The sequence below is a fragment of the Mirounga angustirostris genome, unplaced genomic scaffold (assembly GCF_029215605.1).
Source record: "Mirounga angustirostris isolate CCGP_5_RB_7025 unplaced genomic scaffold, mMirAng1.0.hap1 SCAF_7, whole genome shotgun sequence".
In the NCBI taxonomy this organism is placed as follows: Eukaryota; Metazoa; Chordata; class Mammalia; order Carnivora; family Phocidae; genus Mirounga; species Mirounga angustirostris.
This window is the reverse complement of record NW_026991715.1, coordinates 93,228,305-93,283,132: the sequence shown is the minus strand read 5'-3', so window position 1 is coordinate 93,283,132 and position 54,828 is coordinate 93,228,305. Positions and strand designations below refer to the sequence as shown.

At 46.4% G+C, this 54,828-nt stretch overlaps 1 long non-coding RNA gene across 3 annotated transcripts; it reads left to right on the top strand.

Moving 5' to 3' along the window:
- Positions 1-6,599: 6,599 nt before the first annotated feature.
- Positions 6,600-19,945, top strand: LOC123861801 (uncharacterized). Of its 3 annotated transcripts, XR_010413219.1 has the most exons (6): positions 6,600-7,159; positions 8,431-8,545; positions 10,075-10,270; positions 12,385-12,465; positions 12,817-12,908; positions 14,708-19,945. It is a non-coding gene; the product is annotated as an uncharacterized LOC123861801 (long non-coding RNA). The 3 variants fall into 3 exon arrangements; XR_008508059.2 differs by lacking the exon at positions 10,075-10,270 and having other exon boundaries at positions 6,923-7,159; XR_008508061.2 differs by lacking the exons at positions 8,431-8,545; positions 10,075-10,270 and having other exon boundaries at positions 6,929-7,159.
- The last annotated feature ends 34,883 nt before the right edge of the window (positions 19,946-54,828 follow it).

The following is a 54,828-nucleotide window of genomic DNA, read 5'->3' as shown; positions in this document are numbered from 1 at the left end:
TGGGAGGGAAAAAGAGACTTCCTTTCCATAGGAAGTGGGCCCTTGACCAGAACTAGGACAACCCACTTCCCTTACTTCTGTGAGGTTAATAATCAGATTAATGGGGCCCGAGTCCTGGCTGGGCCACTTTCCAACTCTGCATTTTGGGACAAGTCCCCTCTTGGGGCTTCACTTTCCCCACCTGCCCGACCATGTTGTATGTTTTTAACCAGCCTCAGGTTACATTTATGGACATGGAGGGCACTACTGTGGGTAGGATCATGGTGCTCAGCTCTGGAATAAACTTCAGTTGGATAAACATATATTGATTGTCAGCTGGGTGCCAGTATCAGTTAGGATTCTGGGTTGCAAGTGACAGAAGAGAAGCTCCCGTAGCGGAACAGCCCCAAGGTAGCTCAATCTACCACTTCTCGGTTTCTCTCCATCTATTGTGTGGGATGGCTCCTTCAGTGAGTCCCCTGCCCTCAGGCAGATCTTCTATCTGTGGTCCCAAGATGGCTGTCAGCAGCACCCAGGGTTATATCTTCGTCATTCACATCACACAGGGAAGGCGGAAGGACAAGCACCTGTTCCAGCATTTTCAGGAAAACCTTGAAATTCATTCCAACAGGTCATCTTGGGTTCCAGGCCCTCCCTCAATGGGTCAGGTCTATGGACACTTTAAGTGGACAGGCTTGGTCACAGGTGTCTTGAGAGGTATGGGGTCAGTCAGCTTCTCTGCCCCACGGACTGAGGGTTGGAGAGGAGGCTGGGTGGCAAAACCCCAGTGCCCCTGAGGCAACAGGAGCATTGAGTCTTTGCTCTGGGCCAGTGAGGTTGGAAGATGGAGGGCATTTAGGTAGAATGTAGGCAAGGATGGAGGTGCCCATGTCCACACACTCAGGAGTTCGGCCACCTGTAGGAAGGACAGGTGCAACACCACAGAGCCTTAAAAATCACCTTGTAAGGATCGTAGCTTCTAGAACCTGGATTTCCCAACAGAGAACAACAAGATCTATGATTTCATGAATGAGGAGATAGGAAAGTCATGACCTGCCTGATCACACAGAAGCTCTGTGGCAGAGCTGAGGGTAGAATTTAGGATTTTTGACTCCCAGGGGAGTACTCAGTCAGGTGTGTGATTCACTGCACCAAAGGTCACATTCCTGGAGTTGGAGGTGGTGAGTAAATGATCCTTAGTGGAGGTGAGTAGGGGCTGTGCTGTGGGGGATCACCCTGGGATGTCTTTTCATGGTCCTGGTGGGCTGGGGGAGGGAGGGTATCTGGAGTAGGCTGGGCCCTCTCTTGTCTGATGTGTCTCCAGGCCCTGGCTTGATAGACTTCTGTTTATTTCTTGTGGGGAATCCTGGAAGCTCTCCCTAAATTCTTGGTGTTGTCTCTCTGGTGTCATAGAAAGAATGTGGACACAAAGCCAGACACACTGGTCACTTGCTAGTCTGTGTGACCTTGGGCAAGTTACTTCACTTCTCTGTTGATGCCTCAGCTGTGTAAAGAGATCAACCACCCCTATCTCTCCAGAGGGATGTGGAAAGGAATGAGATAAGACTCATGAAACGTCCAGCATAATGCCTGCCCTTGGCCAGTGACTGGCCCCCAGTGGATGGCCCAGTGTGCATGGCCCCCAGTGGAGCACAGCCAGTCCACCCCTGGGCACATGCTTGCCCTCAGGGAAGCTCTAGGCTTAGTATTCGGGCTGGGTCTAAAGATTCTGAGGGAGGAGTGCGGGTTCGGCCTGGCATCTGCAGGTGAGATGAAATTGCTTCTAGAATGATCTAGTTCAGCTTGAGTGCACTGGTCCTGCCCACTGATTGCCCACACTCTCCAGCCCTGCCTCTGGGGCTCCGAGGGGAGGCCTCCGGCCACCCGCCAAGATGAGCTGCAGGGTTAAGATTGGGTGACTCATCCACAGAGAGGAAGGCCGAGTCAGGGGATCTAAACAAGAGAGAGAAAGGCTTCTTTTTCCCCCAGTGATTATGAGGAGCTCCAAAAGGGACCCACGCATCATCAATTATTCATGGGGCCTGAAGGAAGCCATGCAAAGAGCCCAGCTGGGAAGCAGGGTAGGGTGATGGAGTAAGACGTGGGAAGCGCTTCACCCCGCCCCAGCCTGGGATAAGCTAAGCTGGAGCATTCTGGGATGACACGGGCTGGCTTTGTAGAGGATTTGCCCCGGGAGGGGCAAGCGGTAGCAGGCCGTGCTGGGGCAGTCCCGCCGCGCTGGGTCTCGGGGGTGGTTAGCCCCATTGTACAGTTGAGCAAACGAGGGGCAGAGAGATGAAGTGACTTGCCCAAGGTCACACTGCTGTGAAGTGACCAAACTGGAAATGAATGAAAGGGACTTGCTCCTATGAAAAGGGGATCAATGTTTTTGCAGCATCTGCTATGCTCCAGGCACTGTTCTGGAGGCTGGGGGTATAGCAGCAAACAAATCAAAGTCTCTACCCATGGGGCTTGTATTTTATTTGTGAGATGACATGCAATAAGCAAGCAATAAGGAAATGTATGAGATAATTTTAAGTAAGGATAAGTGCTATGAAGAAAACAAGTGGGTGAGCAAATAGAACGAGAGAGAGGATGGTGTGCAGGGACAGCCTGCCATTTCAGATGGAGTGACCAGGGAAGAACTTTCTAAGGAAGCGACATTGAAGCTGAAGCCTGAATAGAGCAAGGAAGTGAACCCTGCAAAGATCCAGAAAAGCATGCCAGATCAGAGAAACAGCAAGTGCAAAGGCCCTGAGGCTGGGAACTTGCTGTGTTCAAAACACTACAAGAATGCTGGTGCGGGGTAACGAGCGAAGGATGGTAGGAGAAGTGGTCAGAGGGGAATAGGGGCTAGAACAGGAAAGACCTCAGAGGCCATGGTAGGGGGAGATCCTTATGGAGGAACATGAGATGCTATGACCCCCGAGTGGGCAAATTCCTACTGTGCACATCTGGTTTCCTCTTCTTCTGGGTCAAGTCAATCCAGGTTTCCTGGCCTCCTTCCCCTTGGAAGCACTGCAGAGAGACAGGGAACACTCCGCCTGCAGAAGACGAGGATTCAGAGTGCACAAGTGTGTCGTCACACACCAGAAGAGCTGTTGCCACTGTCCTCGGCCTCACCCCTACCCTTCTTTTAGCGCGGCTGCCCGGTGCCAGGCCTGAAAGATGAGCACACTATCTTGCTGAACGCATGCTTCGAGGCAACCCTGGAAGGGAGTATCCCTATGTTACAGATGAGAAAACAGGCTCAGTGAGGATGGACTTACTCAAGGTCGTACTGATTTGAGTCCAGGCATCACTTGACCCAGGGCAGTTCTTTGAAGATCCTGCCTCCTCTGCAGCTGGGAGCCCCTCCAAACCGCAAGCCCCACTACCCCTCCCTGCAGAGGTGCACTTACTTACATCTCTAACTTCCCTCTCTCAGGCTTCCTCCAGGGACCCTGGACACTCCATTAGCCATTAGCATTATCAGCCTCTGATAGGGAACCACAAACCCCGCTGACCAGGGAATCACTGGTGAGAAATGCCATCCCTGCGCCTTCTTGACCCATTACTAGGTGAACAGCCATGAGAATGGAAAGCAGGGATTCTCTCAGAGTGGGAATGAGGCTGGAGCCTTGTAGAAGTAGGTGCAAAAGTCTTAAAATGTTCACTTATCCTTTGGGCCACCCAGAAATTCCAATTCTTGAAACGTATCCAGGGGAAATCACAGGGTATGTGCAAAGATAAATGTACACACAGTGGGGACACATGGTGCGGACAAACCAGCCATTTATGACCACTGCCCATTCCAGCTGGTTGGTGTCCAAGACCAGACCATCGCAGTTGTTAGATATTTTGAAAGTCACTCTTGCACCTAAAGATGTTGCATCCCTAATGTCAATAGGGAGAAACTGGAAACAACCTAAGTGTCCAACAACGGGGGGATTGGTTAAATAAATGAGTGGTACATTCATTCATAGACTACTGTGGAGCAATGAAAAGTTATGTTTCTAAAGAACATACAAGGTTACAGGAAAATAATTATAACCCATAGTTAACAGAAAAAGGGTTACACAACAGCATGTTCCTAGTCTAGAAGACACAATACAAATTTTTCTGATTTTGGCAACATGGCAAACTGAGGTGACACTTCTCCTTCCTCACCACGACCAAAGAAACATCTAGAAGTACTGGGTAAAATCAAAACAAAGGTATTGAAAACACTTAGCTGAACTTCAAATAAATAAAGAGAAATCCCCATTGGGACAGGAGACACAGCCTTGGCATGCATGTGGTAGACACGCAGAACTGAGATACTCAGCAAGGCATTTCCTTTGGAGTAGTCGCTCAGCTTGTTCACCAAATACTTCCAGAGCGTTGTCCAGACAGCGAAGGTTCAAAGAACGGCTACTCCAACAGCCTGTCTCCCTGAGTGAAGACACATGGCACGGATTTCTCCACGGATTCCTGATCGACGTGGAGTAGAAGAAATAAACCTTTGTTGTGTTAAGCTACTGCAAGTTTGGGCTTATTACCGTGATATAACCTTGCCTTTCCTGACTGCCATTGCCCCCCATGAAAGGTGAGGCTTAGGGAGACCTCCCCCAAAATATGGTCTCAAATTCAGGCTCTGGGTGGAAATGAAAAAAGTACCTCTTGAGATTTTGAAATCTCAAGACTCTACTAGGCGAGCGAGAGTAGATTGAATTTATACTGTTTAACTGGTACAGGAAACCCAGACCAAGAAAACATTGTAAAAATCGGTCACGACTAACAAACACTCAGGCACACCAGAAGAGCAAATATAAAGCTGGTTTTCAAAGACATTTCTCCAACCCAGGGCACATGAAACCCCCATAGGAATTACAGCCCTTGGAAAAGATGGGCTTACCATAAGGAAAACTACAAACTACCCAGGAAAATGATCAGCCATGGGGCAGAGTCAGCAAACAGAACAAGTTAGGAGGATGTGTCTCCCCAAGCCACAGTCAGAAGGAGACTGACATATATACTTTCTTTTACAAAAAGGATTGAAAAATGTAGGCTTCAATTAGTTTATGTAATGGAATTAAGAGCATGAAGTTAAAGACATGGTGAACTCCTTTGATCAACTTTTAGCCTGAAAACATTAATCCACCTACCCTATGATTCATACATTACCAGGAATCTATAACTTCCTGACATTTCTATTTAAGGCTTCAGATTTGTACTACTTGTAATATTCTTTTCATATCTCTGCAAAAATCTCTCTTGACTGTGAGAACAAACCAAATAAATAAATCTGAGGGTTCATATGTGTTTACAATTACCTAGCAAACATCTAGATATACAAACACATAACTATATATACGTATGTGGGTATATATGTAAATGTGTGTGTGTGTGTATACATTGACAAATAATACTTGTGCAATATTGTAACATTTTTAATAATCATAAGTGTGTAGCTAATACATACTTTAAAAATAATTTAAGATGGTGACCTTAAGAATAAAAGAGAAACCACGAAGGGAAAAAAACTAAGATACCCTGAAAGCACAGACATCAGCATAGAAAAGAGACTGGAGAGAAATATATTTTAATTTGAATATTATCTCTGGGTGGTGGGGAAACAGGTGATTTTAATTTTCTTCTTTGATTTTCTTTATTGCTCAAGTTTTCTGTTATGATTAAAATTGATTTTTTTTCAGTTTGCATTAAAAACTAACTTTGTTTAGCCATGCAGGTAATACATATGTACAATTAAAATAAAATAATACAATTAAAAAGAAGTTAAAATAAAATATAGATAAGAAAAAAAATTACTTCTATACTTAGGGCAAATACCTTTTCATTTTTCAGTGGGTATATTATAATTTTTGGAAGGGGATTAAGGGAGATTCTTCTTGGCTTAAGCCAGGCTCCGGCCTCCCCAACAGGGACCTCCATTTGTTTTGGGGGCTCTGGAGAATGGGCAGTTAGGGACCCAAAGCAGGAGACTTGCCTGTGGAACCCCACACTTCCTGCATGTTCCAATAGGAACAGAGGATTTGGGAATCAACAGTCACTTCATATTTTTTTTTCAAAGATTTTATTTATTTATTTGAGAGAGAGAGAGAATGAGGGAGAGCACATGAGAGGGGGGAGGGTCAGAGGGAGAAGCAGACTCCCTGCCGAGCAGGGAGCCCGATGCGGGACTCGATCCTGGGACTCCAGGATCACGACCTGAGCCGAAGGCAGTTGCTTAACCAACTGAGCCACCCAGGCGCCCAGTCACTTCATATTTTTTGAGGACTCCTTAGCTTACTTATTTAGAAAAAATCAAGCAATACCAGTTTATGGTAGAAAATGTGGAAATTGATAAAAACCATGAAGATGACACTAAGAATGGTGGAGGGCCCCACCATCCAGGGGCTCCAGTGTTGCTCAGTTTCTCAAATAGGTACCCGGTGGCCCGCTCTGTGCCAGGCACAAGGAGAATGTACAAGGAGTGTGAGACTAAGTTCCAGCCTCGAGGATCTTATCACCAGCTTGGGAGAAGCAGTCTGTTCTTCTGGTTGCAAGCAACAGAAGCAGACGGTCCGACTTCAGCACGAAGAAATGTACTGGAAGAATATGGTGTGGCTTCCAGACTTCACTGAGAAGCCAGAGGCTTCAGCAAGGGCGGGGCTCTGGGGATCCAGGCAGTGGGAATAAATGGGCACTCTTTCAGGAGCGAGTCAGCAACATGGTCATATGTACAGTGCCCCTCTGCTAGAGACTAGGGTGTGAGTGGCCTGGCTGGGTAAGGGGAGGGTGAGGCACCTTGACTGACAGCCCGCTTGGACTGTTTGTATGGGGGGGCTACCCCCACAGGAAACCAGGCTGCTGGTTCCAGGAGGAGGGGAGTAGAGGCGGGAAGATCACAGCACAGCTTCCCCCACCTAGGTCTGAATCCAGGCTGTGTCTCAGTAGCCACGTGGTCCAGGCAGGCTGCTCAGTCCCAGGGGCCCTTCTCTTATCTCTTAAAATGGGCGTGGTGACAGAGGGGTTGCAATGAGGAGGAAAATGAGTAAGTTAGTCAGTCTGTGCCATGAGTTGAGCCCAAGACGAATGGTGCATTGGAATCCTAGAGTCCATATGGAAGAAGAATGAGAGGAACCCCTAAACCTGGGCTGAGTTTCAAACTAGAAGTCCGAAGACCATAGTTGCCTCAAGATCTAGCCATTTCTCAGCGGTAAGAGCTCAAACAAGTCACGTTCCCTCCTTGGGCCTCAGTTTCTGTATTTAAAATGTGGTGATAATATGTGCTGCCTCCCTCACAAGGGGGCTGTGAGGATCCAAAGAGAAGAATGGCTTTGTGAATGGTGTCGGATGGGCTGTGAGTATCTCAGGGGAGAGGAAGGAGAAGGACATGCCTTGTAGGGGCACCAGCAGGAGAAAGAGATGGAGGGGAGAACGCACTGGCTCCTCCCCCCAGGTTGGTGGGTGCTAATATTCTAATAACAGTATCCATTTCTTGAGCTCCTGCCCTGTGCCAGGCTCTGTATGAGGTGCTGGGGCTGAAGGGACAACAGAAGGTACATAGCTCCTGGCCACGTGGAGCCTAGGGGTGGGACTGGAGCTCAAATAATCAGAGAGGTGCTTGGAGGGAGCACTTGTTTCTGCCAGAGCAGTAAGAGGGACTTGAGCTGCTGTGAAGTCAGGGAAGGCTTCCTGGAGGAGGTGACCCTGAATTGACAGCTGACCATAAAGGAGGTCACTGGGCCTGTAGGTGGAGGAAGAGCACTCGGAGCAGTGGGGACAGCACTGGAAAAGCCCTTTGGCAGGAGGGAGGAAGCCATGCTGGGCAAACTAGTGCAGACTGAGGAAGTGCATGCTAAGGTTGCCGAAGGAGCTCAGTTGCTCTGAGGAACCCCCTGGGAAGCAGGAACAGTGCTACCTGAGGACATTCTGTTGTTAGGGCCCAGAGACAAGCCAATGAAGTGGAAGCTCTCGCTTTCCCTGGGCTCTGGTTCTCTGGGACTTTGAGTGCCTTGTCCAACAGAATTCAGTCTAGAGTCCAGCCAAAAGAGGACTCAGATTCTAGGGAATGTGGCAGAGAAAGCACCCGAGAATGAAGAGAGTGCTGTTGGAAGGCTGAGGAAAACACATTCTTTTGGGCAATAGGGAGCCATAGGGGACTTAGAGCGCAGCAGGTTCTTGGTACTCTCAGTAGCAGTTTAGCTCCCGTGTCGGAAGGCCGAAGACAGTTGCTGGGGACAGTGTGCCATGGCCTCCACGTCACATGCCATGTTTAGTCATGGCCAGCAGCAAACCCCAGTGCTCTTTCAAGGCAGTAAGTGATGCTGCTGGGGGAGTGGGAGTTTAATTGGAGGTTGCTGCTATGGCCCCTTTGTTCTCTGGAGGAGGGAAGGCCAACTTCTTCCTGTGAGATGTCTGTTTCTGGGAGAGTGAGGCCAGAGAGAGGAGCTCAGGTTTCTGAGCACCTCCTGTGCACCCACCCAGGACATGCCTTGTGTGCTTGGAGGGCGGTGACAAGATGCCCTGAAGGTGCCTGACCCAGCCTTGGAGAAGCCAGCCCAGCGTTAAGAAGGCGTGGGAGGTGCACCCGAGGCAGCAGGTCGGTAGGAGCGCGTCTGTAACACGGTGACACCTATCTGCAGGTGCAGAGCTTGCTTCGGCTTCGCTGTGTAAATACCTTCTATTTATGGCAAATGTGCCCCGTTTTCTTTTTAAGGTGATGATAAGAAATTTCCGATAAATGTATTTGAATGATGTATTACGATCCCTTTAAACAAAAAAGGATTAGTGAATAATGCGGGGACATGTGGGTGAATCACAACCTGGCTGGCAACACGGAATGGTGGGGGGGTGGGCTATTGCCTCCCCTGAGCCTCACCATAGCCCTGTGGTGGGGCCTGCCATCCCCATTACAGCTGGGAAGGCTGAGTCCTGAGAAATTCACTCTCCCCTGCCCTGCGGTTAGCGAGGGCCAAGCCCGTTCTGGAACCTGGGTGTCCCCTGACACTGGCCTCACCCCACCCAAGCCCCCCAGGGCTGGCTAGGGGAAGCCTTCCCCACTTCTCTGGGCTGCTCTTTGGCAGTTCAGAGCTCTCCTGACCACAGGGGTTCTCATCCAGGCCCTGCCTGGTTCCACCACTTATTAGCCAGCGGCCTTGAGCAAATGTCTGGCTTCCTCTATGCCTGGTTGCTCGTCTGTAATATGGGGACAATGTTTGTACCTCAGAGGATTGTTCAAGAGCTTTAATGAGATGATGTCTTTTATTATTCCCAACTTAAAAGTGAGACAGTGGAATCCCAGAGCCAGGAAGCCACTTGTCCAAGTTCACACAGGTGGGAAGAGGGGGAGCTAGACATGAATTTAGGTCAATCGGGTTCCCAAACTGCTGGTTTTAATGACTTCGTGGTGTTGCGTCCCTTCTGTGGAAAGCCGCGGTGTCCCCATGTTGGAAGAAGCTGACAGGGGCTATAGGGGATAAAAGATACCTGAATGGCAGGTCCATGGGGAGGGGGCTCGGTTCTCCTTAGGGAGGAGCTGCAGGACTCTGCCAAGATCCCCAGAAGCATGCAGAGTCAGGAGTTGGGGAGGCCACTTTCCTGTGGGAAAATGTAGGGCGTTTCCACTTATAGCCTGATAATTGGGCCCAGCGAGGTCCAGAGCACAGATGATGTCATTCATCCTCTGTGGCCTTTGGGGCTTAGGAAGCCTCTAGGGAAAGCGGGTGGGGGAGGAAGGGCTAGAGGGCAGAGAATCTGGAAAGAATGGCTGATAAAAACAGGAATCAGGGTTTTGGGTGCGGGGATCGTGGCCAAGGGAGCTTTACAGCCATTGCAGCGGGGGTGGGGGCCACACGTAGGAGTCAGAGGCAGAGGCTGAGGGTGACAGAATGCATGAGTGGTGCCTGAGTGGACTTAAAGGGACGCTCCACGCAGAACGCTTAGCTTGGCATGTGCCCCATGAGCACTGCCCCCGAGGGTGGGTGTAAGGGCCTGTCTTCGGCACTCATGCCCCTGACTTCCACTTGGCTGTCCCGATCGTCTCAGATGCAACAAGCCTGACCTGTCCCTCCCCCTAGCCATCACAGCAGCCCTTCCTGGCCTCCCTGAGGCTATGTCACCCCCTTCTAGGCCCCGGAGCCAGCTGTCCGGACTCGCATCTGAGCCGGCTGCTTCCGCTGTGTGACTGATAATGACCTCACCCGGCAACAGTGCCTACCTCCCCAGAGAGCTGCGAGAGAACACAGCAGTGACTCAGGCACAGCGAGTGCTCATCCAAGTCGGCCTGATCGTCCTGATCCTGCGACGACGCCGCCCCTCGTGATGGGTCTGCCTCCCTCTCCGGCCCCAGCGCTGGGGGCCGCACCCCACACCGGTTCCTGCCTCTCTCACACCTCTGTGCCTCTGTGCTGGCTGCTCCTCTGTCTGGAATGTTCCTTCGCCCTTTTGCCGGCTCTTCTTTTCTCACTTGGCTAATTTCACTTTAAACTTTAAGACTAATTACTTTGGTCACCTTCTCCAAGAAGCCTTCCCTTGCTCGCCCCTGGGCTTCCACAGCCTTCTGCGTCCCGCCGGGCAGAGGCATTTTTGCAGTCTTGTCATTGTCTGCATTTCCGTCTCCACAGCCCCTGGTCTGTGGGCTCCTTGAGAGCGCACCTCATCTTACGTCCCCAGGGTACTAACTGCTCTCATCCTCTTCTAACACGGAGACACCTGCCAGGGCCCAGCTAACGTTACAGGCAGCTAGCCCGTATTTTCAAGTTTCTTCACAGCTTTTTCTTCTGTGGGCTCTGACTATTGGGACGATTACTTTCATGTGCCCACTTGGCTAGGCTGGGGTCCCCAGTTGTTAGGCAAACATGAACTAGACAGTGCTGTGATGATATTCTGTAGATGTGGTTAGGACCTATAATCAGCTGACTTTAAGTAAAAGAGATTACCTTCCCTAGTGTGGGTGGACCTCATCCAATCAATTGAAGGCCCTAAGAGCAGAAACTGAGGTTTCCCAAAAAAGTAGGAATTTTGCCTTGACAGTCGTATAGGAATCCTGCCTGAGTTTCCAGCCTGTTGTTGGCCTGCCTTCTGGATTCTGGTATATATAGATCTCTCTCTCTCTCTGATAGATATACATAGGAGACAGATATATATCTGTTCTATTCTTCTGAGAATCTTGACTAATACAACTATTATCCCCATTTTACAGATAAGGAAGCTGAGGCTCAGAGAGGTGAAATTTTATGGTTAAGGTCATAGAACTGCTCAATGGCAGGGCCAGAACGGGGACGCAAGCAGCCTCTCCAGGACAATATCCCTGACCACTGAGGTGATGCTGGGATCCAGGGTCTTATCCTTCCTCAGACATTTCTGAGTGCCTGGAGCCAGGTTCCTGAGCCAGGGCAATTGTCCAGTGAATGAGGCCCTTCCTGTAGAGCCAGGAGAGTTTACAACTCATCTCTACTTTGTGTTTTCCAGGGAGATGTAGTGAAGCTTCTCTAGGTAAGAGAAAAAAAAAAAAAAAAGAGAATAGGGGAGGACCTAGAAACAAGCCCTTCCTTCTACTTCCTGGCTATGTGACCTTGGGCAAGTACGTTCCCCACTCTGGGCTTCAGTTTCCACAACCTAAAATTCCCTTGACAGGGGACTGGTTAGATACATTATGATACCCCCATCCAATAGAATAAAGTCAGGAGGTGTATTATAAAGAAAAATCTTCAAGATAAACTATAGGGTGAAAAGAACAAAGTGTAGGACAGTATGATGTGCGTGTTTTTTGTATAAGAAAAGGGGGGAGCTTAAGAATATGTTCTTATATTGACATAAAAAAACTCTGGAGAGATACACCAGAAACTATTAAAAAGGATTCTTTGAGGGAGGGGTGGATAGGGATAGAGATGGAATGAGACTTCCGATTTATTTAAAAAATAAATAATAATGATTTTAAAATAGTGATAATGAGAGTATTTCCTTTAAAGTGTAGTTAGGATTAAGTTAGAAAATATATGTAAAACGCAAAGCATACAGTAGGTGCTCAAAAGTGGTAGCTTGTTGTCTTTTTACCATGAATCTTCAGGGCATTCCTCAAGAAAGGGAGAGATGATCATGATAATAGCACCACTTGCTACTGGAGCTCTCTCTGTGTACTTCTTGCCGAATGGAGTGCTTTGGCTGCAAAGGAAATATGCCCCACCAGCTTTGCTTTCCAGGATTTAGTCATCTACCCGAGAAACATGGGCTAACGTCCTTGGACTATGTAGTACTCGGCATTCATTCACTAAAGCATCAAAGGGAAACTCATTCTTGGCGGGTGGGAATGCAAAACGGTACAGACACTTTGCAAGACAATTTGGCGGTTTCCTACAAAACTAAATGTACTCTTACCATACCATCCAGCCATTGTACTCCTTGGAATTGACCCAAAGACTTGAAAACCTGTCTCCACAGAAATCTGAACATGGATGTTTATAGCAGTGTTATTCATAATTGCCAAAACCTGGAAGCAACCAAGATGTTCTTCATCAGTAGGTGAGTGGATAACGAAACTGTGGTACATCCAGACAATAAAATATTATTCAACCCTAAAAAGAATTGAGTTATCAATCCAGGAAAAGACATAGAAGAAACTTAAATGTATATTACTAAGTGAAGGCAACCCGTCTGAGAAGCCTACATACTGTAAGACTCCAACTCTATGACGTTCTAGAGAAGGCAGAACTACAGAGACAGTAAAAGATCAGCGGTGTCAGGAATGGGGCCAGGTGGGGGGAGGGGAGAGGTGAACAGGCAGCGCACAAAGGATTTTGAGGGCAGTGAAAACACTCTGTAGTATGTTACAATGATGGATATATGTCATTATATGTTTGTTCAAACCCACAGAATGTACAGCACCAAGAAAGAACCCTGAGGTAAATGGTGGACTTTGGATGATGATGATGTAGGCTCATTCTTGGTAAAAACGTACCCTTCCGGTGAGTGATGTTCATAACGGGGGAGGCTGTGCATGTGCGGGAAATCTCTGTATTTCCCTTTCAATTTTATTATAAACCTAAAACCGCTCTAAAAAAAAGTCTTAAAAAAAAGATTCAAAGGAAAAGAAGGTTCACTGGTAAGCAAGAGGAGAGGGCTTTACGGGATGGGAGCTAACATTCATTGAGCCGTACCAGGCATTCTTAGATACGTCTGTCTTGTAATCCTCCTATCAACGGTTGGAGGAATGGTGATTTTATAGGAGAATAAACTAAGCCTCAGAGAATTGAGCTAATCCGTCCAAGAACACACAGCTAGAAGTCAGCAGACAGGCTCTGACCACATGTGTCCCAAATTGCAAGTATCCTTGTCTTCCCCTACACTATGATGCCTGGCCAGGGCCTAGAAGGTTCTGTTGGGTTGACTAAGTGAAGCAGGGGGTAGATGGTGGGATGGGGGTGGATTCAGGGAGAATAGCAGTAGCAGCATGAGAGTGACCCATAGGCCCATTTCAAAAACCCTTTATTTTTATTTTTTTAAAAGATTTTATTTATTTATTTGACACAGAGAGAGAGATAATGAGAGCAGGAACACAAGCAGGGTGAGTGGGAAAGGGAGAAGTAGGCTTTCCGCTGAGCAGGGAGCCCAATGTGGGGCTCGATCCCAGGACCCTGCAACCATGACCTGAGCCGAAGGCAGAGGCCCAATGACCGAGCCACCCAGGCGCCCCATCAAAAACCCTTTAAACTTGACAACAATCCTAGTAGATAGGCAGAGGTCATAGTGTTATCTTCCCCCTTTCCCTCTTTTATTCATTCACTTCTCCATTTAGCCAACCATTAACATTTTAGTGAGAACTAGTCCTTGCCAGTCCCTATATTAGGAACTATGGACATCAAAATGAATGAGTCATGGTGTTAGCACCAAAGGGATTACAGTCCAGCAAGAGAAAAAGGCCCATAAACTAATGTAGATAATTGAACGCTGAGCTTCGGATGAACATAAAATAGTCAGGGGCAGAGGTCTTGGAAAATGTGTAGGAGTTTGCCATGTGTGAGGTGGGGCTCGAAGGGACAGCACATGGTAAGGACCAAGGGAGCAGAAAGCACAGTGAATTTGGAGAATAACTCAGGGCTCAGAGTGATTGAAGGGTGTGTGTGTGTGTGTGTGTGTGTGTGTGTGCAGGGAGAGAAGAGGATGAGGATAGAGAAATGGTTTGGGAAGAGGTCAGACCCTGATATATTGTAACAGAGAATGGACTTCATCCTATAGGTCACAGCGAGGTAAGCAGGGCAACCGAGTAGCCAGGCAGATTGGGACTTTGGAGCAACCGCTTTGGGGGCCTGAAGGAGGGGCAGAGACTGGAGACAGGGGCCCCGGGTCCATCCTGGACCGTCTCCCAGTGCCTTGGGCTCCTCTAGGGTCTCTCCTTTGCCACTGCCCCCTGTTTTATTGACATTTTTATTGAAATAATAATAGATACACATGCAATTACAGGAAATTATTCAAAAATCCCTTGCAGATTTGCCCATTTTCTCCTAGTGGTAACATTTTGCAAAGTGATTCCTTTGCCACATTTCATATAAGAAGGTGGGTATTGTGATGGAGGTACCAGTGTGTTGAAGGACAGATGCCCAGAGACTCTGGAGACTATGGGCCTTCTTTCCCACCACCTTCCCTCCCTCCATGAGCCAAGACCATTTTATAGATATGTCATGGGACAAGCTTGGGAAGCCTTACAGCAAAACTCAACAGCTCATCCTTACAAGCCTCTTACAGGTCCTTTTTTATCTCCTTGCAGACCAGGCTACCCCCTTGGGCAACACCTTTGACATGGCCCCACCCAACACACAGTGGGTGGAGTGGAGATGATCAGCTCACCAACCAGGGCTGGAGTTCCCCTTATGGTGCGGTGCTGGGAAGTACCTGCCCAGCCCGGAACTATGTCTCCCAGCAGCCCAGTGACCAATGCAATGTGAGCAGAAGGGAGCAGAGCCCTTCACCATGAGGTGCTAAGTAGTGGCTCTGCCATCTTTTGTTTCTTCTCTCACTCTGTTGTCCGGATGACTCCAGAATGATCTTCAGACCACAAGATGGCAGAGGAGCCACGAGATGGAACAGCTGTGTCCTGGAGCAGCCATTGGAGGGAAGAGGAGAGCCAGGGGCTGGGAGCATGAGCATTAGACTTTGTAGTAGTGAGAAGTAAACATGCATAATTATTTCAAATAAACAAAAGAAGTAGAGAGCATAGTATAATAACCCACTTTAGCCATCCATCATTCAGCTTTAAACATTATCAACATTTTTCTACTCTTCTTTCATTCACCTGCCCTGCCCTACTTTTTTTTAAAAAAAGATTTTATTTATTTATTTATTTATTTATTTATTTATTTATTTATTTGAGATAGAGAGAGAGAGAGAGAGAGCTCACGAGCAGTGGGAAAGAGCAGAGGGAGAGGGACAAGCAGACTCCGCACAGAGCACAGAGCCCCACACGGGCATCAGTCCCATGACCCTGAGATCATGACCTGAGCCAAAATTCAGAGTCAGTCGCTCAACTGACTGAGCCACCCAGGCACCCCTGCTCCACCCTACTTTTAAATTGTTTGCTGGGGTTTTCAAAAGTAATTCCCAGGAAAAATACAGAAAGACAAAAACAAAACAAAAATCTAAACACACTTTATCGTGCTAAGCCACGAAGATGAGGGGCCATTTGTCATAGTAGTTAGCCATCCTTGACTAATGCAGTGGACACTTGGTACCTAGCTATTGAACTGAACCAAGTGACCTGTTTTTCTAGGCAGTGCAGCACGAGGAGGAATGTGTCTAGGCCTAAAGCAGCAAGAATGCCAAGCCTTCTAGCTCTCTGAGAAGTAGTTCTGTTCTTCTGGCCCGGCTGCACCTAGCTGCTCCCAGCCGCACCCACCCACCCTACTGGCCCCTACCTCCTACTTCTTCCTTTTTCCAGGCCCTGGGCTGCTGAGGGGAGAAGCAGACCTAAGGTGGAACCAGGAATAGAGGGTTTTCAGGGCCAGGTCTCGGCTTGGGCAGGGCTGGGCGTGGTGGGGTGAGGCTGGAGCTGACAGAGCAGGCACAAGGGTTGGATATGGGAGACCCACAGCCTAGCAGCAGGGTCTGGGGCCAGGGGAGCAAAACCTTTTGTGCCTTTCAGCTTGGCCTGTGTTCGCACAGATGCAGGATGAAGCTTTGTGGTGGGCTTGAGTCCATTCAAAAAGTCATTGTTATTGAGTACAGGTTGGGCAGCCCTGTGCCTGGCACTGGGATGCGTGATGGGCCGGATCCTGGCTTAGCTACTCCCCAGCTGCGTGACCTTGGGCAGGTTCCTTTACCCCTCTGAGCCTCAGACTCCCCGTATTGAAAACGAGTATGGGAAGAGTCTTAGCAGGGAAATTGGCCATGATGTATGGAGAAAGCCTGGCACCCAGTAGGCTCTTGATGACTCATAGATATTGCTATTGGTTTCTGTTAACAGCAGCTAGGAGTTTGGAGAGGGTTCGCGGGCACCCATCCAGGGAGCGGGTCAGGGCCGGAGGATGCTGAGCCCCACCCTGTTGGGAGCTGTTTTCAGAGAAGGAGAAACAGGGAATGCAGAGAGCCAAAGAGTTTTTTCTGGGAGCGGCCAGGTCTTAATTTTGCATGTCAGAGGAGGTGGGTGGGTGGAATCCTGCAATTCAGGGGCTCTTTCCTGGAAGGGGCTGGATAGGCAACAAAATGCTTCCTCCCTCAGAGACAGCCTCACAGCTGTCAGGAAGAAACAGCTGCATGGCTTCGCTTCAAAGAGGTGAGACCTCAGTCTGTGGGGGAGCAGGACAAGATGTGACAGCAAACAGGAACTCCCAGGCAGATTTTCTCAGGGGGGATGGACCAGGTTCAAAAGCCAGTCCTGCTTCCTGGCTATGTGACCTTGGGCAAGTCACTTCACCTCTCTCGAGCCTTAGTTGTGTCATGCTTTAAATGATGCTCATCTCACAAGGCTATTATGGGAAGAAAAGATAATGCATCTAAAATGCCTTGTGGTGTCCTGGTACACCGGAAGCACTCAGTAAAAGGTCATAGTAAATCAATCACTCACCCCTCGGGCTAAAATGAAACTCCTTTTCTTCTCCCAAGTAACTTCTAAATAGCGGAGGCACCCATCGCCTCTTCTCTTTCCGTACATTGACTCCCTGCAAGGGCTTGTTCACTTCTGCGGCCTTAAACCCCATCTCCATGACATCAGCTCTGTAGATGGCATTTGAGGCTACAGTGCCCTTGCTATTGTTGGTCACGGGTTCTTGATGTTCTTCCTAAGCTGCACCCCACCCCCAGCCCTTCCCATCGATTCAGCAGACAGGCCTTTTTTTTTTTTTTTAAGATTTTATTTATTTATCTGAGAGAGAGTGAAAGCATGAGGTGGGGCAGAGGGAGAGAGAGAAGAGGGAGAAGCAGACTCCCTGCCGAGCAGGGAGCTCGATGCGGGGCTCCATCCCAGGACCCTGGGATCACGACCTGAGCCGAAGGCAGACGCTTAACGGCTGAACCACCCAGGCGCCCCTCATAGCGAGAGCTTTTAAGAAGTCAAGGCCATCTCTCCACAACTGGCTCTGGACCCCGCGATGGCTGTCCATCCCCCACAGAGAAAGTGCAGACGCTCCCACGGCTCTTCCTCTGCCTGTTCTCCTCCAGCACGCTGACCTCCGTCCTCAGACACATCTCCTCCTTCTAGCTGCACCACCCCCACCCCCGCCCCACCGCGGTGTTCTCTGCCCCTCATCATGCTAGATTCTTCTTCATGAGACCACCTGCCATGAGGTTAGACAGAGGCTACTGCCACTGAATGGAGGTCCTGGGAGGGCTTTCGTGTCTCCTGCCATGGTATACCCAGCATCATAACAGTGCTCTGGTCCTGGCCCTCCCCTCTGACGGCTTTTGGCTGGCTTAGAGGCTCCCTGTCTCCTTGCTTCTTGCTGACCCTTGGCCCATGTGACTGCCCCCTTTCTCCAATAAAGCATCATCCTTAACCCATTACATGTGACGCTGTAGGATTCGTCCCAAGCCCTGGTGCATGACAGGGGGAGACCCAGGAGGCATCTCTTTGCATAACACAGACAGACACGGGGTCCAATCCCCCTGTGCTACTTCCTAGCTGTGTCACTTGGGCAAGTTGCTGAACATCTCTGAGCCTCTATTTTTTCATCTGGAAAGAAGAGTAAGAAGTGAGAATACCTGGCTGGTGAGATGTTAGATGAAGAGTTGAGACATGAATGCAGAAGAACCTGGCACATGTTCTCTCCCTACTTCTCTCGGTGGTGAAGTAATAAGACTGGCTTTATCTTCTGGAGAAATTGGGAGGGGATTGCAGTGGGTTAAATGGTAGCCGCCAAAAGATATGCCCATGTTCTATCCCCCAGAACCTGTGAATGTGACCTTATTTGGAAAAAACATTTTTTTTGCCAATATAACTAAGTATCTTAAGAGGAGATCCTCCTGGCTTACTGGGTGGGCCCCAAACCTAATGACAAGTGTTATATTTATAAGAGATACACAGGGGAGGAGACCGACCGATGAAGGCAGAAATCGGAGTGATGTGGCCATAAGCCGCAGAACGCTAAGGATTGCTGGCAGCACTGGAGGCTAAGAGAGAGGCATGGAGCGGACCTCCCCAGAGCTTCCGGAGGAAGCCCAGCCCTGCCAACCCTCGATTTTGGATTGTGGCCTCTAGTAGTGTGAGAGAATAAACCTCTGTTGTTTTAAGCCACCAAGTTTGCCACACTTTGTTACAACAGTTCCAGAAAACTAATACAGGAACGAACTTTGGCAAAACAACAGATGGAAGGTCCTGGCCCAGTTGGAGCCCTTTCTGGATGGGACTTTCCACACCCAGGGGTTCATTCCCTCTTCACCTAAGGTAGGAAAAAAGGGAAGCAAGATTCTCCTGATAGGGCAGAAGCAGCCTGGAAGGGCTCAGAGGGGAAGGGGCCCTGCCTGAAAGCTCTTGAGCCAGACGTCTCCTCATGTCCCATGTCCCTGCCCTTCGTAGAGTGGATGGACCTCCCCGGCTCTCCCTTTGGACAGGCAGACACGAGAGAGTGGCCGCGTCAGTGGGGAATCGGAGGCTACTTGGATTTGGGCAAGTGGAGTGGGGGTGCCGGCTGTTTGCAGGGGTTGTTGGGGATGCTGACTGTCTCTGGGGCCTTTGGGGGCCAATAGGATATCACAGCTCCCCTTGGTGGTGGTGGGGAGGAGGAAGGAGCTGTTGGCCTATGGGAGCAGATTGCCCCCTGATAGCTCATTGCTTGGACAACACAGAACAACATTCCAGGGCCCTTTTCAGACAGCTCTCCTCACTGCACCAGTCTGTCTCTAAATCCACACCATTTCTACCATATCACAAGCTTCCCTGGAGAACTTGGCATCCTTAGTTTGAATCTACCATTTGGTGGTTCAGCTCGTCCCTTGGCTCAGTACTTTCCATGACAGCTCCAGGAAGCAGGTGCAGGCAACACAGAGCCCATGACCATGGGTCCCCAGTGTGGCTGGATGCCAGGTGTAGGCTTATTCTCACAGAGACGTCCCTAGAGCCTCTGTAGCCCCCAAAGGAAGGTTAAAGCTCTGTGTGCACAAGTAGATCCTAGCAAAGGTAGAGCTTGTGATAACACTTCCTTGCAAGGTTTCTGGCCTGAGCTTTCTTATGGGAAAAGGCACCTCCCGGTTGCTATGAGTCACCTGGACCAGAGGGCAGGCTGAGGTGCTCACGCAAGCCGCAAGCTCTCCCCACTGCACCCCCATCTCTATTAGGGCCAACTCAAGGGCTGCTCATGAATTCTGTGTGGCTCCCACACCCAGCAGCAAGAGCATATCTGCTCTGGGAATAGCAGACCCCAGAGAGTGCAGACCCCGGGGAGGCACGTGGGGGAGGCAGTCCAAGCAGTTGGTCTCACACCCTGTCACAGCGCAGATAGAGGGTTCCTTTTTGCGGCCTGGAAATGTGACCTACTTCCTTGTAACAAGAATGCTACTTCAGCACTTGGATGGAAAACACGGATGAAAGATGCATTCCTCCCCAGACAGAGAAAGAAAGAGAGAGGTCTGCACCCTGACGTGCTCCGTACGTTGTTCCGCCTGCCTTAAACACCCGCACTCAGCTTTTCCATCTGGAAAGGCCTTTGTAAGCCTGTGCTTTGTAAGTCAGAGTTGGAACTCCCTCCAGGGCAGTCTTCCATCACCTCTCTATGGTGAGCTGCTGGTGCTGGGGGGTAAAGTCATAGCCTTTGAGGTGGATCCTGGGCTTTTTAGGCTGTCTGAGAAAGGGGCCACATCTGCTCTGTAGATGGCTGCATTCCCAGGTCTTGGGACAGGTGCTGGCACACGGGAGGTGCTCCGTACTGTTTGCTTATCATCTGTGGGATATGGACGCATGGAATCAACTCCCCAAGTCTCAGTGTCTTCGCCTGACAACAAGGTTAGTGTACAACTGCCTTTACTGTGTCCTTCATATCAACAAATTCAGGAGGTAGATACTATTATTAACCTCCTCACACAAAGATGTAGATTGACTTGCCCAAGCTCTCACAACTGGCAAGTGGCCAGTTCATGATACCGTATAGACCTCTTTTGAGGACCAAATTATATATATGTATATATAATGTAAATAATCTCATGTACCCAATGGAACTGGTATGAAGCTTTCATGAGACACCATATAGGGAGTCAGTTTATTAGGATCAAATCTTCCACAGAGGACAATTGAAAAAAGTATATGGCATATAAAAATATCTTAAAAGCACCAAAGAGCCAATAAGAGAGTGAAGCATTAGCTGACCACAATATACTAAAAAATGAGAACCCAGAGAAGTAAGTCTGGTACACAAGCTTCATTTTCCCTAATGGCATTTACTAATCCAGAAGAAACAGTTGTGGTTTTTGGAGGCTTTAGGACAAAATTTAAGGCCCAGAGTCTATCAAAAGGGGGACTTGGATAAATGCTCCTTCCTGCTCATTTTAAGCTAGGATCCCAAATGTTTACACTGAAAATTATGAGGAGTCATAAGCAAACCAACTTTCTCATGGACTTTCCAGTTCCAGTCATCTTGGTGATCCAGGTAAGCTCAAGCCTTGAACTTGGATTAAGGTGGTTCCAGACTGGTAGAGTTCCGAGACGCCTGGCAGAAACAAACAAATCCTCTCTGGAGAAAATGCCATCATCTTTGGTGACAAATCATTCTTACAAATAAATTTTCAAATAAAACATCCAGAACCAGTGAAAAAAAAAATCAGGGACTCAAGGAAATAATAAACTTGAGTGAGAACTGACAGAAACTACAAACAACAGAAATACACAGAAACTTCAGTTATTAGAATTATCAGACATACAATATAAGACAACAGTATAAGATTACTGTTTAAAGAAATACAAAGGGACAAGAAACTATAAAAAACATGGCAGATTTTAAAAAGGTCAAAATAAACTTTGAGCACTGAAAAGAAATTAACAACTCAAAGTCAGTTTATTAGCAGATTAGATACAGCTAAAGTGAAAACTAATGGACTGGATCCAGAATGCAGCAGAGATATAAATAAAATAAAAACAAATACAAATAATACAAATAACAAATACAAAAAATAATACAAATAATAAAAACAAAAATACAAACAGATACAAATAAAAACAAAAAGACTAAAAATATTGAAGAAAGGAGGAAAGAATACAGTGAGAACATCTAACATATATGTAATTGGGGTGGAGTTCTAGAAGGAAAGAGGGTTATAAAGAAATAATGGCTGAGAATTTTCCAGGTCTGTGGAAGGACACCAATTCCAATATTCATGAATCAAGAAGTCCAACTAGGATACCAAAAACAAACAAACAAACAAACAAACAAACAAACAAAACTAGATACATCATAGTGAATGTGAAGAAAAGCACGAAGTAAGAGGAAAGGGATAGTATCTTCAAAGGAGAGACAGAAAGGCAGCTGACTTCTCAATGGCGATGGTGGAAGCCAGAAGACAGTGAAATGATATCTTTAATGCACAGAAAGAAAATAACTCCAACATAGTATTCTAGACCTAGAGATATATCCTTTAAGAATGGATGTCAAGGGACGCCTGGGTGGCTCAGGTGTTAAGCATTGGCCTTCGGCTCAGGTCATGCTTGCAGGGTCCTGGAATCGAGCCCCGCATCAGGCTCCTTGTTCGGCGGGAAGCCTGCTTCTCCCTTTCCCACTCCCCCTACTTGTGTTCCCTCTCTCGCTGTGTCTCTCTCTCTGTCAAATAAATAAAATCTTAAAAAAAAAAAAAAAGAACGGATGTCAAATACATACAATTGTTGACGAACAAAAGATCACCAGTAGGCTTTCACTAAGGTATTATTCAGAAGCAAGTTACCTCAGATAGAAGGTCAGAAATAAAAGAAGACAAGCAACAAAAGAAAAAATAGGTGAATTGGACTTCAGAAAAACTAAAAACTAAAAACTGTTGTGTTTCAAAAACCACCAGCAAGACTGGGGCACCTGGGTGGCGCAGTCAGTTAAGCATCCAACTCATGGTTTCGGCTCAGGTTGTGATCTCAGGGTTGTAAGATCCAGCCCTGCATCAGGCTCTGCACTCAGTGCTGAGTGTGCTTAAGAGTTTTTCTCTCCCTCCCTCTGCCCCTCTCCCCTGTGTGTGCACGCTCTCTCTAAAATAAATAAATAAATCTTTTAAAAAAATTAAAAAAAAAAAACACCAAAAAACACCATCAAGAAAGGAAAGAGACAACCCATAGAATGGGAGAAAATATTTCCAAATCATATATCTTATAAGGAATTTTCATCTAGAATATATTTTTTTAAACTCATATAGCTCAGTAATAAAAAGACGAATGACCTAATTTAAAAATGGGCAAAGAATCTGAATAGGCTTTTCTACAAGCAAGATATACAAATGGCCAATAAGCACACGAAAAGATGCTCGACATCATTAGTCATCAGGGAAATAAAAATCAAAACCACTTAGATGACACTTCACAACTACTAGAATGGCTAGAATCAAGTCAGATAATAACAAATATTGGTGAGGATGTGGAGAAATTGGAACCCTCATACACTGCTGGTGGAAATGTAAAATGATGCAGCCATTTTGGAAAACATTCTGGCCGTTCCTCAAATGATTAAACACAGAGCTACCTATCATATGACCCAATGATTTTACTCAAAGGTATATACCCAAGAAATGAAAACATATGTACACACAAAAATTTGTATATGAATGTTTAAAATAGTATCATTTATAATAACAAAAAGGTGGAAGCAACCCAAATGTCCAGCAACAGATGAATGGATAAACAAAATTGTGGTATATCCATATAATGGACAATTTATTTGGCATAAAAAGGAATGAAGGGAACTTCAGTTTTCTGCTCCGTTATGTAAGAGCTTAGAAGTTGTCACTTCATCTTAACAAATTAAAAGCTGAACAAACTGAGAAATCAACTCTTTTAGTTCTGTCAGAGAACTGAGGTCCCAGGGCAAACAACTGCTTCCCCACTCTGCCTCGGCAGGAGCCATTGCCATGGTAGGAAAACCTGAACTGTAACCGCTGAATCACTGGAGACTGAATGGACATATCTGAGAGTTAAAAACCCCAGAGGGACTCAGTCATGGGGAACTCCTCCTTACACTATCAGGTCCTCATGATAAATATTGAAGAAAAACCCTTTATGCTTCCAGTCAGGGAGGAAAAATGCCAGATCATTCTGTTCTTAACAAGGCTTGCCTTCAGAAGAAACTGTTTTACCAGACCCTAATCAGCTAGGGTTTTATCAGAGCCTAACTCACTTGGGTCAAGGTAAATACCCAACTCCAGCCAGCCCTAGCTTTCCACGTGAGGGGAGAGAAATACCCAACTCCAGCCCCCTGTACCATCCTGTCTCCCAAGAAGACATAAAAATACTTAATGCATGTGGATCTAACAAGAGAGGGTCAAATTACATGAGGCAAAAACAGGTAGAATTTCAAGAAGAAATAGCTGAATCCACTATTATAGTTGGAGAATTTAACATACTTCTGTCAGAAATGGACAGATCTGGCAGGCAGAAGTTCAATAGGGACATAGTTGAAGGAAACAACACCATCAACTGGATATAACTGACATCTATAGACTACTACTTCATCCAACAACAGCAGATTACACACTATCCTCTAGCTCACATTCCCCAAGATGGACCATACTCTAGGCTATAAACACACCTTAACAGATTTAAAAGCATTTATACCATACAACATCTGCTGTCATACCACAATGGAATTAAACTAGAAATCAATATCAGAAAAATACCTGGAAAATCCCCAAGTGCTTGGAGATTAAGCAGCACATTTATAAATAACACATGGGTCAAAGAAGAAATCTCAAGAAAAATTTAAAAAATATTTTAAACTAAAAGAAGATGAAAATACAACTTAAAATTTGTGGGATACAGTGAAAGCAATGTTTAGAGGAAAATCTATAGCATTGAATGCATATATTAGAAAAGAAGAAAGTTATAAAATTAATAATTAAAGCTTCCGCCTTAGGAAACCAGGGGAAAAAAGAGCAAATTAAATTTGAAGTAAGAAGAAGAAAACAAATAAAAATAAAAAGTAGAGCAGAAATCAATGAAATTGAAAATAGGAAAGCAATGGAGATAACCAACCAATCTAAAAGCTGGGATTTTGAGGGGAAAAAAATCAATAGAAACAAGCCTTTAGTCAGGCTAACTAAGAAAAAAGGGAGAAGACAAGATTATGGATATTAGAAATGAAAAAAAGGAGAGCACTACAGATCCCATGGACATTAAAAGCATAATAAAGGAATATTATGCACAACTCTATGCTCACAAACGTGATAGCTAGATGAAATGGATAAATTCCTTGAAAGACACATTCTGCCAAAACTCACACAGGAAAAAAACAGACACCTGAATAGACCTATATCTATTAAAGAAGTTGAATCAATAATAAACTTGCAAAACAGAAAGCATTAGGCTCAGACGGGCTCGCTGGTGAATTCTACTAAACATTTAGGGAAGAAATTATACCAATTCTCTACAGTCTTTTCCAGAAGATAGAAGCAGAGAAAATATTTAATTCCTTCTATGATGCCAGTATTACCCTAATACCAAAACCAGACACAGACATTAGAAGAAAAGAAAACCACAAATCAATATCTCTCATGAACATAGATGATAAAATTCTCAACAAAATATTAGGGAATCAAATTCAACAATGCATAAAAAGAATTATACACCATGTCCAAGTGGGGTTTATCCGAGATATGAAAGGCTGGTTCAACATTCAGTAATCAATTAATGTAATCCATCAACTCAGCAGGCTAAAAAAGAAAAATTACATGATCATATTAATAGATGCAGAAAAAGTATTTGACGAAATCTAGCACCTATGCATGTAAAAACCCTCAGTAAACTAGAAATAGAGGTGAACTTCTTCAACTTGATAAAGAACATCTACAAAAACTATATAGTTAATATCATTAATGGTGAGAAACTAGAAGCTTCCCTAAGATAAAGAAAAGGCAAGGATGTTTGTCTCACCTTTTCAACATTGTGCTGGAAGTCCTACTTAATGCAATAAGATAAGGCAATAAAAAGTATCCAAATTGGGAGGGGGAAAAAAACCCTCTCTCTTTCAACAGATGATATGACTGTCTATGTAAAAATCTGAAAGAATCAACAAAAAACTGGAACTAATGTGCAATTATAGCAAGATTGCAGGACACAAGGTTAATATATAAAAGTTAATTGCTTTCTGGGGCGCCTGGGTGGCTCAGTCAGTTAAGTATCTGCCTTTGGCTCAGATCATGATCCCAGGGTCCTGGGATCGAGTCCTGCATCGGGCTCCCTGCTCGGCGGGAAGCCTGCTTCTCCCTCTCCCCCTGCCTGCCTCTCTGTCTATTTGAGCTTTCTCTCTCTGTCAAATAAATTTTATTTGAAACAGAAAAAGTTAATTGCTTTCCTGTATGTCAGAAATGAACAAGTGGAATTTGAAATTACAAAAACTTATTATTTACATCACTATTCAAAAAATGAGGTATAAATCTTACAAAATATATAAGATCTACATGAAAAAATCGACAAAACTCTGATGAATCAAAGAAGAACTAAATAAATGGAGAAATATTCCATGTTTATGAATAGAAAGACTCAGTGTTGTAACAGCACTCCAGCCAGTCTTAAGGATTAACTGGCTTCGAGCTCATGCACTCCTTGCTTGCTGACAGACCACCATAGTTTGCAGCAGAACTAACCTGCTTCCCTTAGATCCTGCAGACCACTGGCCTTGAGGAACAAAGGACCAGACTTTCTGGAGGAAAAGGCCTGACCACACTTGAAACAACCACCAGCGACCATGGTATCCTCAATAAGAGACACCTGGGAGCCTTGATTCCTGGTACAGGGAGAGGCTTCTGGACTGCCTTGCCAGGACGTGACTTGTTGGGACGCAGTGGTATCATTTACCGAGAGACACCTGGGAGCCTTGATTACTGGCAAGAGCAGAGGAATCTGGAAGCCTTGCAAGGACAAATGATTAATTGCTGAGCACCAGCTGCATGTAGTACCCTCATCATTTGCCATGTCTTCCCTTTTAAAAAAAACTTCAGCTTCTTGAGGCAGCTGGGTTGCTCAGGGCGTTGAGCGTCTGACTCTTGATTTCGGCTCAGGTCATGATCTTAGGGTCCTGAGATGGAGCCCACACTCAACAGGGTGTCTGTTTGAGATTCTCTGTCTCCCTCTCCCTCTGGCCTCCCCACCCCCCCGCTCACACACACACTCTCTCTCTAAAATAAATCAATCAATCTTTAACAACAGACAGACAAACAAACAAACGGCAACAACAAATCTCCTGCTTTGCCTGGACTGGGAAGATGGTCTTTGGGACATTAGTCCACCATCTTCCCAGGTTGTGGGCTTCCTGAATAAAGCAACATTCCCTTTTCCACCAGTGCTTCTCTCTCGAGTATTGGCTTTTGAGCAGTGAGCAGTGGAACCTGAGTTCAGAACCCATCCTCTGTCTGATAACAATATTGTCAACATGTAATTTCTTCCCAGTTTGATCTATAGATTCAATGCAATCCGAGTAACATCCCATCAATTTTTTTTGACAAACTGATTCTAAAGGTTTTTTTTAAAGATTTATTTTTTATTTGGCAGAGAGAGAGAGAGAGCACAAGCAGGGGAAGCGGCAGGCAGAGGGAGAGGGAGAAGCAGGCTCCCCAGTGAGCAGAGAGCCCAATGTGGGGCTCGATCCCAGAACCCCGGGATCATGACCGGAGCCGAAGGCAGACGCTTAACTGACTGAGCCACCGAGGCGCCCTGATTCTAAAGTTTTTTGTGGAGAGGCAAAAGACCCAAAATGTCCAACTCCATATTGAAGGAGAAAGAGGAGAGTTGGAGGACTGGCACAACCTGATTTCAAGATTTACAATAAAGCTACAGTATTCAAGACAGTGTGGTATTGGCAAAAGAATAGACAAAAAGACCAATGGAATAAAGGAGACAGCCCAGAAATAGACCCTCATAAATATAGTCAACTGAACTTTGACAAAGGAGCAAAGGCAATACAATAGAGCGCAGACAGTCTTTTCAACAAATGGTAATGGAACACCTGGACATCCACTGCAAAGCAATGAATCTAGACACACAGACCTTACACCCTTCACAAAAACTAACTCAAAATGGGTCAGAGACCTAAATGTAATACACAAAACTATAAAACTCCTAGAAGAGACTAGGAGAAAATCTAGGTGACCTTGGATGTGGTGATGACTTTTCAGACACAACACCAAAGGCACCATCCATAAAAGAAATCAGTGATAAGCTGTATTTCACTAAAATTAAAAACTTCTGCTCTGTGAAGAACAATGTCAAGAGAATGAGAAGACAAGCTCCCACAGACTGGGACACAGTATTTGCAAAAGACACAGCTGATAAAGAACTGTTATCTAATATACAAAGAGCTCTGAATTCTCAACAATAAGAGAACAAACAACTCCATTAAAAAATGGTCCAAAGACCTTGACAGACACCTCAACAAAGAAGACGTACAGATGGTAAGTATGCATATGAAAGGATGTCCCATATTATATGTCACTAGAGATTTGCAAATTAAAACAACAATGAGACATCACTACTCATCTATTGGAATGGCCAAAACCCAATACACTGACCACAACAAATGCCAAGAACATGGAACAACAGGAACTCTCATTCATGGCTGGTGAGAGGGCAAAATGGTACAGCCACTTTGGAAGCCACTTCGACAGTTTATTACAAAACTAAATATACTCTTGCTGTATGATCCAGCAATCTTATTCCTTGATATTTACCCAAATGAACTGAAAACTTATGTTCACACAAAAACCTGCACAGACATTTATAACAACTTTATTCATAATTGCTAAGATTTGGAAGCAAACAAGATGTCTTTCAGTGGGCAAATGGATAAATAAATTGTGGTGCATTTAGATAATGGAATATTATTTACCACTAAAAAGAAATGAGGCTATCAAACCATGAAAAGACATGAAGGAAGCTTAAATGCATATTACTAAGTGAAAGAATCCAATCTGAAGAAGCCACATACCATAACATTCCAACATTATGACATTCTGGGAAAGGTAAGACTATAAAAGATTAGTGGTTGCCATGGGTTACTGGAGACAGAAGGATGAATATGCAAAGCTCAGAGGATTTTTAGGGCAGTGAACCCTAATGTGGACTTTGGGTGATAATGATGTGTCAATGTCATTTCTTTTTTTTCCTGTTATTATTTTTTATCAGACTGTTTTTTAACTATTTTAGCATCCATTTCTCTTTTTTTTAATTTAAATTTTAGGTAGTTAACATACAGTGGAATCTTGGTTTCTGGAGTAAAATTCAGTGATTCATCACTTACATACAACACCCAGTGCTCACCATAACAAGTGCTCTCCTTAATACCCATCGCCCATCTAACCCATCCCCCACTCCCTCCCTCCAACAACCCTCGGTTTGTTCTCTATTGTTAAGAGTCTCATATGGCTTGTTTTCCCTCTCTCCCCTTTTTTTTTCTTTGCCCCCTTATGTTCATCTGTTTTCTTTCTTAAATTCCACATATGAGTGAGATCATATGGTATTTGTCTTTCTCTGACTGACTTATTTCACTTGCATAATACACTCTAGTTCCATCCACGTCATTGCAAGTGGCAAGATTTCTTTTTCTTGATGGCTGAGTAATATTCCATTGTATATATACACCACATCTTCTTTATCCATTCATCAGTCGATGAACATTTGGGGTCTCTCCATAGTTTGGCTATTGTTGATAATGCTGCTATAAACATCAGGGTGCTTGTATCCCTTCAAGTCTGTATTTTTGTATCCTTTGGGTAAATACCTAGTAGTGCAATTGCTGGATTGTAGGATAGTTCTATTTTTAACTTTTTGAGGACTCCCCATACTGTTCTCCAGAGTGGCTGCCCCGGTTTGCATCCCCACTAACTGGGAACAGTTTGCATGCACCAACATGTATAAGAGTGTTCCCCTTTCTCTGCATCCTCACCAACACCTGTTGTTTCTTGTGTTGTTAATTTTAGCCATTCTGAGAGGTGAAGTAGTATCTCATCATGGTTTTGATTTGTATTTCCCTAATGATGAGTGATGTTGAGCATCTTTTCGTGTGTCTGTTAGCTTTCTGGATGTCTTCTTTGGACAAGTGTCTATTCACATCTTCTGCCCATTTCTTGACAGGGCTATTTGTTTTTGGGTGTTGAGTTGATAAGTTCTTTGTGGATTTTGGACACTAACCCTTTATCAGATACATCATTTGCAAGTATCTTCTCCCATCCTGTAGGCTGCCTTTTAGTTTTGTTGATTGTTTCCTTCGCTGTGCAGAAGCTTTTTATCTTGAGGAAGTCCCAACAGTTCATTTTTGCTTTTGGTTCCCTCCCCTGTGGTGATATATCTAGGAAGAAACTGCTACAGCCAAGGTCAAAGAGATGTCTGCCTGTGTTCTCCTCTAGGATTTTGATGGTTTCCTGTCTTACATTTAAGTCTTTCATCCATTCTGAATTTATTTTTGTGTATGGTGTAGGAAAGTGATCCAGCTTCATTCTTCTGCATGTTACTGTCTAGTTTTCCCAACACCATTAGTTGAATCCAATCTTTTTTCCATTGGATATTCTTTCCTGCTTTGTCAAACTTTCACTACTTGCGGATGAAATGATACTCTATGTATAAAACCCAAAAGACTCCACCAAAAAATTGCTAGAATCTCATACATGAATCCAGCAAAATTTCAGGATATAAAATAATCTGTTGCATTTCTATACACCAATAACAAAGCAGAGAAAAAGAAATCAAGGAACTGATCCAATTTGCAATTGCACTAAAGCAATAAGATACCTAGGAATAAATCTAACTAAAGAAGTGAAAGATCTGTACTCTGAAAACTACAGAACACCTATGAAAGAAGCTGAAGAGGACACAAAGAAATGGAAAAGCATTCCATGCTCATGGATTGGCAGAATGAGCATTGTTAAAAGGTCTATACTACCCAAAACAATCTACACATTTGATGCAATCCCTCTCAAAATACCACCAGCATTTTTCACCGACCTCGAACAAACAATCCTAAGATTTGTATGGAACCACAAAAGACCCTAAATAGCCAAATCAATTCTGAAAAAGAAAAATAAAACTGGAGGCAACACAATTCCAGATTTCAAGCTCTGTTACAAAACTGTAATCATCAAGACAGTATGGTACTGGCACAAAAACAGACACATAGATCAATGGAACAATACAGAACCCAGAAATGGACCCTCAACTCTATGGTCAACTAATCTTTGTCAATGTCATTTCATGGACAGTAACAAATGCTCCATTCTGGTGCAGGATGTCAATAGTGGGAGATGTTGTGTGCATGTGGGGACAAGATGCATAGGGGAATTCTGAGTTATAAATTCTGTTCAGTTTTGCTGTGAACCTAAAACTGCTTTAAAGAAGAACATTTATTAATAACAACAAAAAAGAATGAAGTACTGAGACATGCTGCAGTGTGGACAATCTTTGAAATCATTATCCTGAGTGAAAGAAGCCAGTCACAAAAGTCCAGATATTATACGATTCCATTAATATGACAGTCCAGAGTAGAAGAATCCACAGAGACAGTGTCTTAGTGGTTGCTTAGGGCTGAGGATGGGGAGATGATGGGGGGATGGGGTAATAAGCTAAAGTGTTTGTGATTTCCTTTTGAGATCATGAGAATGTTCTCAAATTGGTTGTGATGATGGTTGCACACTAAAATCCATAGAACTGTACATTTTAAGTGGGCAAATTGTATGGTATATAAATTACAATTAAAGCTGTTTTTAAAATAATGATCATAACCTCAGCACTGACAAAATAAAAGAATTGAAAGAAGGAAAGAATAGTGAAGAGAGCAGTAAATGGAGTATAAATCTAAATGAACATTGACAGTATAAAACAATGTTAATAACGTATCACAGAGCCTTAAAAACAGACACAGAATTAACATACACAGAAACTATGACATGGAAGTCAGGAGGAGGATTAATGGAGTTAAAGTGTGCTCTGAAGTCATCTCTCTGTGTGGAAGATAAAGGTACTAATCAATTATACTTTGTTAAGTCAAGGATACATGTTAAGTACTAAAAAGTATATGACTTCCAAATCAGAAGAGCAAAAAAAAAAAAGAACCCAAAGAAATAAGTACATAAAAGGAAAACTGCATAGGCAGATAAAAAATGATCAGTAATTATGTTAAATGCAAATGGACTAGATAACTGTCTTCAAAGAGTAAAACTGTCAGGCTGGAGAGAAAATACAAAATCTTTCTGCTATTTACAAGGGTCACACCTAAAACAAGAGAATACAGAATGATAGAAAAAAAAATATGGAAAAAAATGCAGTACCAACCAAGAGAAGGGATGGGCTATATTAAATGTCTATCACATCGACTTTGAGGTTGCTCATGCATTGGCAGGATCACCCTCTGTACCACTCCAATCTGAAACCACCCACATATCCACTGAGAGTAGAATGGGTAAATTGTGGTATATTCATGCAATGCAAGTGAACAAACTATAAATACCCACACCATTCGGATGCTCTTAAAAACGTAATACTGAACAAAGGGAGTAAGACACGAATGAATACATGCAGTATGATTCCATTTATAAAAGTATTCAGAAACAGGCAAGGGTAACAATCTTATGTAGGGAGGTATACCTGGTTGTCTAAACTCTGAAACAAAACAGGGTGTGACCATCCTTCCCCTGGGAGGCCTTCGTCAGCCTGCCCATGTTGAGAGAGTTCTCCCCCCAGAAATACAAGGAGGCTTTTGACAGATTCTATATCTGGATGAGTCAAGGCTCTGCCCATGATAATGAACAACCAGGGCAAGAAGGGGAACTTCTGAGGCTGGGGTGAGCCTGAGCAACCACCTTGACTGCTCCTTGCCAAGGGCAGGCAAGGTTCCAAGGGACAGCGGTGATGGGGGAATAAGGGAGGAGAGAAGAGGGTCCTCCTTGCTTTCCTGGCCTGTACTGTCTGGCCACAATGTGCCAGTGCTGGGGACCTTCTCAGGCTGTCCTTAGGGCTGGGGAGGCCATATTCAGGATCACGTGACCCTTACTCCCAGTTGACCGACCCACCACGACTTGGGGCCATGGATTCCACAGGCCATGGGAATGAAGGTGTTCAGTGTATCACACCTAAGCTGCAGGAGCCATTAGGATGGAGTCATTTCTGGCTGTTCTAGAATTAGGTAAAATAAGAGCGTGGTTACTTAATGCTTTCTTAGCTATGGGGCTGTTATGGACGGTAGATCCTTCATGATTGTAGAAAGTTGTTTCCTGGGTAGAATTTCCAGGATGACAGAGAGGTTATTTTTAGAATACCGAGTTTGGAATGGACACTTGTGGCATTGGACACGCAAGCACAGCTGATGGACGGAGGCAGGAAGGTTCGAGTCTCCGTGGCCCAGGAGGAAGGCAGACCCGCGAACCATACACCAGCTCCCGGCACTGGTCCCAGCAGCCAGGACACACCGAACACGGCAGAAGGACATCCACAGCAGGTGTCACCAGTAAGGATGTGTGCGTATGGAACATTGTTTGACATTCACGAAACCATCTGAGATTCTTTTATAGACCAACATCCACTTTTGCAATAGTTTGAAATGCCCGTAGGCTGGCTCATTAAATATGTCATGCATCGCAAATCCCAGGTAAACTGCCGATGTCAAGAACATGGATTGTTCAATATTGGGGCTCTTGAAAACTAAGCTGTAACTTTTCTAGTTCGTTACCCTGTGGCAGCTTACCTCCCTAAATTTTTCCTTTCTTTTTATTTATCTTCAACAATTTGAAGATTTAAAAATACATAGTAAAATACAGAAGATAGTAGAGTAGAATAGATATTAATGTTGCACAAGAGTTTCTATTCTTTTCTTTCCAGAACTAGAATATGATGGACTGTCCCCACATTTTCCAAAGTAGAGCTTTTCATTACAGCTGCTGACTTACTCTTTCTGAGGATTCCCACCTTCCTGATGGAGTTGAGATGTCTGGAAAGTATATTACATTTGATGGGTTTCTCAGCTACAACAGTCTTTACTGGTTTATTTCCAAGTATGGATCTCCTGTGGATTATCTGTTAGTTTCTGAAATATTCCATTTGTTACATTTTTGTTTTTATCTGAATACTGGCCAACATGTGAAATATATTTGTGTAAAGAGAGAAAAAAAAAGAATTAGGTCAAACTGGAGTGGGGTTTTGGTAGGCACTGGATTTTCCAACAGTGGCTTCAGCTCGGTTCCCCCTGGATGGCCTTGTCCACCCCTTTCCTGCAGCTGCTTTGGCCGCATCTGCAGCTGGTCAGGGGATTGGTACTAGTGAGTGCTTCCGCTCAGACCGTCTGCAGGCCACTTCCTGATGCTTCAAGTGGCGAGAGTGGAGACTGGCTGGGGACATTTGACTTGACTTAGTGATTTCTGCAAGAAGACAGTGTGCACCACTTCCCTCCCCGCCTCTTTATTTTGTCTACGCTCGGTCCATACTAGAATTCTTAGCTGCAGTGGACAGAAATTAATCTTGGCTTACTTAATCAGAAAAAAGGGTTTCCTGCAAGGGTGCTGGGTAGATAGCCGGCAGACTGGGTTGAAAGGGAGGCTGATGCGCTGAGAGCACAGAAAGTTCAATCCGAGGGCATGGTCTGATGAGAACGAGGCTGCTGCCGGGGCTGCCTCTGCACTCTCAGCTCTGGGCCACTGGCACCCAGCACGCCAGCCCCCAGGGGCCACCGCCCTGTGATCACGTGGAGTCTGAGGGACTTTAGCTTCTCTCTGTCCCCCACCCAGACTTGTGTCCCAGGTGGGGTCATCTGACAGGCTGGCAGAACCCCAGGGGTCGGAAAAGCACACGTCTGGGTGCTTTGCCTCCTGCAGAGAGAGGTGGGGCTCTGCAGGACTCGCACCGTTGACCATGTCTCCAAACCCAGGAAGCGGGCTCGGATGCTGGGCGATGCTGCATCGTCACCCACCCGAGGCTGGACGCTGAGGTGAGAGGGAGCGCAGGCCCGGCCCCGCCGTCAGGTGGTACAGCAGGTGCATGAGCAAAAGCCACCCAGGGACCAAAGGGCCACAGCTTTAGCACAAAGGCGGGGACAATGAATCAGGCCTCAGTTTCCACATGTGTAAAATGAGAGTAATACTAACAGTGCTTGTCTCATATGGTTGGTGGAGAAATACAAATAGCGTGTGGCAAACGCCTCCTATTGTATTCAAACGTGTAGGGCCTTGGCTTAGTGGCAGGTGTCCTCATTAAAGAGGCAGTTCAGCAGAATGGTCAAGAATGTTGTCACTCTTGCTGTGGGGTTCTAGCAGCCCCACCCATACCCTTTGGGAGGCAGAAGAGTGGGGGTGGTTAAGCCCACAGGCCCTGGAGCCACACTGCCCGAGCCTGAAACCCAATTCTTGGGTGACACACTTTAATTGCTCGATGCCTCAGTTTCCCCCTCTGTAACATGGGAATGGTCACAACTTCCCAGGATTGCTGTGAGGATTAAGTATTACACAGAAAGGCCCCTGAGCAGTGCCTGGCATGTAGTTACAATCTCAGTAAGTGTCAGCAATGTTTATTAGTCCGAGGTCTTTTGTGGGCAGCGATCCCTGACAAACTCCAGACAGCCCTGTTGCGGATGGGTACCCCACTCACACATGGCTGCTGAGGAACTGCGCGGCACACCGCCGTTAAGGGCCCAAGGGAGCCATTCAGACTCTGTGTCAGCAGCCCTGCTATGTCACGGGCCCGGAGCCTCACGTGCACAGCCTGTGGGAACATGGAGCCTTGTCCGGGCTGCCAGCTCCCAGCTGCGGTGACTGGTCCCCAAGTTCCTGCACCGAGCCTGCCATGCTGGCTTGGCCCATCAGTCGATCACAATTTTCCACAGTGCATCCAGTCTCGCTCAGGATTTGAACTGCAAAGTAGACTTGAGGGGTGATCGACTGGAGCCACGTCTGGCCCTCTGCCATCTTGCTCAGGCGCTCTCCCAGAAATCCCTAAACTCTCTCCTCACCGCCTGCTGGGCAATGTCTCCTGATTTCCCATTCTGAGTCTTCTCTCGGGCACAGCTCTGCCATCTAGCCTGCCCTCCCCTGCCTCTAGGACAGTGGTTCTCAGCCAGGGATGAGCCTGCCAACAGGAGACACTTGGCAATGGCTGGAGACATTTCAGTTGTCACAACTTCCCCAAGTTGTGGGGGCGTCCTACTGGCATCTAGTGGGTAGAGTTCAGGGATGCTGCTAACATTCTACGATGCACAAGACAGTCCTGCACAGCAAAGAACTTCTCAGACCAATAAAGAATTTTCCAGTTGCTGAGATTGAGAAATCCCATTCTAGGAATTCTGCTGAATAAATTGGTGTATATCTTGTTGCGGTACAAAAGTATAAAGAAGAAAGCAAAAATCCCCCCAAATCTCACTATCCAGACACAACCACTGTCTACATTTTGGTGATCTGCCCTCCAAGTTTCTCTCTCTGCATGTTTACATGTAGACTTATAGATGTGTATAATTTGACAGAAATACGCTCATGCTATACACTCTGTTCTGCAACTTTTTTTTTTTTTCCACTCATCAACATAACCTGGGCATCTTTCCACTGTCAACAAATGGAGATTTGCAACATCCTTTTTAGAAGTCCCCATGACATTCCATAGTAGGGATGTAACACTTTATTTAGACAATCCCTTATTGATGGATATTTAGATCATGTTCAGTATTTTGCTGTTATAAACACTACTGTGATGAATATCATTGTATATACATCTTAGCGCACTTGTCTGAGTAAATCCTTAAGATAAATTCTAAGAGTGGGATTGCTGGCCAAAGAATAACATGCCCTTTTAGGACATTTGATACTCAATGCTGAATTACCACTTTAAATGTCACATTAATTTACACAACTTCTAACAGGGCACAGAAGTGCCCATCTCTCTGCCCCTTCACCCACACTGGATAGCATCAATTTTTTAAAGGACTTTTTAAAGCACTCACAGAGAATAGCCAGGAATGCTCGAAGTTAAGTGTGTGATTTTCTCCTTGGCAGCTGAATTCTGGGATTTGATGTAACCCTCTTAGAGTCTGATTTTCTGTCTCCTCTCCCTCATTCCCCCTCTCCTTGTGGTCAAGTCCTCAGCCAGGCCAGGGTCGGGGAGGAGAACTTGGTGAGCAGACTGGGGCTCCCATTTGGGGGTGTTGCCCCCCTACCTATGGTTCTGTCAGGCTGGGAATGCTCCTCTGTCTCCCTGTCTCTATGGCTATTCTCCTGCCTGAGTTTTGAGGACTTAGGAGTGTGTTTCCATCAGAGCAGTCTCTATCTATGGCCTTGACCTGAAGCCCCCGGCTCTTTATGCTCTAACTGGGGCCCTTCTCTACTCCTAGTGAGGACTAATACAAAAATAGCTCAAATGGACAGAGTGTTTTTGAGTTGAGTGTGTGGGTGATCTTTTGTTTGGGGTTTATAATTCCTCCAAACAACCCCACGAAGGAGTCGCTATTATTCTCGCCCTTGTTTTTCTCAGTGCAGCAACTGAGGCTCAGAGAGAGAAATGATCAGCCCAGGGCCCATTGCAGGTGAACGGCAAAACAGGAATTTGAACCCAAACCTTCTGTTTGTTTTTTTAAAAAATATTTTATTTATTTATTTGACAGGGAGAGACAGCAAGAGAGGGAACACAAGCAGGGGGAGTGGGAGAGGGAGAAGCAGGCTTCCGGCTGAGCAGAGAGCCTGATGCAGGGCTCAATCCCAGGACCCTGGGATCATGACCTGAGCCGAAGGCAGGCGCTTAACAGCTGAACCACCCAGGTGCCCCCCAAACCTTCTGTTTTAAAATGTACCTGTAGTTTGTTTTAATCAGGTAGGGTAAGACACACGGACATGGAAATGATGGTCATGAAGGGAGAATTTTTATACTCACAGATCCCTCGTAACGGGAGGCACTGCTTACCGTGTAGGGCTATGTGGGGAAGCACCAGGGTTGGTCAGGAGGCAGAAGGCTCGAGAGGAAAGCATGGGCTAAGATCTTTATTGCTAGAGATGCCTCACCAGCAAATTCCCAGAGTGAAAGGCTTTGGCGCATATATACTGCATTTTAGAATGGTGTGGGATTTCATGTTTCTGAAATCAGGATACATCTTACAATTGAAGTACATATTTCACGTGTTACCAGGCAGTAGAGTGTATTATTTAAAAGCGAGATCTGTCATTGGATGACTTCAGTTCAAATCTTGGTTCTACCAGGTCCTACCTATATATGATCAAATCACTTAACCTTGCTGAACCTCCATTTCCTTTGTGGAAAATGGACTTGCTCTCCTGTCCCTTGCAGTTAAGGGATACAGGCAGTGCATGGGAAATCTACAGGGTAAGAATATCTTGCTGACTGCTGATATGGAAGTGAGGTGAATGCCGCACTGGGATTGGCCAAGCTCCCCAAAGTTTTTAGAGAAGGCATATATATGAGTGTTTCTTTCTTTCTTTTTTTTTTTTTTTAAGATTTTATTTATTTATTTGACAGAGAGAGACACAGTGAGAGAGGGAACACAAGCAGGGGGAGTGGGAGAGGGAGAAGCAGGCTTCCCGCGGAGCAGGGAGCCCGATGCAGGGCTCGATCCCAGGACCCTGGGATCATGACCTGAGCCGAAGGCAGACGCTTAACGACTGAGCCACCCAGGCGCCCCTATATGAGTGTTTCTTATGAACTAGATGGGGGCCACCTGGCTGAGAGGGCTGATATGAGAGCATCCCCCTAGGTCTGTCCAAAAGGACCACCTGGAAGGGGTAGGCCTTCAACAGCTGGAAGCAATTCCAAAAAGCTAGATGGAGGAAGCAATGAACCCCAAGACAGGATGTCCCCACATTGAGGAACTAGTTTTGGGAGGTCTCTGAAGAACTCACAAAAGCACCTCACAAAAGTCATTTTTAGACAAACGAGTAGAGGGTAGCTTAAGGCAGAACCATCAAATGAGACCTTCCCTCTCCACTCACCTCTCCTCTCTTCCCGCTGCCATGCCCACCCAACCCCAGAACTGTCAGTAATGCAACTGGCAAGCAAGAAAGGGAATGAGTGGGAATGAAAACGAATGATCTACGTCATCCTCTTTGCAGAAGGCGGGCAGCTTTCCTGCAGCAAGCATCGGCTCTTATCCAAGCATCCTATAAACATTTCCAAGGCATGGATCTGAAACCAGGCTCTGGTTAGGTGTTGAGGGTAGGGTCACGGGTGAAAGTGAAACAAAAGTGAACCAAGTAGAGCCCTTGCCATCTAGAAGCTCACATTCTACTGTAAGAGGCTGGCATATGAAAAGTAATTACAAAATGGTGGGATGCATACAATAATAAAAACAAATCTTCATTGAGCACCTAGATGCTGGGGGCTTTGCCTGACTGATCTCACTCAACTCTCATAGCAGCCCTGTGATATGGGTATTGTTACGCCCATTTTACAAATGAAGAACTTGGAATGCAAAGAAGTTAAATGGATTTGAACTTGGTCCGTTCTGACTCCAAGCCCATGTTCTTAACCCCTCTGTTATTAATGGTGCACAGAGGAGGCGAACAGTGGGGGTGAGTGTGGAAAATGGGATCTGAGAGGATGAGCCCATAAGAAAGAGAAGTACCTTCCAGAAAAACGAACCAGCGTTTTCAAAGGCTATATATTTCTGTGGGTGCAAGACACTGTTTGTAGAGCTGCTAATGAGCATTTATTGAGCGCTTACCACATTTCAGGCAGTTTCCATGGATTTAATCCTCATAGCTCGCTATATATTCTTATCTGCATTATTATAAAAGAGGGACCTAAGGCTCAAGGAGGGGTAGCCCAGAGACCCACAGACAGTAAGAAAGGGAAGCCAGAACTAGAACCTACGTTTGTCTCATCCCCAAGCGGTGCTCTTTCCACTCCACCAGGCACACAGCCGGAAATGAACAGCAAAGGGCCCCGCCCCCTGCTCCCGACCTGCCCTTCGGCATACGGGCACACTGACTCTCCCTGGCTATAGGATTGGCTCAGAGTTGAGCACGTGACCCAAACTAGTCCAATCACAGTGAGTTCTGCGCCTTGAGGCCTCGCTTCTGGAAGAGGCTTTGTTCTTGCGTGTCTTGAAGGATTCTGGGGCGCTGGGGCTGAAGCTCTGGCTGTGGAGGAGATAGGGGTGGGCGCTGTGGCCCTGGTCTGGAGCTACAGGGGCTGGGGCTGCAGATGTAGGGGTGGGAGAACCATTGTGCCCAGCTGATGTGAGGAGCTGGGAGTGGGGCAGAATCCCCGGCCCTAGCTTGGCGTCGGGTGGCCCTCAGTGCCCATTTGTAGGGGAGATCGCGCTATAAATGAAACAGGAGAGTCAGGCGGTACTTGCACTTTCGGCAATAGCCGCCCACAAGGCTCGCAGACACAGTGTGTTCCAGGTGGGTCATCAGGCAGCCGCATTTCATGTCACGGTAATCAACAGGAGACTGAGATTATAATAAAAAACCAGTTTGGACTTCTCCTTGGGATGGCGCCGTGCCTATCTGAATAATGATGCGTTCTTTCAGTACCTCCCGCATGCCAGGCTCGTTCCAGCCTCAGGCTTTGGCACACCCAATTCCTTTCGCCTGACACGCTCTTTATCCATCTGTTCACTTGGCCACCTTATCGTCCAGGTCTGGGCATAACTGCCGCTTTTCTCAGAGTCCGGGCTCAGAGCTCCCCACCCTGGGCTTCTGTGGGTCCCATCTACCAAGCAGAGGACAGCCTGCCTTGTAGCCAGGCTGCGATCCTCCCAAGGGCATGGACACCTTCCCTGGAGGTCGCTTCTCTTTCCCTAGTGCCTGACATATGCTTGTCCCCGAGTACACATGAAGGTCAGGGACTGTGTCTGATTCATCCCTTAACGGGGGTTCCACCCTGGGTCTGGTTTATGGCCTTGTGATCATCACTGTCAAACAGGGCTCCATGCTCAGAAGGGCCCTGTGCTTGGGATTTAATGCTCCAGGTTCACCATCTTGAAATTCTTGATGATTGTATATTTGAATTTGTGTTTTGTACGTGGAGTGTGATGGAACAATAGAGCATGCCCTGGGTGCTTGGAGCCTCAGCTCAGGTGCAGTCCTGCCTTCCATTGCCTTCCCAGGATGGGTTCTTGGACGCTTAACTCCTCTGCCCTGTGGAGTACAGAACCCTGCCTCTGTCGCCTTCCCTACTCCATGAGCGCTGTTGCCCTCTGCCCTGCAGGGGCGTGAGCACATGGAGGTTGTGGTCAGGCATACACACTTGGTGACACCTTGCAACCGGCATGGTCCCACGCTGGTTTAAGCACAAAAGTGGTGGTTGGCCAGCCAGAGGCTGTGTCTCAAGGAGGTCAAGCCTGGTCCGGGTTCCAAGCCCACGTTAGCACCAAGGTTTAAAGATCCTTGAGGATCACCGGTCTGCCATGGGTTGGGCAGCAGACGGTGGGAAGGAGAGATGCCTGGCTGGACTTCCCCAGACCCTGCCCAGGTTATAGCGCAGGGTGTTGGGCCAGTGACTAGGAGGAGGGTGAAGCCAGCGTTCATCAGACCCAAGTAAGAATGCAGGCGCCACTCGCAGGGGTGGGCCGTGGGTGCCTGTGAGCGTCTGTGCTCCCCTTGCTTGTGCCAGGCCTCTGGGAGTGCTGCTGCAGCTGGCTCTGTGCCCGGAGGGCGCGGGGGGGGCAGGGTATCTCCGAAGCCTCTCCTCCTTTGAACTTTCCTGCGTCTGGCTTGTTTTTCTCTTGTGGCTAGCTCTAGGCACCCTCCTGGGATGAACCACATAGTACAAACTGTGTAATTTCAGTGAAATTGTTTATGAATTAAATGCCCTGATATTTACATTTAGAACAGGAATCGAACAATATGCAGATGAACAATAAAGTCACGCTAATAATTTAAAATTTGTGTTTGTTTTTCCTTCCTTAGAGTGACACCAAATAGCAAATGAAAAGCACCATGAGAAGTCAAGAGAGAGACCATGGTAGAAAGGAGAAATTCTCTATGTACCATTTTTTAAGAATACTTTCTTCCTGTTCTTTGAACAATGAGCTCTGAATTTTCATTTTGCGCTGGCCCTGCTGTAGCTCTTGTTTGTTGAGTGAAAGATGAAATAAATAAATATTTTTATTAAAAAGTGGAACGCGCTCATTATTTTCTGTTTCCGGACAGCGCTGTGTGTAATCAGGATTGCCGGCTTGTTGTGAAATACAAGAACATCCAAATAATACAACTACTCTTGAATCACATGTGCCTCCTGTGGATTTACGTTCCATATGTCTCCAAGGTCATCACACTCTGCTCAGGATCCTCGTTCCAGTTTCCAGATTCGGTTCTGGTCTTGCTGGAGTAGCCTATATCAGCTAATCCTTCCACAGACAACAGTGATAAATTCTGGACAAAATCTTAAAACAACTATTTAAAGACTCTAGAGAGTAAATAATCGCAGACCGAAACTAGAGACTTCAGCTCATGAAAACAGTAAACATACTGTCACACACACGCACACACCCATGTACATACATACATTACAGAGGGACATAAGCTCTGTGAGAGGAAGACCCTCATTCATCTTATTGACATAGAAGATACCCAATACATTTTTGTTGGCAAATGCACGTTTTGTTTGGTGTACATTTTCTTAAGTCAGGTTTATTGAAGCATAATTTAGCGAGAGTAAAATTCACTCTTTTTCGTTGTGCCATTTGATGCATTTTGACAAATGTGTACAGTTGTGTAACCTCCACTACAATCAGGATGTTGTGAATTTCTGTCACTGACAAAAGTACCTTTTTTTTTTTTTAAGATTTATTTATTTGAGAGAGAGAGAGCACGAGTGGGAGGGGCTGAAGGAGAGAGAGAAACTCAGGCAAAGTCTGCGCTGAGTGCGGAGCCCGACTCGGGGCTACATGCAGGGCTCGATCTCACAACCCTGAGATCAGGATCGGAATGGATACTGAGAGTTGGACGCTTAACTGACTGCGCCACCCAGGTGCCCCCCAAAGTACTTCCTTGTTCCTCTGCAGGCAGTCCCTTCCCCAGCCCCAGCCTCTGGCAATAACGGACATGATTTCTGTCACTCTATCTTCGTCTTTTTCAGAATATTGTATAAGTGGAATCATACTGAATGTAACCTTTTGTGTCTGGCTTCTTTCACTTGCATTAATGCTTTTAAGATTCATCCATGTTGCTGCATGTGTTAGTAAAACATTTGTAGTACGGCTGAGTAATATTCCCCTTGTCAATGTATCTTAATGAGTGGACATTGGGTTGTTTTGAGTTTGGGGCTGTCATGGATAAACCTGCTGTAAGTATTTGCATGTGGGTCTTTGTGGGGACATGCTCAATTTCTCTTGGGTAAATACCTAGGAGTGACATAGTTGGCTCACATGTTTAAATTTGTAAGAACCTGCCAAACTGATTTCCAAAGTGGCTGTATCTGCAATGTAATGCGGGTTCCGGTTGCTCCATATCCTTGCCAGCATTTGGTATTGTCAGCATTTAAAGAAATGTTTAGCCCTTCTAATAAGTGTGTAGTGTTATCTCATTGTGGTTGTAAGGTGCGTTTATCTGATGACTAATGATGTTGAACATTTTTTCACACCTTTATTTGCCATCCACACTACTTCATTTTGGTGAAGTATGTATTCAAATCTTTTGTCCATTTAAAAAATTGGATTGTTTATTTTCTTATTATTGAGTTGTAGGAGTATTTTATATATTTGGGATAGAAATCTTTATCAAATATGTGTTTTGCAAATATTTTTTCCAGTCTGTGATTTGTTTTTTCATTCTTTTAATACATTTGAAGAGCAAAATTTTAAAATTTGACAAAGTCCTATTATTTTTTTTTCTTTTATAGTTTGTGTTTTTTGTGTCCTAGGGAATCATTGCCTAAAACAGAGTCACAAAGATTGTTCTTCTGTGTTTTCTTCTAGAAGTTCTACTGTTTTAAATTTTGTACATTTAGGTCTATGATTAATTTCAAGCAGTTTTGTTTTTTTGTATATGGTGTGAGAAAGGGGTTGGGGTTCATTTTTTTGTATGTCCAATGGTTCCAATATCATTTGTTGAAAAGACCATTCTTTCTCCATTAAATTGCCTTTGCACCTTCGTTAAAAATCAATTAGCCATATACCTGTGGATTTACTTCTGCTAAACTGTTGGACTCTGGACTTCTGAACTATCTCTTCTTTCCATTTATCTATGGACCTATCCTTACACCAGGACCACACTGTCTCAATTACTGGAGCTTTATAACAAGTTTTGAAATCGGGTAACATAAATTCTCCAACTTGGTTCTTTTTTTCAAAATTGTTTGGTTATTCTAGTTCTTTTGCCTTTCTATATAAATCTTAGAATCAGCTAGAATCAGCCTCTCAAAAAAGAAAAAGCCTATTTGGATTTAAATTGATATTGTGTTGAATCTAGAGGTCAATTCAGAGAGATCTGACATCTTAACTATATTGAGTCTTCTAACCCATGAACACAGTATATCTCTTTTTATTTGGGTCTTCTTTAATGTCTCTCTCTCTCTCTCTTTTTTAAAGATTTTATTTATTTATTTGTGAGAGAGAGAGAGAGAGCACAAGCAGGGTAAATGGCAAGCAGAGGGAGAAGCAGCCTCCATGCAGAGCTAGGAGCCTGATGTAGGACTTAATCCCAGGACCCTGGGATCATGACCTGAGCCGAAGGCAGATGCTTAACTGACTGAGCCACCCAGGCATCCCCCCTGATGTCTCTTAATACGTTATAGTTTGATAGTTTTCAGTACATAGATCTTGCACATATTTTATCAGATTTATCCATACGGATTTCATGTTTTTTGATGCTATTTTAAATTGTACTTAAAATAATTTCAAATCCCAATTGCTTGTTGCCAAAATATAGAGGTTAAATTGAATTTTATGTATTGATTTTGGATCCAGTGGCCCTGCTAAATTCACCCATTAATTCAAATTGCTTCTTCATAGATTCTTTGGGATTTTCACATAGAGATTTCATCCCTACAAATAGGGACAATTATGATATTCCTGTAGACTCATCCTTTTGAGAACATGAAGTGTACCTGTTGAGAGTGTGGCTTGCAGTCACACTAGCCTGGGTTGGATTCTAGTTGCTTTATGTCCTAGCTGTGTGAGACTATGGGCAAGTTGTTTAACCTCTCTGAGCCTCCATTCCACCATTTGTAAAATGGGAGAAAATAATTCCTTTCTAAGATTATCATTAGATAAGCAATAGTTCCCAGAAGTGGGATTGTAGGTTAACAGGCAGTCACAATTTTAAGGCTTTTTTTTCATTCATGTTGCCAAAATGTTTCCCAGAACTGGCATACCACTGTTTACCAAGCCCCGTGACCCCACCCACTTAAAATTCGTGTGCTTTAAGAGACTTAAAAGCCAACAGCAATCAGACCTCTGGTATAGTAGTTACTCTTATCTGCTTTGTTCAAAATTGTCATCTAATTGAACTTCTATACTTCCTGTCTATTGTTTTAGGCACGTGGATCATCTTCACTGTTAGTTTGTATGTATTATTCTTTTGATTTTTGAAGTGTTTTTCTTTACAGACTAGAAACTTGATAACCAGCACATCAACAAGAATTGACCTGCATAGGGCCTTTCCTACGTGCCAGCCACTGTGCTTCGCAGCTAATCTCTGTGACAGCCTCATGGCTCTCTTCCTACCTCTCTTTTGTAGGTGAGAAACTGGAGCTGAGATGTTAAGTAACCTGCCCAAGGGCACAACTAGGCAGTAGCAGAGCTGGCGCTTTTGCCCTGAGCAGAGTGGCTCCGGAGCTCAAACTTACCACATACCTGCCTCTCATTCAGCACACCTAAGGTCTGGGCAAACTGACCAGGGTTCTAGACCAATTCCTGACCTTATGAGCTGGCCACCTTTGGGCTAATCTCTTAGCCCCTCTGATCCATTAGGCCCCTGACCACAAAACTTTGGTTGACTCTTCTGTGTCAGGCTCTCTGTTAGGTTCTGCGTCTCAGTTTCCTCATCTATAAGATGGGCCAAATGAGGATACCTCTGGCGCCTGCCTGCTGTGAGGACTGGATGAGGTGCTAGGAACACAAAGGCTTGATGAGGAGCTCGATGAAGGTTGTACTCCTGCCAGTTCCTTGTGGTTGGGTGGGGCCCCATGACCCGCAGTGGCCAATGACTGCAGGCAGAAGTGACATGTGTTACTTTTAGGTAATATTGAATTACTTCAATCCAATCTTCCCTTTTTGTGTCTCGGCCAGAGTGTACATAGATGGGGCCTCCCTCAACCTGGGTCTCTGAGTAAGGATGGCAGAGAACAGAGCCCCCTAGCTAATGTATGTATTGTGAGCAAAAATAAATGCTTTTTTGATTTCAGCCAATCACATTGTTGGGGGCTATTTGTTACCACAGCATAATCTTACCTCTCCTGACTGATGCAAATCTCTCCTTCCCAACATGGTTGTGAAGATTCAACGTGAAGGTACATGTACTGTTCTTGGTACTGGACCTACCAAGTAGTAAGTCCTCATTGAATGGTAGCTGTGATGATTATTACAGGAAGAACACACTAAGAAACAGTTGGCTTCAAATCTCGGCTTTGCCTTTAGCTCTCCAGGTAACCTTGAACAACAACAAAAGAAACTGAACTCTATAAAATGGGATCGGTAAGCCTTCCCAACAGGGGTTCCTGCAAGGATTACAGAGGGTGGGACGGAGAGGATGTGTTGCATTATGGTGCTCTGGAGTCAGGCAACATGCCTCAAATCCTGCTGGTACTATTATTAGCTGCTGTGTGACCTTTGGCAAGCCACTTAACCCCTTGTACCTCAGTTTCATCATCTATAAAATAGGGATAATAGATGCACGTACTTTATTGTATTTATTTATTTACTTAAAGGTTTTATGTATTTATTTGAGGGAGAGAGAGACAGAGAGCACGAGCGGGGTGAAGGGCAGATGGAGAAGCAGACTCCCTGCTGAGTGGGGAGCCTGACTCGGGGCTCGATCCCGGGACCATGGGATCATGACCTGAGCCGAAGGCAGATACTTAAGCCCCTAGATGTACCTACTTTAAAGGGCTACGGGGAGGATTAAATAAATGAATATATGCAAATGCTTGAGAAATTGCCTGATACGCAGTAAACATTCCGTAAATTTGAGCTTTTATTATTATCTGTTTGCCAATATAGAACAGGGGTTGGGAGCCCTGGTGTGGATTCCAGCCCTGTGTCTCATTAACTGTGTGACCTTGGGCTGTCGTATTATTTCTCAGAGTCTCTCCTTCCTCCATTATTAAACAAGGACACTACTACCTGCCCTTAGAACCCTGAGAGAATTAAGTGAGACCCCCTTGGGCCTGTGCCCATTGCCAGGCCTGGCTAGCTATGATGATTAAGACATAAATAAACACCCAACACAGAGCAAGTTCTCCATCAATATTTGTCCCTCTGCTGTCCCTCGCCTTGTGCTGTCTCTCCTCTTGCTTCCACATCTGCACCTTATTCAGTTTTGGGGCGCTCTCCCAGGGCTAGGACTAGGGTGAGGGAAGGGAGGTGCTCAGGGCCTGCTCTTCCCATTTTACAGAGGGGAAAAGCAAGGTGCAGCTAAGCAAGCAAGGCAAGCCAGGCACGAGGTGATCCAGGGGTAGGTGGCATGCCCGCTGGGACAGGGTTTCATTCTGTACACTCCCCCGAAGGGCCCCCACCCCCGTCCGAGAGGCCACAGTCCTGCTGGTGCCCAAGCGGGCCTGTTGCTGTCGCCTGTGCTCTGTGACGGGGTGGTGCATACAGCAGCTGGGCTCCGGGGGCCAGGTGGCGGAGGGGCGCGTCTCTCCCCTGGGCATTGGCAGCCACTCTGGTTACTTTCTTGGATTTCCTCACTCACCAGGTTCTGCACTGGGTGGGCATTTGGGGGCTGGTGAAGCACTCAGAGGCTTCACTGCACCCTGCTGCTCCCAGGCCCAGGGGTGCTGCCTGAGCTGGGTGGCCCCGACCACAGCCACCATGGAGAGACCAGGTCCTCAGAGAACCTGTCCCCAGAGGCCACGTGGGAATTTTGAGACTCTGTCCCTGAGGAGTGAGCTGAAGGTCGGGAGCTACTTGCAGCGACAAGGTAGGAAAGGCCTATGAGGCCCAGCAAGTCCTTCCTAGCACATGCACCTGCGGGTTCCCTACCAGGGAGGTGGGGGGCTCTCTGGGGGCCACGAAAGGGACCACTTATTTCTTTTGACCTATCCAGCAGTACATGAGGATCGAGCCCTGACTCAGGCCTGGCCTGATGCTGAGCTTCAGCCCAGCTGAGAATAGAGCCACAAACCTGGGATCCCTGAGGACTGAGCAGGAAAATGAGGGGTGCTGAGGAGGAGACCAACCAGGCGGTGTTGGGACATTTAAATCCTCTTTTTAAAAACAGATGCACCAGGGGCACTGGGGTGGCTCAGTCGGTTAAGCGTCTGTCTTTGACTCAGATCATGAGCTTGGGGTCCTGGGATCGGGCTCCCTGCTCAATAGGGACTCTGCTTCTCCCTCTGCCCTTCCCACACAGCTCAGGCTTTCTCTCTCAAATAAATAAATAAAATCTTTTTTAAAAGTTCAAATAAAAACAGGTGCACCAAACCAGATCTGTATTCCACAACAAAACGTAGTGAGCACTTTATTAGTCTGCAGGCTGCCATAGCAAAATACCACAGCTGGGTGACGTCAACGACAGAAAGCCATTTTCTCCTAGTCCTGGCAGCTGGACGTCCCAGATCAAGGTCCTGCAGGATGAATTTCTCGTGGGAACTCTCTTCCTGGCTTGTCGATGGCCACCTTCTCCCTGTGCCCTCACGTCATCTCTTCTGTCTGCACACATGGAGAGAGAGAGCATGAACTCTTTGGTGTCTCTTCTTACAAGGACACCAATCCTACTGGGTCAGGGCTCTGCCCTTATGACCTCATTTAACCTTAATTATTTCCATAAAGGCCCATCTCCAAATATAGTCACACTGGGGATAAGGGCTTCAGTATATGAATTTGGGGGGACCCAAACAGTCAGTCCATAATAAGCATCTACTATCTACCAGCAACATAACCCACAAAGTCCTTGCTACCATGGAGCTGACATTCCTGCGGGGTGTGTGTGTGCCCATGTAGACTGTTATCAGGGATAAATAGACGTGTGGGTCCGTGGGCTAACTGACCGGGTCACTGGTTTGTGGTGCCTAAGTGGGGTGGTTAACAGTGCAAAGCTTTGGAGCCAGAAGCACGTGGGCTCAAATCCCCAGTCTGCCCCTTATGAGCTGTGTGTCCTGAGGCAAGCAAGTTTACCTTTTTCTACCTCAGATTCCTTACCTGGGAAATGGGAATAATACCTACCACAGACTGAGGACGCTGGTGGGAATTACTTGGTTTTAGTGCAGGGTTTGGAATGTGGGATATGAAAAATACGAGACGGTCATTATCATCATTACTGCTTGTGAACAGGGCGATCACCTCTAATTAAGGTGGAGGCTTTGAGTTGGAGATAATCTATCCTGTGACGTCAGATGTTGGAAGGTCTTAGCCATGGTGGGGTGGGGGGTGTAGATCAGGGACAATGGGCACTGTGTGGGTCTGATACATGATGCTCTTCTCTGGTGCACATATTTTATGTATGTATGTATGTATGTATGCATTTATTTTTAGAGAGGGAGAGAGAGAGAGACAGAGATGCAGATGGAGAGGGAGAGAGAGAAGCTCAAGCAGATTCCCTGAGCCTGGAGCCCCATGTGGGGTTCAATCTCATGACCCTGAGATCATGACCTGAGCCGAAATCAAGAGTCAGAGGCTTAACTGACAGAGCCACCCAGGCACCCCCTCATTCATTCACTTATTACTTATTAATTCATTATTTATTTCCCCTGAATTTTTCCACTCTTCTCCCAAAGCCACCCAAATCATCTGGCCCCACGTTTGCTTTGCAACCTTTGCCTTGTCATGCTGACTGGCCCCGACTGTTTGAGGACGGGGCTGGAGGCAGGCGGGGGCTGAGAGGTTCTATTTGTGTAGCTGGCTGCCCACCAGCCACAGGCAGACGGGCCCACCTAACATCCATAGCACTGTTCTCAGTGTGCTGGAGGCTCAGACACTCCTTCGGGACAGGGCGCCCGAAGCCATGTGTATGGCAGGGCCAGCACATGGGTGCCCCAGGTGGGAGGTGTGATCTGGCCTGGCCTCAAACCCCAGCTCTTTCCCTATTTGTTCAGTGAATTGTGCTGAACCTGTTCCCTGCCTGGTAAAACGCAGGGACCTCTCTGGTGGCTGCCACAGCTCCCCTGCGCTGTGGTCGGCAGTGAATTTGATAGTGGAGAGCGGGCAGATACTTTAGTTGATCTGGAAGGAGAGCAGGATGGTTTGGACATTTACGGAACACAGCAAGGAGGCCAATGCGGCTCGAGCAGAGTGAATGAGGGAAAGGGGGGAAGGATTTGGGATCAGAGAAGTGTAGGATCCAGATTGCAGAGAGCCTTGGGGGCTATTGCAAGGATGTGACTTTTACTCTGAGATGGGGAGCTCCTGGGAATGAATGGGGAAGAAGAGGAGAGACACGACCCAACCTGAATTCAAAAAGGATCCTGTGGTAAGCTGCAAAATGCTCCCCTCGAGATGTCTACATCCTAACCGCAGACCAGCCTTGGGACAGGCAAAAGGGACTTGATTAAGGTTAAGGTCCTTGAGATGGTGAGAAGATTCTGGATTATCCAGGTGGGCCCACTGATGTAATCACAGGTGCCTTTATAAGAGAGAAGCAGAAGGAGAGACAGCTCCAGAGAAGGAGATGTGATGACCAAAGCAAGATGTTGAAGAGATGTGAGCCGAGAATGCAGGCAGCCTTTGGAAGCTGGAAAAGGCAAGGAACAGAGCACTCCTGAAGTCTCCAGGACGAATCAGTCTGCTGACTTCTTGACTTTTTCTCAATGAAACTAATTTCAGACTTCTGGCTTCCAGAACTAGAATGGAAAACATTTATGTTGTTTTAGGCCATCAAGTTTGTGGTTATTTGTTATAGCAGCAACAGGGCACTAATACAGATCCGTGTGGCTCCTCGGCAGAGAGTAAGCTAATGGGAGTCAGGAGGAAGTAGAAAGACCTTTCAGGAGCCTCTTGCGATCATCCCCCAGAGAGATGGTGGGGGCGGGGGCCAGAAAAGTGGACACGAAGAGGTGATAAGAGGCAGCTGGATTCTGGATGCATTTCAGAGGAGAGCTGGAGTGGAATTAGATACAGGGTGGGAGGAAAAGAATCAAGGATGGTCTTGCGATTTTTGGCTGGAGTAACTGGGAGCACAGGTGCCGTTTACTGCGATGGGGAAGGGTGTGGGGGGACCAGGTTTGATGGGGGGTGGTGAAATTGGGAGCTCAGCCTGATATGTATGAAGTGTGAGTTGTTTATGAAACAACCCAGTGGGACTGTCCAAGAGGCCACTGGATACATGAGTCCATTTCAGGGGAGAGGTCCAGGCTAGAGATATAAATGTGGGGGTCTCCAACCCAGGTCCTTCGTGTGCTTTGTACCAGGGAGAACTTTGGGTGGTTGTCCTAAAGAGCTGTACTTCGCCCTTTGCACACACTCTATGTCCCCCATACCTTTGAGGTCCCACTATCATGACCCCTCAGGGCTGTGGCAGAGGAGGCTTCCAGAAGCCCTTACATCTGAGCAAGGTAAGCCAAAAAAGCGTGTTTAGGGTTATAGAGGGGCTACACAGGGGATTGGGGGGCGTGATGAGAACGTCTCTCTCCGGATCCTGTGTCTGGAGCAGATGCCTGAGCTGTGGCTGTCCACCAAGGGTACCTGCCTTCTCCCCAGAGAGCTGAGCTGCTACCCAGCCTCTGGCGGCAAGAAAGAGCCCTTTGTTTCTCCCACACTGAAGGAAAGCCTTTTATTGTTTGTTCAGGCTCTGCTTGATTGTGGGTCATTAATAAATGCATTTGTTTGAATTTCACAAGTATATTTGAATTCCCCAGTCTGCCACAACATACCAGGAGCAAACACGGCCAACACTTCCAGAAGCAGCACCCCAGCAGGACATAGGTGGGACTAGACTGGAAACTGCTGGAACGGAAGTGTGCAGAGCAAGAACCTGGCACATAGTGAGGACCTACTGTGTGCTGGGGGAGGTGGGCAGAGCACGGCTATGGGGTCAGACCAGGGATCCAAATCTGTACCCGCCACTGACCGGCTATGGGATCTGGGGCAAGGAGTTCATCTTTCTGAGCCTCAGTTTCTTCACGTGCACTGAGAACACAATTTCCTAATTGCATGGATTGTGTGGTATAGGTTGTGGAGTGTCTGTGTGGTCGTCCCATTTATTCCTCACTCTGTAGGGTAGGTATTAGCCAGCCCCACTTTGCAGATGAGAACGCAGAGGCTCAGAGGTCAAGCCAACTGACCGAAGTCAGACAGCCAGGACAGTAGCTCTGCTGGGTTCCAAGCTCACTGCTACCTGATGACCTCGGCCTCGGACATTCGTCAGCCAGGTTAGCTGTTCAGCCTTCATAACCTACTCAGGGACTGGAGCTAGGGGAGTGACGTGACTTCACCCGGGCCTTCTTGTTGACCGGCTGGTGGCTGCTGGTGGGCTGGGCTGGGGAGTGCGGGCCTTCCCCCAGGGGGTCAGGCCTCTCCCAAAGTGCAGGTTTGGGCCTGGTGGCAGCTGAGCCAGGTGTCCCAACACCGTCCAGCTGCTCTCAGCCTGCAGGTTGTGATTTGGACAGCTCTGGTTCCTCCTGACACCCAGGGCCACGCTCGGGGCTCCCTGCCTGCCTCCCAGGCAGCCCATCTAGGTAGATGTGGATTTCCGTGTACGGACTCAACACGGCTCATCCCAGATCCTGGGTTGACTTTGCACGCCCATGTCTTTTTTTCTTCTCTCTCTCCTCTAGCTTTCTGGAAGATGGCCTGTTTGATTTTTATAGCTGCTGTCACTGTAATTAACCTTCACTGAATTCTGCACTGAGCTTGACTCGGGCTTCATCCGGGAAGGACTAGTGAAGCAGTTTCTTGTTTCTGCTGCTGGCTTGCTGAGTGATCAGCCCGCCTGATGGATTTCACTCCCCTGAACCTCAGGTTCCTCATCTGTGAAATGAGCATGATAATGTTTGAAGGCTTCAGTGAGACGGCACTTAACTCAATCCCGGATGAAAGGAGGTGACCTACAGAGGCCCAGTGCTGTGTATGGCACTGGGCCTGCCTTGTGCTCTGCTCTCTCCCCAGTGCCTAGAACAGGTCCTCATGGGGCTCCGGAAACCAGCGCTGAATGAATAGTTATTGCTGTCGCCTGTCTCTGGGGGCTCCCACTTAGAGCTTCGTCACCCTGGGAGAGGTTCCTAAGAGGAAAGACAGATGGAACAGTTCACACGCACAGAGATGCCTGCAAGGAGGGAAGCTTCTAATTAAATGAGCAGCCAAGTAGTAAAGGAGCACCATTGTTCCAAACGCCAGGCATTCCTGCCCGGGTATCGGGTGCCCAGAGGGGGAGGGATGGGGAGACTTGGCACCTCCCGTGTACTGGGCACCGTGCAAGGCTTTTTATGCGCCTTAGCCTATTGAATCCTCTCAAACATTCCTCAGAGTTGGGGTATCACCCGCATTGTGCAAATGAGGAAATTGAAGGTCAGGACTTGTCCAAGGTCACGCAGCAAAGATGAGAGAGAGCCAGGAAGCCAGAAAAAGCCCTTAGAGAGTGTGTCTTACTGTTTCTGCCCACCCAGCTTCTGCTCCCTTTGTCTGGCAACAGAGCCCTCATTTTCCTCTGGGGAAATACCCCTCCTCTGCTTTTGTGACCAGGCGTGGCTGCTCAGAGTCCCCATCCCCTCGTGGCTGGCTCAGCAATGACAGATAAGCAGGGCCAGGAAGGTCCTGGGCGAGAAGAGCTCTCTGTCTGCTGGGGCAGCTCGAGCAGGCAGGATGGGGCCTGGAGCGCTGGTGGCCGCCTTGCCCCCACGGGAAGGGCTTCCTGAGACAGGAGCCAACACAGAGAGCAGAGCCCTAGATGCAGAGAGGCCAGGTCTGGATGACGTGGCTGAGCCTCAGGCTAGCTCTGCCTTTGGGTTTTTCTGTCTTGAGAGCCAATAAATGTCTGTTTTGGCAGAAGCCAGCTTGAGTCACGTGTCTGTCATTTGCAACCCAAACCATCTTGCCTTGTATCATCCAGGGTGGGAGACCAGAGGAGCCCTGTGACCTGACAAAGCAGAGGGAGGCAGGGCGCAGTTGGCGAAAGGGCTTCCTGGATGAGAGAGAATGTGAACTGTACCTTGAAGGGTTGGGGAAGTTCAACTAACAAATGGCGTTGGTTTGGTCTTTCCCCTTTTCTCTTTCTTTCTGTCTCTCTCTGTCTCTGTCTCTCTCCCTGGGGCAGAGCCTGACTGTCATGAACAGTTGGGCAAAGGTCTTTTCCTTGGCCCGCCAGGATAACACCCTATGTTTAGCCCACCAGGATAACATCCTATGAGTTGACTCAGAGCTTTGGGAGAAAAAGTTACGTCTTCTCTCTTGGGCAGAGCTTTTTGTCCCAAAGAAGAGAGTTGAGGGAATTTGAATGAAGACCAGGAGAGGTGGTGGTGGTGGTGTATCAGCAAAGCCTTGGGGTGGGGAGGGGGCAGACAGATCTGGGGTCCAGTGCCGAGTACCACCATTTCTCATAGCTAAGAGAACTTGGGCGACCTCTCAACCTCTCAACTCAACTTCCCTGAGCCTGTTTCCATGCACGAGAAGTGGGTATATGATAGTGTTTGTAGGGTTGTTGTGGGGAGAGAGCAAGTGTTGGTCATTTATTGAACAAACTGGAGATAGGGCAAAAAACAAAGCATGGTCTCCAGCCTTGATGCCCCGCTACCCTGAGAGGGGATGAAAGTGCCTGGCACAGGGCAGGGCCTGGCACAAAGTTAATCTCTTTCTTTACCCTTCTTCCAGAATAGACAGAGGAATTAACTTGGGTGTAGGAACTTGAGCTTAGCCAAGGGAACAAAGAGCTAGCAAGTGCTTCCCTGAGCCAGCGCCCAGTCCTAAGCTATTCCCGGAAGGCAAGGTCATGAATGGTTGAGTGTGGGCTCTGCAATCGGGGTTGAACGCTTACTGCCCTACTCTCTGGTTCCGAATCCTTGGGTACTCATTTAACCTACCTGGGCCTCAGTTTCCACATTCATAAAATAGAGCTTACACTTCCCTCTTGGTTGTTGTATGGCTGAAATAAAATAGAGTCCTCCTTGATAAACAGAAGATAAAAGCCAGCTACTTATTATTTTTATTTTTAAATCCTGACTACCATCTTTTGGGGTAGACATTATCATGCCCTTTTTATTGATGAGGAAACAGGCTCTGAGAAGTTTCG